The sequence below is a fragment of the Acomys minous genome, assembly GCF_964271855.1.
Source record: "Acomys minous genome assembly, chromosome: 13".
Classification (NCBI taxonomy): domain Eukaryota; kingdom Metazoa; phylum Chordata; class Mammalia; order Rodentia; family Muridae; genus Acomys; species Acomys minous.
In genome coordinates, this window is record NC_140495.1 from 22522467 (window position 1) to 22594179 (window position 71713).

Consider the following 71713-nt stretch of genomic DNA (forward strand, 5'->3'; position numbering starts at 1 on the left):
ACAAATATAAAACTATTATTCTTTATCTTTTGGCTTTTAAAATGGTATTTAAATTTGAGGCAACAGGGCTGGCATGTAGCTTAGTGGCAGAGTGCTTGCATAGCTTGCACAAAACCCTGGGTTCAACCCCCAGCACTGTAAACTACAGTAGTGATAGTAATCCTTTAACTTCTCCGCTTGCAAGTATTAGCAAACAGAGCTAATTAGCACCCAGCTTGCATGAATGGGCAGAGAGGGACTTGGCAAAGGAAGCTACTTGAGTAGGGAAAAATAATCCTGGCTGTTGATGGACTTCTGGGAACACGCAGGTGCTTCTACAACCTGGTCTGTGTGCCCAGATGTCGCCCTCAGGCGGATGTCTCAAGCTCCCCTGTTATCATTTCTCTGGAACTCTCACAGGCCACTCCCCTTGATGCAATATCTGGGTTTGGGCAAAAAGGAGGGTGCTGCAATTCCGCCCATCCTGAGCATTTGGGCCGGCTCCTCTTTCCAGAACAAGTGGAGCTTCACTGCAACTCTGATCGCAGCAGCAACATCTGCTTCCTGAAGCGAGATGGCTGGGATAGACCGAAAGCGTCTCTCCGGAAGGAAACAATGTTTCAGGGCAAACTAAGCCTGTCAGAGACCCTCAGACCTGACAGGCCAGCGCCATGGTTCTACGAGGAGTCTGGACAAGCCCTAGCATGTGGGTTTTCTACAGCCTGATCTCAAGTGTTCTCCCAGGTAAGAATGAATTTAAATACATCAGATAGTTTGGGCCTTGATTATAGGTTAAGAAGGTGACAAGTACTTTCCTGGATTTTGGATTGAATTAAAATGTCTTTTTTGTTTTGTTTTTTGTGACACTGTTTCTCTGTGTAGCCCTGGCTGTCCTGGACTCAGTTTGTAGACCAGGCTGGCTTCGAACTCACAGAGATCTGCCTGCCTCTGCCTCCCTGACTGCTGGGATTAAAGGTGTGCGCCATCATGCCTGGCTAAAATGTCTGTTTCTTAAAACCTTTTATCTCCATCTTCCACATCTCAAATGCCTGCATTGTATTTGGAAAATTTCCTCCTAATATCCACAGAACAATCTAGAAAGATGCCATTAATATAGTCTGTGGAGTTCTGTGCATTTTGCTCTTTATTCATTTTGTATTTGAAGAGTTAAAGTAGTTATTGCAGTCATTTTCCATGTGGCATTTAAAATGATTACAAATTCTGACAAACACAAAAAACATAATTTATAAGCTTTATATTGAGCGTAAGATTTATAAAAATTAGATTTTTCTCTTGGTCATTATAGAAAAAGGTACTTCATAACATTTTTTAAAAGATTTGGTTTGGAGCTGGGGAGTGTTCTGCACGCCTTTAATCCCAGCACTTGGGAGGCAGAGACAGGTGGATTCCTGTGAGTTCGAGGCCAGCCTGGTCTACAAAGCAAGTCCAGGACAGCCAAGGCTATACAGAGAAACCGTACACAGAGGAAAAAAAATTGGTTTGGGGCATTTTCTCTGCCAGTAAGATTACATAATTTTCTGTTCTACTCCTGGATCCTTCTAATTACTTTCTTTATTGTTCCCAAACTGTAGCTCCTAACATGTTAATGCTTCTTCAAGTCCAATTGCATTTAAGAGAAAGTTCTAGTTTCAATCCTCCAAGGAACTAGGTACCTTTTGGTGTCAGTGGGAGCCTTGAGTACTTAAGCAACTTAAGCAATCAGTACTAGGGCAACTTGGAAATGTTTAGCTTAAGTGGAAATGGATGGTATTCCTGCCCCCAAAATCTTCACACCTCCAAAGGCTCAGCATTCTCTCCCTCCCTCTCTCTCTCTCTCTCTCTCTCTCTCTCTCTCTCTCTCTCTCTCATTTTCTTCTCATCTGTATTTTCAGGTCTCACCCTATATTTAGTTGAGCCTATTTCTCACGACTTTTAGGAAACAACTATAGGTTGCTGTCTTCACAGTTGATACATTCTATCCTTACTTTCTAGCCTTGGCCTTGATTGTTATAAATTTCCAATAGGGGGCATTGAAATGGTTCAGTATGGAAAAGGTGGTTTGTTGCCAAGCCTGACAACTGAGTTCAATCCTCAGGGTCCATGTGGTGGAAGGAGAGAACCAGCTTCTTCAAGTTGTCCTCTGACCTCCACAAACTTGCCATGGCAATTGTGTCCTTGCCTGCCTGCTCCCTCCCACCATGTGTGAGTGTGTGTGTGTGACTTACTAGTTTAGCCACTGGTCATTTTTCAGCCGAGTGTAATGCATGCCTTTAATCCCAGCACTTAGAGAGGTGGAGTCAGGCAGATCTCTGTGACTTCGAGGCCAGCCTGGTCTATAAAGTGAGTCCAGGACAGCCAAGGCTACACAGAGAAACCCTGTTGGGGGAGGCAGGGAGAGAGGGAAGTCTTGAAGGGTTAAAACAAAATAATACAAGTATGTTTTAAAAGACTTCAACACTCACTGGGCCATGGTGGTGCACGCCTTTAATTCCAGCACTCAGGAGGCAGAGGCAGATGCAGGTGCATCTGTGAGGTCTGAGTTCAAGGCCAGCCTTATCTACAGGGTAAGTTCCAGGACAGTCAAGGCTACACAAAGAAACCTTGTCTAGAAACAAAAACAAAACCCAACCAACCAAACAACAGCAAACCTAGCAGACCTAAGCTAATTGCTTATGAGAGTCAAGATGTGTGTGGCTCACTTCCTCAGGTTTATTCACCTAGTGCTTATAAAGCTCCTTTTCTGTGGTGGGCTCTGGACTGGATGCTGGTTAGAGAACAAAACTGTCCCCTGTTTACAGCAAACATAAAGCCTGCTATAAATACACTGAAACGCTCAAAACGTGAGGATTTAACACATTTCAAGCTATCATTTGTCTGCCAGAAGTAAGCTCCAGGTCAGTGTCCCAGTCTGAAATGAACACTGGAGTCGCCTGAGGAGCTTTGACAAATAGAACTGCTAAAGTTGCACAGCCAGAGACTAAATTCATCTGGGAAGCTGCCTAGGCACTGGATTTTTGAAACTCCCTGGGTGGGGCTCTTTAGAGAAGTGGATGCTAACAGGACTGGGCAGAGAAAGTGCAAGATGAGACAGGAGCATCTTGTAGTAAGCAATGAAGTGCTTAAAATAGGATGGGGGCCTAAATGCAGCGTAGTGTATTGAGTTGGATCTTGGAATGGAAAAAATTCCTAGTGAAAGAACTGTCCAAATCAAATCTGAAATTTTGTTATGGTAATTGACCCACATTTGTCCCTTAGTTTTGATAACTATCATGTTTATATAAGATGTTAACATTAGTCAGAATTTACATTATCTTTGAAATTTGTCCATCAAAAGTTATTATTTTAAAGCCTATTGACAAGCCTGGGTGTGCTGACACATTCTTTTAATTCCAGCACTCAGAAGCAGAGGCGGGTGGATCTCTTTGATTTTTGAAGCCAGCCAAGTCGACATAATCCTGTCTTTAAAACAAAACAAAGCTGACTGACAAGCCTAGGATGGAAAAAAGGGTGGGGAGGTGGGTGACAGTGAGCCAAGTGAACACAAGAATCAACCCGAAAGAGTTTTTTCATAGGCCAAAGCTGGAACAACTGATAACAAAGTAAATAATAGTAGCATTGGATTTTCACCATAAATACCCATGAGTCTATTCGTATAAGTAAATCACCGAAAACAAAACAAGACAGTGCAGGAGGAATGGCTCTTATAAGAGAAGCCCAATTAAAAGAGAGTCAGATCATACCTGCAGTGTGCTGAAAGAACTACCTACCAACACCTGTCCAAATTAACATACGAAGGGTAGAAAAGAATTTACATACTCTCACATATCTCTCCCAGTATATTAACTCTAATAGGTAAGTAAATTGGTAGCTGTGCAAATCAAGATTAACATCTGATACTGACCCTGTGTCCTGTGCATACAAAGCAAAACGTAAGAACATTTTGCAACCAGCTGTTTGGACTTGCCCTGTTTGTGAAGCATGTAGAAAGACTACACAGGGGGCTGGAGAGATGGCTCAGTGGTTAAGAGCACTGACTGCTCTTCCAAAGGACCCGGGTTCAATTCCCAGCACCCACATGGCAGCAGCTCACAACTGTCCGTAACTCCAAGATCTGACACCCTCACACCAATGCACATAAATTAAAATTAAATAAAAAATATTAAAAAAAAAAAAAAAAGAAAGAGAGTGCACAGCATGGAAATGAATTCTTTCTGCAAGAATGCATGGTAGATCTTGCCTGGGGATTTTGACATCCCACTAGTGTGCCTCATGAAAGTGGGCCAAAGAGGAGCATACCTTTGTGTCCCCATGGGATACACAGCAAGATCCTCCCTCAGCTGAGGAAATTATTCACAGCCTTAGACCAGACTCCAGTCACCATGTTTGGACTTCATAGGGCAAAGCAGTGGTTCGAGGGCTGAGAGCTATGAATGTTACTTTCAGGTCCAAGGCCAAGAGATGTTGCAGCCCGTTTTAAATGCTGACCATAGCTGACCTGAACACCTCTCTCTGAGGGCGCAGTCACATAGTTGAGACAGGTCTCCAGCTAACGTGATGAAAGGAACAACCTAAGACTTCCCCCCAGGAAACTGGAATGGGGTCAGCTTCATCAGCCTTTGAGGGATTAGTGATGGATACTGAAGGGGCTGGGTTGGTGCGGCATCCTGTCACCCTCAGCCACGTCTCCCAAGGGCCAAGTGTGAGATGGTGCTGTAATGGCAAAGACACGCAATAAAAAAAAAAGTGTAACTTCACCAAGTCCTGTGAAAACAGACACCCAAATTGAGAACAAATCTATAAACCAGCCGACCCGATGCTCTCCAGAAATGTCAAGGTCATAAAAGACAAAGGGAGATTTAGGACAGAGCGGAGGAGACTGACTAGATATGACAGCTGGGTGGGGAGTCCTGGACTGGTTCCCGGAAGGAAGCAAATAGAGCCAGAAAGGGGGAAGCTTAGGACACTGCAGTTACTGTCTCAGTCTGTTTGTTTGTTTGTTTGTTTGTTTTGTTTGTTTGTTGTTTTGTTTTTCTGATACAGAGTTTCTCTATGTTGCCTTGGCTATCCTGAACTCACTTGTAGACCAGGCTGGCTGGAACTCACAGGAATCCTCCTGCCTCTGCTTTCGGAGCGCTGGGATTTAAGGCGTGTGCCACCACGCCCAGCTACTATCTTGGTCTTACCTTATAGTCCTGCTATGGCTGAGTGACTGGAGAGATGGATGAGGGGTACAGGAGCTCCCTCCGTATTGTGCACCCCTCTGAAGGTCTGAAGTAATCCCCCAAATATCATGTTGTTAGCACTGTGTCCCTTCTGGGGGCTGAAGGGGTCAGTTTGTTTCCTCGCCATCCTGAGGCACTAGTGGCCACCTGGGTTCCTTGTTCATGGTCCCCTTCCATTATCTGCATGTTACCCTTTGTTTACGCACTCACCTCCTGAAAGACACTTGGGCCACCTCCAGTTCAATTTCGAACATTCCTATGTGGATCTTATGTGGTGGAAGTTTCCATTTCTTTAGGATAAATGCCCAAGATATCACGACTGCTAAGTCAGATAGTAGTTGCACATTTAGTTTTAAAAGAAACTGCCAAACGATTTTTTTTTTTTTAAGAATCAATGTGCTAGTTTACAGTTCTACAAGCAGTGTATGAGGGATCCATCTTTTCTGTCTCCTTTCCAGAATTTAGAGGTTTTTTTTGTTTTGTTTTTGTTTTTGTTTTGAGACACGGTTTCTCTAGGTAACCTTAGCTGTCCTAGACTCCCTTTGTAGACCAGGCTGGCCTCGAACTCACAGCAATCCACCGGCCTCTGTAGAATTTAGTTGTACTCTGCCCACATGTGTGGCAGAAGAGGGCACCAGATCTCATTGTAGATGGTTGTGAGCCACTGTGTGGTTGCTGAGAATTGAACTCAGGACCTCTGGAAGAGCAGACAGTGCTCTTAACCTCTGAGCTACCTCTGCAGCCCAGTTTTGTAACTTTAACTACACAGCTGTTTCATCCAGATAGTTGTGTTGTATGTCTCATTGTGGTGTTAACTTGCATTTCCGCCACAGCAAATGATTTAACCATCTTTAAACAGAGTTTTACTTACACGTATGGGCGTTTTGGCTGCATGTGTTTCTAGTGCCCTCAGAGGCTGGAAGAAGGCGTCACATCCCCTGGAAGTGAGTTACAGTGGTTGTGAGCCGCCATGTGGGTGCTAGGAATTGAACCTAGGTTTTTTGGAAAAAATAGTCAGTACTCCTAAGCACTGGGCAAGCCATTGTGCCAACTCTGGTATAAATATCTTTTCATGCACTTATTTGCTATCTGTATATTTCCTTTGATGAAAGGTCTCCATGCCTTTTCTTTTTATCTTCTGGTGGTTGGATTTCTTAATATGCTTTGAGTGTTCCTTATGGATTTTATATAGCCATCCTTTGTGAGATAATGGTTAAGATCCATTTTGAGTTCATTATTTTGTAATTCGTGAGGTGTGGGTTGAGGTGTCTTTCCCCTAAACAGACCAAGCTTTCACACCACTGTTTGTTTTAAAGCCTATGCTCTCCTCTAATGATTTGCTTTGTATCTTTGTCAAATCAAACGTGAACATTTGAGTGTTTTTGAGATCTTTACTTTTGCCTTTTGATCCATGTATCTATGTCTTTGTTGATACCACACGCTGCGGTCTTAATTACTGTAAACCTTGGAATATGTGGCTTGGTTCCTCTGCTCTTTCTCTTTATTTTTCTTGTTGGGGGTGGCAGATGCCATGGTACCCACGTGGAGGTCAGGGAATAATGCTGTGGGGTTGACTTTCTCCTCTCACCTTTACATAGGCTCTGGGGATCCAGCTCAGATTAGCAGCTTGAGAAACAGGCATGTCTGAGTCTTTTGCTTTCTTTCTTTCTTTCTTTCTTTCTTTCTTTCTTTCTTTTTCTTTTTGGTTTTTTGAGACAGGGTTTCTCTGTGTAGCCTTGGCTGTCCTGGAACTCTCTTTGTAGACCAGGCTGGCCTTGAACTCACAGAAATCAGCCTGCCTCCACCTCCCAAGTGCTGGGATTAAAGGTGTGTACCACGACGCCCAGCTGTCTGAGTCATCTTTCATGGCCTGCTTTACCTCTTTCAAGCTTGTTTTAATTGGGGCTGTAGATTTTGTTCAATGATACAGTATATGTTTAACATTCACAGGGTCCTGGGTTCAAATCCCAGCTTTAACGTGTATGTACAATATATGCACAGATGCACACATAAACACACACATAGCAGACAGACATATACATAAATACACATACACACACAAATGTACATACCACATACAAATACACACAGAGACAAATAGACATACCACACAGACACAAATAGACACACCAATATACACACAGATGGACACACACAGATATACACCTACACACAAATAGACATACACCACATAGACACACAAACAGATGTATACACAAATATACACACAACACAGACAGACACACAAATATACATAGAGACATACACATATAGACACACAGAGACCGATATATATACACATACATACATAGACACACATACTACATAGAAACACATATATGGACACATACACAAACATACAGATTTTTAGTTATTCTAGTCCCATAATCTTTCTCTCTCTCTCTTTCTTTCTTTCTTTCTTTGCTTTTTCTTTCTTGTAATGAGACAAGGCCTCACTCTGTAGCAGCCTGGGACTCGCTATGTAGCCCAGGCTTATTTCCAGCTTAATCTTTCTCCGTCAGCCTCCCGACTGCTGAGATTATAGACATGAGTGACCATGCGTGACTAGTTCCATAGCTCAGGGGTGGTGAAGGGCAGCGCTGTGAGTTTGAGACCAGGCCAAGCAGCATAATGAGTTCCAGGACAGCCTTGGCTTCACAGTGAGACTCTGTCTCAAAAGAATAAAATCATGTCATTTGAAGAAAAAGAGAGGAAACTTGAAATCATTATGTTGAGTAGGATAATCGAGACTTAGACAAATGTTCTTTTCTCTCATATACAGAATCTAGGTTTGTTTATTCCTTTCACGTAGTAAGGCCTGGAGGTAGCGACGGTGGTTTTTTGTGAAGGAAGCATGAGGCACGAGAAGCAAGGAGGGAGAAAATAGTGCTGAGAGTCAGATCAAGAGCAGGAGCATGCTGTGCACATTTTAGAGCTTTGTGAAGCCTAGTAGGTTTTTTGTTTGTTTGTTTGTTTTGTTTTTTGAGACAGGGTTTCTCTGTGTAGCCTCGGCTGTCCTGGACTCACTTGGTAGACCAGGCTGGCCTTGAACTCACAGCGATCCACCTGCCTCTGCCTCCCGAGTGCTGGGATTAAAGGTGTGCGCCACCACGCCCGGCCCAGTTTTTGTGTTGTTGTTTTGTTTTGTTTTGTACAGTGCACGTAAGCTAATAAATAACAAAATTAAGAACTGAAAAAGAAAACAAAAACAAAGAAGTTAGGGCTGGAAGGCTAAGAAGCCTCGCTGTGGGTGTCCCAGGTCTTTCTTCCCAGGCCGAGTGAGTACATTAAGGATGACATGAAGGGACGTCATCAGGGTCCCATGTTAAAAAGAGAGGCGAGGCACCAGCCAGCCAGCCAGGGCATTCTCAGGAGCATCCCTTCTTCCTCGTGTTCACAGGGCTTGATGCATGATGCCAATCCAGAGGCAGAAACAAAAAAGTCCTAGTAAGCCGGGCGTGGTGGCGCACGCCTTTAATCCCAGCACTTGGGAGGCAGAGGTGGGCGGATCGCTGTGAGTTCGAGGCCTTCCTGGTCTACAAAGTGAGTCCAGGACAGCCAAGGCTACACAGAGAGACCCTGTCTCGAAAAACCAAAAAAAAAAAAAAAAAAAAAAAAAAAAAAAAGTCCTAGTAAAGGCCCAGCTGGTACTCTTGCCGGCCACGCCATTGATGCCATCACTGCAACTGTAACAGCAAAAGAGCCAGGTGCTGGGCACTGAAAGAATAAAATGTAGAAAGGGAAGGAATGGTGGCCGAGGGCCCAGCCTGTACCCAAGGGCTACATGGAAGGCTGAGCTGTGGGCTGCCTGAAGTCCCTGTGGGTGTAGGTGCAGCTTTGCTGGCCACTTTTGTTCTATGTACACTGCAGCCCCTGTGCGTATGCCCTACACACTCTGCCTTCGTCCTCGTGACTAGTGCCCTGTGCCCTGAATGGGCTGCGGGCTCCCAGGCTTTGCAGGGTAGAGCCTCTGAGCCCCTTTGGTACCATCTCTGCCAGATTAGCTCCTGAGTCAGAGCTTCCCACCTGGCTGCTGATGCCCCATTTGGCCTTAGTGGTCACGAACTAATGTGTTCCTGTACCCAAGGATGGCAGAGAGCCATGATGAAAAACTGGCAAGAGCCTGTGTGAATTTGCCATGAAGTGGGAGGCTCAGGTTGTTAAGGTTGCATAAGATGGCATAGTCCAGGGCTGAGTCAAGGCCCGAATCCAGGTCAGTCCGGCATTAAGACTACCATCTAGAGACTCTATAAAGAACTCATTAGCAAGTCAATAAATAAACTGATTGAAAATGCACAGTAAAATTAAATAGACATTTCTCAGAAGTACACAATACCAATGACTGGCCAGCAAGGATGTGAAGCAATGTTCAACATCATTAATGCCAGAGAAGCAAAATAAAACCAAAATAAGATATCACCACACTCCAGCCTGGGGATGTAGTTCGGTAGGAGGACCCTTTCCTAGGATGTGTGCCTCTGAGATTTCGTCCCCAGGACCACAAAGTGGTTCCCACTAAAAAGTTAAAAATAACGAGCCACATGCTGGTCCACTCGATTACTGAGAATGGAAGATATTATAATCCTTATAGAAAACAGTGTGGAACTTCCTCAAAATGTTCAAAGTGCTGCTGTCATATGGCTTGGCTATCCCACTGCTGTGTAGCTAGCACATCCCAAGGGAAACCAGATAAGTGTTGACACCTCTGCTGACTGTTCATGGAAGCCAGGATGTGGAATTCACCTACGTGCTCATCAGCTGATAACTAGATAGAAGCACCTACACACAGTGGAACACTGTTCAGCCATAAAAGGCTGACGTGGATGATCTGGGAGGTTGTGTGCTAAGTGACACACACAAGGCACAGAAAGACAAGCAGCACACGCTTGCATTCCTAGGTGGACTATCAAAGAGCTGACCTCATGTGCGCTGAGAATGGAGGGACAGTGGCATCTAGAGGCTGGCGACAGTTGTGGGTACAGAGAGAGGACACGGCAAAGATTGGTTAGCAGCTAGTAAGTTAAAGTCAGATGGCAGAGGTTAGTCTGGTGTCCTGTTACATAGCACATCGATTATAGAAGGGGAAATGTATTTAGCTAAAAAAAAAAAAAAGATACATGCTTGCTTTTATTTGAAGTAACACATTGCATACATGTGTTTTATTCATAGGTATAATGGGTATAATTTTTATATAGTCATTAAAATAAATAGGGCCAGTGAGATGGTTCACGGGATAAAGGTAGTTTCATGAAAACCTGATGACCCATGTCTGAACCTGACTCCCATTGGTGGAAGGAGAGAACCCTAAAGGTGTCCTCTTACATCCATGTATACACCATGGCATATGCATATCTACACATGCATATCATACATACACACCAATAATACGTTATTAAATAAAAACATATTCATGCCTGGCAGTGGTGGTGCATGCCTGTAATCCCAGCAGAGGTATGTGGATCTCTGAGATTGAGGCCAGCCTGGTCAACAGAGTGAGTTCCAGGACAACCAGGGCTACATAGAGAAATACTATCTTAAAACAACAACAACAACAAAAATATACTCTTGAACAAATAGCATGCCTCTGTTTGTATAATGGGGAAAATAATGGTTCTTGTGCTCAGTAGGATCACAAAAAGGTGGGTGTGGTTGCTCACGCCTTTATTCCCAGCACTCGGGAGGCAGAGGCAGGTGGATCTCTGTGAGTTCGAGGCCAGCCTGGTCTACAAAGTGAGTCCAGGACAGCCAAGCTACACAGAGAAACAAAACAAAAAGAATATGAGCAATGTTCACTAAAAGCTTAGCCATTCATTTTTACTACAAATATGCCGTGCTGTCACAAAGGCACGCGTGTGTGATGAAATTGCAATTGCCGTTCATGAGCCTGTGGGCTTTTATCTGAAGCTATGCTAGCTCTCACTGTCACTCAGATGTCAGCTTCTGTACTTAATTTCATCCCAGACGGAGTGGCTGTTCTGCCTGCCCCACAGAATGTTTCTGTACAGTCAACCAATATGAGGCATCTCTTGATGTGGAGCTCAGTGACCCAGCCTGGGGAGACAGTATTCTATTTTGTGGAGTACCAGGGGTAAGTTGAGTTCGCTTTTGTTTAATAATTTTTCTTCCTTACATAGCACTTCTGAGAGGGATAACCCTTCCTTATTCTTCCCTTCCCAAGGATGCTTTGGGACCTAAGAATAGATGCTCCCCGTCCCCCGTCCACCCCTTGGTATAAACGGGTATGGAAAAACCGAACACATTTGTTATGCCTGTTTTCAACAGCAAGCAAACTGTTTGGTCCTGTCTTGGAATGGATAAATCTGGAGAGCCAGACCCTTTGGGGTTTAGGAGATTATAGTTTTCTTGATTAGAAGCCCAAATAAGTCTTGACCCTAAAGTTCAGGTAGCCTGGGGGTGAACTTGGTTCTAGGTTTTTGTTTGTTTGTTTGTTTACTGTTTTTTGATTGTTTTGTATGTTTGTTTGTTTTTTGAGACAGGGTTTCTCTGTGTAGTCTTGGCTGTCCTGGACTCACGTTGTAGACCAGGCTGGCCTCGAACTCACAGCGATCCGCCTGCCTCTGCCTCCTGAGTGCTGGGATTAAAGGCGTGCGCCACCACGCCCGGCCTAGGTTCTGGGTTTGTTTTTTGTTTTGCCGCTGACCAAGCACTAGTGATTGCTGAGAAGTGACTGGCAGAGCTGATGCTCAGCATACTTCCACAGCAATTGTAAGGCCCAAGGTTGTCCTGTAAGCCCCACCTCCCAAGGACCAGGAAATGTCCTGGGATGTAGTCCTTGGAAAGTAACAAGGTCATGTAGGGAAAATACAGTGGCCATGGGGGTTTGTCCATAAAAGCCTCTGCAATGTGTATCTTGGGGCATTCCAGGGAGTGGTCCTGCCCGAAGCCGATCAGGGTCAGCATTTAACTAAAGCTCACTTCAGATATGGCTCAAAATTGTGGAACTGGTTCTTCCCTTGTGAATCTCAGGATTAACACACTAAGCACAGACAGAGCCCTACGTGTGAACACATTCTTCTAGGCTCAGAGATACAAAGATGAGCCGGGAGTGGTAGCGGGTGCCTTTAATCCCAGCACTTGGGAGGCAGAGGCAGGTGGATCACTGTGAGTTCGAGGCCAGCCTGGTCTACAAAGGAGTCCAGGACAGCCAAGGTTACAGAGAGCAACCCTGTCTCAAAAAACCAAACCAAACAAACAAAAAACAAAGACGCACATTTCTAGATCCAGAGAAACTAGCTTCTAGAAGAAGAGGTACTAAATACACTGGGTGTGCGCCCTTCAGCTTTGCAGCCACCAGCTATCTAAGTGTGAGCTAACTTGACACATGTTTCAGAGCCCCATTCTTCCTTTTTCACAGGCTCTGTAGCCACAAGGGGCCAGTGACTACTTATCCCGAACAACGCTGATTCCTATCAGCACAAAGCGTCTTATCCAGGAGCAGAGCTTAGAGCCAAATGCCGAGTTTTGAGTCCGATAGGAAGCTGTTAGGGCTGATGCAAAAGGAGCTGAGTTTGCAGCTCCTTTGTCTTGGGTGGTGGCCTCTGTAGGAGGTGATACTTATGTCCGGCCAATCAGACATCAGAAGCGGACACTTGAGACAGGGGACAGCTAGGTAGAGGCCCTAGGCAAAAAGAGATCATCCGCATTTTGAAGGAGTGAGCAACAGGTCAGTAGAGCAGGAGCAGCGTGCCTAGAGGGCAGGATGAGAGAAGGCCCGAGTCTCACAGGAAGGAAGCCATCGGGGGACGGAAACATCATCGTCTTCTCGGCCGTGGGGGTCTGTGAGAATGGGCTCTCCGCTGCAGAGCGCATGAAGTATGGGAAACCGCAGCGCAGCGAGGCACGGCGGAGGCTGACGTGAGGGTGGTGGCTGTGGACGTAGGAAGAAGACAGGGGCAGATCGGGGCTTATGCTCAGGTTCCCGAGCCGCAAAGGAGAGTGGTGCTTGGCGTTGGGAAGCAAGGGGAGGATCTGGAGATGGAGATGCTTGTTCTGCTGACCCATAGAAGGCAGTTAACAGCCATCTCTGAGTCTGCGTCAAACGCTGTGGTGTGACCCTGTGCCTTCCTCTCCTTGGCCAGGGAATATGAGAGCCTGTACATGAGCCACGTCTGGATCCCCAGCAGCCAGTGCTCACCGACCAAAGGTCTGGAGTGTGACGTCACCGATGACGTCACGGCCACAGTACCATATAACTTCAGGGTCAGGGCCATGGTGGCCTCACAGACTTCAGCCTGGAGCACCCTGGAGCACCCCTTTAATCGGAACTCAAGTAAGGCACACCCCCTCCTGCCATTTAAGGAACTACTTTCACTTAAATGTTCAGCATCAAAAGAACTCGTGACAAAATGCCCTTAAGGAACATTTAAAAAAAAAAATTGCTGGCTTTCTCATGCAATGTCTTTTCCTTGTCCCACTTTGGGAGTCAGTCCTGACTGTCCTGGCTAGGGTCCGCAGGTATTGAAGCTCTAGCTTTGGCATTAAGATTCTTAACTCCGCCCATTCCCCTCCCATCTGAGCCTAGTTGTTTACAAACATCTGCACATTTAACAGCGACTAGAAACTTCCTCTCTGCGCTTGCTGGCAAATCACTTTTCAATTACGATGATAGCTGGGCAATGATTGAAAGGGAAGCGAAGGACCCAGGTAAGTGGCCAAATATGGCCGAGAGTACACACCGCGGCTGGAGTGTGGAAGGGAGTGTGTGCTCGGGACGGGGTGAGAGCTGGATAGGCAGAGGGGAGAGATGTGGCCGGCCCTATAGCGAAGCTTCACCAAGTCAGGGGCTAGGAGTGATGGAAGAAGCCACAGTCTGAGCCATGTGTTTTTTGCAGAACAAACACTATGGCCACCGAGGGGAAGGGATCTGGAGTAGGGTGAGCCTGCAGGGCAAAAAAAAAAAAAAAAAAATAATGAGAGGGGAATAGCTACCTTCCAGCTAAGCCAAGATGGGTTCTGGTCTTTAGAGTAGCAGAGGAGATGAGGGAGCGGGGGGGGGGGGGGGGGCGGGCTGGATAAATTCAGGAGACATGGCTGCACTTAAAATGGCCAGAGCTTGGGGACCAGCTATTAGGGATCGAGAGCGAAGACGGAATCTAGTTTCACGATGTCCGAGGCCGAGAACCCGAAAGGAGTAACTGACCTTGAGAAAGAGGAGAACTCTCTGTCTATGTGGTTTGGGAGCTGAGGTTTCTGCAACACGGCGGGCTGTGGGTGTCTGACTAGCAGCTGGAAATCAGGCTCTGGGGCCTGGGGCTTCATGGGGGCGGCGAAAGCCAAACACACAACACAGTGTTACCAGCTGTAGGGCCTGGAAATAGATGTGACTGTCCAGGGACGGTGTAGGGGGGGTAGAGAGAACGCAGGATAGGGTCTCAGAAATCTCAAGGGGTTTAAAATGCAGACAGAGGAAGGATACGAGTAGGTGCCAGGGTAGGTAGAAGGACCGGAAAGCTTCTGGAGGTCTTTGGGATGGCGCCTGAGAAACTGACCATGGCTGCAACTGCTCTCACACAGAGGACTGAGTGGGCGTGGAAAGCACCCCCCCCCCACCCCGCCCTCATCTGCGGTGGGAGTGGCCAGGATGCAGGAGTTCGGGGTTGGAGAAGGGCAGGGCCTTCAGTGGCTGATTTTCTTCCTGTGATAGATCTGTTGGGAAGTGAGGGCTCAGGATCAGGAAATCCGGGTATGCAGTAATGCGACAAGTTGAGTTACTGAGGACACGGGATGTTGAGTGGAACTCCGGAGGGTTTAGATGGCGAGGCATCCCAAATTGGCCCTGAGGAGTTATGACGGTTGGTTCAAACCCGCCTTGGGATGTGGTTAGCTGTGTGCTTTCAGTATTTTGCTTCATGGGAGAGTTGAGGAGAACCGTATGAAATGTGGATGCTCACCACAGTTCAGTCTTGGCATAGCAGCCAGCTGTTGTTACTATTATCGTTGTTGTCCCAGGCATGCTGGGACTGAGAGCCGGTGAACATAGGAGTAGTGTCGGGCTGTTGGCGTGGGATGCCAGGGAGGCTTTGGTTGCAAAATGTGGACTTTTCTGCTAAGCATCTTTCTCAGGCCCTGAGAAGACTTGGCTGTAGTGGCCGGAGCCCAGTGTAGGCACCTGGAGGCTTAGGAGCACTGGGGGACACTGCCGCTCTTCCTCTGCCCACAGATTTAGGCAGCACCAAGCACCACTTCCTCTGGTACCTGGGAGACCAGGGCTCCAGCCAGGAACTCCTCTGGGGTCTGGCAACTATTGCTGGAAGGAAGGCCAGGACAGATGGAGATCAGGGAGTGCCAACAGTTACTTGGGAGGGGCTGGGCAGTAAAATGCGTGCTGAAGAGGCCAGCATAAGCAGGAAAAAGATCTTGCTGTAGGGGAGTCTGAGGGAGAGGGGTTTGCGTGTGCTGAAGAGAACAGAATCTCTCTCAAGAATCCTGTGGGTGCCAGGTGTTGTTGTTGTTGCTCGCCTTTAATCCCAGCACTCAGGGGGCAGAGGCAGGTGGATCTCTGTGAGTTCGAGGCCAGCCTGGTCTATGAAGGGAGCTCCAGGACAGCCAGGGGCTACAAACAGGAACCCTGTCTCAAAAATAAATAAAAAAAGAAAGAAAGAAAGAAAGAAAGAGAAGTCCTGAGGGCTTCCTGTGTGGTGGAGTCAGCAATCTAGCTGGGGATGGCACTGGATGGAGATCTGTATCTGTCAGTCTTAGTTTTTTCAAGACAGATTTTTCTCTGTGGAGCCTTGGCTGATCTGGAACTCTGTAGACCAGGCTGCCTTTGAACTCACAGTGATCCACCTGCCTCTGCCTCCCGGGTGCTGGGATTGCAGGAGTGCTGCATCTCTTACGGGCACTCCATCTGCCATTTCCACTTGAGAGGGTCACTCTGGTTTCTCCGACACATACTCTGGGCAAGTCCCTTAATATCTCTGTGCCACAGGAATAACATTTACCTTCTGACGTTTCTGGGTAGATCAAGTGAAAGTAAGTACACAGAGTGTAGACCAGAGGTTTCTGCTCCCAGGGCTGCCAATATGATAATAATGCTGCTGCTGCTGCTGCTAATAATAATAATAATAATAATAATAATAGTAGTAGTAGTAGTAGTAGTAGTAGTAGTAGTAGTAGTAGTAGTAATAATAAAAGTGACTAGACAGAAACTTCTGTCAAAAAAGATGGCAATTGGAGGCCCAGATTCCATTCATATGTGGAGGCCAACCGTCTCTGTTTGCAGACATTACAGAGGCAGCGGTGCCGTGTAAGGACTGTCTGCAGACATTACAGAGTCAGACAGGTGCTCAGCAAGCATTAAGGAACAGCGTCTGCTCACTAGACGAGTCAGGGTAAAGGGCAATGCAACAGGGTGGTAGAGAGAGGAGACAGGACATGTGTCTTAAAAGGGAGAGGAGCAAGAGTGTTTAGATTAGTCCCTCATCCCTTCTCTTGAGCTGTGTTTCCAGAGAAGGAACGTGACTTTGGGATTAAAAAAAAAAATTGTATTAAGTCTTTGTCATTTGTTTTCTACTTGTTCATCATGCAAAAACCATTTTATGAGGGCCACCAAGATGGCTCAGCAAGCAAAGGCAGATTCTGGCAAACGTGATAACCAGAGTTTGGTTCTTAGGACCTTCCCAGTAGAAGGAGATACTAAGCTTCATGTTTCACGTGTAAGTGCATGCACATGTGCATGCGTACGTGCACATGTGTGTACATGCCCACATACATACGCCTCAAATATATTTTTTGAAAACAAATTTTAATATAAATAAAATTTAAAAAGATTTTTATGAGCACCCATGGAGTGCAGGAGAAAACTTGTTGTGTATAGTATTCCACACACTAGGACCCCTCGGAAGACCCCCTCCCTTGCCCTTAGGGGCTGTGAGGTTTCCACTGATGACGCGGTCATTTTATCCCAAGGAAATCACTTCTCTCTGGAGCTTTGATTCCTCTCTTTCTCTTGCCAACAGCTGTCCTCACCCCACCCAGGATGGAGGTCACCGAACATGGATTGCATCTGGTTATTGAACTGGAAGACCTCGGGCCCCAGTTTGACTTCCTTGTGGTCTACTGGAGGAAGGAGCCTGGCGCCATGGTGAGGCTTCCCACTGACCTTGGCCTTTGAGTCAAGCCGTGGAGAATGAGCACAGCTTTCTCGGGGTGAGGGAGTTAAGTCTAGCTATGTTGCCGTCATGGCATACGTGGCCTGACCAGGGTGAAGTATAAGAAAGGAGAGTTGAGAGAACCAAACATCCCTCCACTCCTTCCTCAAAGATCTTCCTTTGTTCATCCTAGGCCTTGGCCAGGTATACTTTTCAGGCCAGGTCTACTTTAATTTGGGAGGCTGCTTCCGTTGCTCCGATGCTCCACTTCTCTGGACCCCTAAGACCTTTTTGATGCATTTATTTTTCTCTCTCCCTCACTAGCTAGTACCAAACACTTAGGGGCAGCAGGCCAGGATATTCCAGGTCAGGGTGTTCCGGATAATTACAAAAGCACAGAAGGTGGGCACAAGCCTCTTGAGGGTGTGTGTCTTGGCAGAGTGCAGAAGCAGGCAGCAAGCCAGGGGCTGGCTCATGCATAAGCCTATCTGTCTAATGACGATCGGGTGGGCCGTGCAGAGAGCCTGGAAGGGAGCTGCCCTTCCCCCACGGGATGTTTGCCACAGTCTGGCGTGAGTGGCAAGCTAGTCCTTGTGGAAGAGTGGTCAGACAAGCGGCAGCTCCAGCGCACCCCTGTTTAAGCTCATATAATGACAAGGCCTGGTGACCCACTGAGAAAGCTAGCTTTCTCAGAAGGATCGATATGGTCAGAGGTCTCTCATCAAACCGGGGAGCAGAACCAACACAAGACCAGGGGGAAGTACAGTCTGAACATCTCAGGGACCCTGGCCTGTGGGAGCTTTGCTGTGCTCTCCCTGAAGGTCTTTCCGTGCCCTCTCCCCTTTGCCCTCTGGTCCTATACATGCCCACGGCTGTGCCTCCATGACTCCTCAAAGCCTCTCAGACTGACCCTCCTCATCCGGTCTTCTCCCTTTGTCCTGTCCAGCTTGAGGGATTCATTTTCCTAGGACCAACCCTTGCAGGGGTGAATACCATTGCTTGTGCTCAATTTAGAAGTCTAAGCTGTGTGGATTTCAGGTAGCCGGCTGAGCTCTGTGGGTACCTTTCTCAGTCTGGGGTGTTCAGTGTCACCTAGCAATATCTGGGTGTTGTGTACCCTCAGCTGAGTGGGAGAGTGGTCCTTGGAAGATGGTGTGGGCAGGTGAGACAGGTTACTGGCCAATATTTACCCTGCTGGGTCAGGGCACGCTGGTAGAGCATTGCATTGCCAGGTAGGCAGATGGAACAAGGCGGGAGAAAGGCTGGGACGTGGCAGGAGAGAGCTTGTACCGGGCTCAGATTCTTTGGGGTGAAGCCTATTCCCCACCCTTATAACTGGGAGGAGAGAGTGTGTACCCTGAGTCATCTGGGCTGGGTCACACAAGCTTCTACAGGTTCCTTCACAGGCCCGAGGGTTCGAGTGGGAATTGAAGAGTGGACAGACAGGTGGATGGCTCGGCTCATATGCTGTCCTGTTGGAGAGGCTGTTTCTAAGTGCCTTTGAACCCTTGTGCCTCCTCGCTGCTCTCTTGGCCTTACCCTGCTTTTTCCTCACAGCCCTCATCACTACCAGAAGAAGCGTGTTTGTGTAATGTTTCTCTCCCACCTGCAAGCTCCCTGAGAGCAGGGGCTTTGTGCGTTTTGCTCGGTGCTGGGTGCCCGTGCCCACAGTACAGGCTTAATTTAGTGTAAGTGCGTGAATGAGGAAATGAAAGTCTCCATGCATGAATGAGAAGGAATGTTCTCTGTGTTCTGGGAAAGGACGGACCTGCACTGTTTCCTGCCCAGCTCTCCCCACCATATTTAGCTCTGCTGCCCTTAGGCGGTAACTGTGTTTTGATGATCTCTTTTAAAGGAACACGTTAAGGTGGTGCAGAGTGGGGCCGTTCCAGTGCATCTAGAAACCATGGAACCAGGGGCCGAGTACTGTGTGAAGGCGCAGGCACTGGTGAAAGCCATCGGGAGGCACAGTGCCTTCAGCCAGACTAAGTGTGTGGAGATGCAAGGTAAGGGTAACCTGCCTAACGCTGGGTCGCCGCCCTTGGCAGCGCTACCAGTGCATGCCTGGATGCCCACTGAGTGTCTCTGGTTCCAAGTCTTTCCTCGACTTCTAGGTTTGGTGGGTTCTGAGGTAAGCTCCACTTCCCTCAGGCGTAGGAGCCCACCCTGGGGCCTGGGCGGGATTTCTTGAGCAGTTGTCTGGAGTATTTCCCGCAAAGTCTCCTCCTCCTCCTCCTGGGGCACTTATGACAAGACTAGCTTGCCACAAGGATGCTGCCTGTGGGCAAAGATGGCTGTAAGAGAGTTAGACCTTGGAAGGAGGCACCGTACCAAAATTACAGCTTCTTTTGTCTGGGAGGGATCTTACAGTCTACAGAAGCCTCGTTTTTGACTAAATTTTTTCACTTGAGTTAAAACAATTAAAAATCTTGCGTGCGTTCTGTGTATATGTGTGTATGTGTACACACACACACACACACACACACACACACACACATATATATATATATGTTCACATACACAGATGCACATGTGAGCGTGAAGGGCAGATATTAGGCTGATATTAAGCATTTTTCTATTTTACGAGGGAGCCTCTCTCACTGATCACAGAGCTTAGGCTGTGCTGGCCAGCAAGCTCCAGCGACTTCCGAGCACTAGTGTTATAGATATCCACAGTCTCTCCTCTTTTATATGGGTCCTCATGGTTGCATGCCAGGCACTTTACTGACTGGGCCATCTCTCTCTCTCTCTGTCTCTTCTTTGTGTCTCTCTGTCTCTGTCTCTGTCTCAGTCCAAAGAAACCTACAGTAATTAAAAACTCTTTGAAAAGAAACAAAATCTTACACCCCACGAACCCATCATGTAAACACCACTGATTACATTTTTCAGAATAACATTTTTGCTTTAAAAATTATTATTTTGAATATACAGTCTATTCATATGGTCCATAACACACAATATATGAGTAAATAATCTTCCTTTGTCTCTTATACATTCATAAATTTTCTGCATCCTTTCTTTTCAGTCTGAGTGTCTTATATAGTCTTCTGGAGACTTCTGAGTCCATATACATGTAAACGAGGACATGTATATGTAAGTATGTGAATATATCATCTTTTAAGCAAAAGTGATGGCATGTGAACTGTTCTGAATCTTGCTTTTATGTATCTTGCAGACATTTATAGACCTATAACAAAGTGGGAATTAAATGCTCTCCCCTTCCTTATGCTGCTCAAGAGAGGAGCTGTTACAGTTTGGGTGCAGAGTGTCTCCCACAGGCTCATGTGTTTGAGCAGTTAGTCCCTGGCTGGTGGCACTATTTGGGAAAGTTGTAGAACCCTTGGGAGGTGGGGCCTAGCTGGAGAAAGTGGTTCTTTGGGAGGTGGACCTTGAGGTTTAAAGCTCCAATCCACTTCCTGTCCTGTTTCCTGAGCCTTGGGATTATGAACATGAGCTTCCTGTTCCTGCAGCCACCTCTGAGAACTGTTCCCGGGAGCACACCTTCCCTGCCAGGATGGATGCCCCCTCACAGCCTGAGTCAAAGTAAACACTCCCAGCCTCTGGCTGCTTCCTGTCAGGCATCTGATCACACACGAGGAAAGGCACACATGCATGTCTGCTGGCGAGCCCTGCATTGATTCTTCCACCGTTGTCTGTAGCTTTCAACCCTTCCTCAACGCCGGCACCCAAGTGTTCCCAGGCATTGTACCTGGTCAGCTACACTTTGTATCACATGTAACCTTTCTGAGTCTGTCTCTTTCTCCTCCTCCTCCTCCTTGGAAAAGGGGTCTTACTATGTAGCGTTGGCTGTCCTGAAACTCACTATGTACACCAGGCTGCCCTTGAACTCGGAGACAAACCTGTTTCTGCCTCCCAAGTGCTAGGATTAAAAGTGTGTACCACTACACGTGGCCTGCCTTACTTTTTAAAGACACACAGTAAGCCAATATATACAAGCATATCCTTGCTGATGGACATATTACGCACTGCCCAATTTTTTCCCATTATCAGTCAAAACTGTAATCTGCCTATCCTATTTCTCCTTTGAACAGCTGAACTGCTAACCTGCCATGCCACTGTTCCATAATAGCTTGCATCAGCCTGTTTTGTTTGGCCTTTAAATCACTCCCACTTGCCATCGAAGATACTATTCTTTCTTAAATAGAAGAAGTATTTGCAGAGCACTGACTCCAGGCCAAGTCCTAGCCTCTCCATTGGGGCAGAGAAGGGAGTCCCTGCCTTCCAGTTGTGGAGACAAACAGCGAGCTAACTTCATGCATGGTGTTTCCCAGTGTGTGTGTGGGGTGTGCTACGAGGAGAGTTACAGCACACAGGGACGCGTGAGTGGCAGGACACTACTGGGCAGGTGATTGGTGATAGCCTGTGGGTGGCTCTTGTCTGGACATTTCCTGTGCACTGACTGATGCACACACTCATTTCCTTCCTTGGAATGACTTTTTGGAACGGACATCACAGGAGTGGATTGGAAGGGTCTGAACACTGTACACTGCTTCATGTTGACTGCCAAAAAAAGACTTTCCAAAAGTGAAACAGTGCACATGCCTCACTCCACAGGGGCAGAGTCTCCTCTAAGATTGTGGGTGCACCGCCCAGGCAGGTGGGGATAAACAGGTTGCTTGGGGTTAGAACTGAGAGGTGGGAGACTAGCTCACCCCCTCCTCTGCATCTCCAGATGCTCAGACCTGGTGCTTTTTACTGTATTTGTTAACAAACTCATCAAGGGCGTTGGAGCTGGCCCGACCTGCGTATCCTGGGACAGGCCATTAACCCATCTTGAGAATAAATAACATCCTCTTCTATGAAAGGGGTCCTCACTGTGAGCAGCAGGGTGCTGGGAGATGGACGTAGCCCTAGTGTGTGTAACAGGAGCTTCATTTGCCAGTTATCATGTGACTGTTGGGGGACTTACTATTTGCCTCCATCATAGAAGTCAATGCCAAGAGAAAATTGTGAAACACTTTGTTTTTGGTTTCCGCCCAGCCCTGTTCTGGGCTGTTTGGCTTCAACAGCCCCCCCCCCACCCCCAATCCTGCCTGGGGCCTGGCAGCCTGCCTCCCTCTGGTAGTAGTGCCAGGTACATGCTACCATAGGCAACGCCTTACATTCCCCCCCCCACCCCCACTTCCCAAAATTGAGATGGTAGTTGTGTCTGTGGCTTTCTGAAACACCACACTTCAACTGAGACTCCAGAAGAATGGTGGTAGCTGTAGCCATTGGAGGACACAGCAACTCTCAGGGTGCTGTCACTCGCCATCTTGGAGGCTCAGGGCTGTCCGTTCCCTTTCCCTGCCGTTCCCAAGCCTTCCTTTATGCTCTGTCCACAGGAGAGACTCTCCCGCTGGCACTGGCTCTGTTTGCGTTTGTTGGCTTCGTGCTGATCCTCCTGGTTGTACTCGTCTCCACCTGGAAGATGGGCCAGCTGCTCCGGTATTCTTGCTGCCCCACCGTTGTCCTCCCGGACACCTTGGTAAGAATATTCTTATACCTTTCAGTATGATGCTGGCCAGAGGCATCATGGGCCTCAGAGGGGCATGGCCACATTTTTAATAGCTTATGAAGATATACAGAGAGCGGAGAAAGCACTAATGGGACTTCACTTGTCTCAGTCTGCGTGTGATGCTGTAACAGACTGCCGCAGACTAGGTCATTTATAGAGAAGGAAAGTAGTTCCTTGGCTCCCAGAGGCTGGGGATGGTGGTGGTGCAGTGAGGAAGCTTGAAGGCCCTCAGGGGTGAAGGTCTTCTTGCTATCACAACATGACCAAAGGTGATAGGACAAGTTCTCAGTGCTGCAGTCGTAAGTCCTTCTAGCCTGCATTCATGAAGCTGGGCCTCACAGCCTCATCGCCTCCTGCGCTTCCTCCCCTGACGCTGTTGCACTTGGGATTTGTTTCCACCATGTGGTTTTTGGGGCTATGCTCAGGTCACAGGAGCTACTGGTCAGAAGGTCCGGGTGAATCCTCCCTTCTCCAGGGCACCCTGAGGCTCTGGCAGCCCATTCCACTTCTCCCCTGGGGCCTGACATTACCAAGAGGGTGGCCGTGTTGTTCTGCCCAGGGTGCCTGGTGTTTCAGGAGTTGTGCAGTCTCGAGCTTCCAAAGTGCCTTTTGATTTACTCTCAGCTGCTGTGATTGTAACATAAGTTACACCCAGTAACGCGTTCCAGAACCAGGTCTGTCTGTAGCCAACACAGTGCTGGGGTTCCTGAACTGTTCTTATAAAAGAAAGCCTTTAACTGAGGGCTGGCTTACAATTTTAGAAGGCGAGCCCATGATCACCGTGGCGGGAAGAAGGGACACGGCACCGGAGCAGTAGCTGATCGCCCTACGGTCTGATCTGCAGGCGGACAGAGTGGGCAGAGGCAGGGAGAGACGCTGGGTCGTATGTGCGCGTTTGAGACCTCCAGACGCTCAAGCTCAGCAATAATCTTCCTCCAACAATAGCCGCGTCTCCTAATCCTTCCCAGACAGTCCATGGGAGACATGCTCATTCAAACCATGGGGATGGGAGTGGGGGGGGGGGAGGGGAAAGGAGGAAGGGAGGGAGGGTGCTGGACAGCTGTGCCACTTGGGAGTTAACTAGGGCTGAGGCGATTTGCGGATCAGAGTTTGGATCCCTAGAACAAAAATAAACGATGAGTGAGGAATCAAGGAAAACTCCCAGTGTGAAGCTAGGGCCTGCACATTCAAGCACATGCACCTGCCTACACATGTGAGCACACGCACGCACGCACGCACAAAGGAAGTTAAACAGTTGGGACTGCTATAGTATTTATTCCCTGTGGCTACCATCAATCAAGCAATGTCTAACGCACGACTTTTATGAAAACACATTTTTAGAAAATAACCGGTTCATCCCAGAAGCTAATCAGCTGCAGAATGGAAGAGGCGGACGCCTGTGCCGTGGCCGTGCTGTCCTCCGAGCACCTTCTCGGTGTCTCCATCTCACAGACTTCAGGGAGGACCTGAGGGATTAACAGCCTTGCCTGCAGGACCCAGAAGCCTGCTCGGCAAGAGAAGTAAAAAGAGCCCCCCCCACGCTGTGTGCATGCCTAGCAGCAACCATCAGAGGCAAAGCGGTGGGACTCCCAGAGTGACAGCAAGTGGTGAGAAAAAGTGATTCCCCAGACCTGCAGTTCCCAAGTGCTCACTGAATGACAGTGAGGGGCTGGTTTCATCTCTCTGCACCCCAGCTTTGCCATAGCGGGGCAGTGGGGGGAGGGGCAGAGTATACAATGTATACTAAGAATGACAACAACAACAACAGCAACAGCAACATCAACAGCAACAAGAATACACGGAACTGGGTGCATGCCTATAATCACAGCACTTGAGAGGAGGGGGAGAGAAAAGTCACAAGTTCGAGGCCGCCTGGAGTACATAGTGAGACCCGGTCTCAAATAAACAATAAACAATGAAGATGAATAGAATTCAAAACCTAACACAAACCTCTGTTGGTTTGGATCTCTCACTTCCCCAGAGGGAGCCTTGAGGAGGAAAGGAAGGAAGAATGAGCTAAATCCTGGCAGAAGGGCTAAGTCAGCAAACTCTGTTGAAGGTGCTGTGGAGGGTGACACAGCCCTGTCCACGATGGGGCATGCGTGGATGTTGCTGTGGGTTCATGAAACGCTATCAGGTCCCAGGGCCTTGTCCACAGGAAATCCCATGAGGCCTCTTCCTGAGAACAGTTCACTCAGGGGTTCTCAGCCCCCTCTCAGATGCTCATCGGGGAACCCCTGACTAGAGACCATGCTTTGCTCCCTCCAGGAGAAGAGCTTCCGGTCAGAGGAGGATGGAGGGAGGTGACCTCATCTCTCCCTGCACAGTCGGCCTCACCACCCTCCCAGCTCTGGAACCTGGAGCTGGCTTGTCTCTGCCCCAACTTCCTGGACCTCTCCAGCCAGCCAGGGGTGGAGACAGGCCAACCGTTTCAACCAGGTGCTTCCCGTGTTCAGCACAGAGGCCAACGGCCCTGTCTCCACTTTGGGGACTCCAGGAGAAAGGAGGCAGCTCGGCCGGGGTGTGGGCTGACGCTCTCTGCAGGGCTTTGTACCATTTTGTATACTTCTGCCTTGACTCTTGCCAAGCGTGTTAATTTTGTATTTCAACCGATCTGGGAACATACATGCTGTTTGCAAAATTAAAAAAAGAAAATGTGCAGACTAACGTTAGCCTTCACCTTTGCTTCCCCCGCCTCCTCTCTGCCCCTTCACCCCAGGGACCTTGTCTAAGCTAAGAATAAAGAAAGAACCTCGGGGGCTGGGGAGATGGCTCAGAGGTTAAGATCTTCTCAGAGGTCTGATCTTCCAGAGGTCCTGAGTTCAATTCCCAGGAACCACATGATGGCTTACAACCATCTAGAGTGAGATCTGGTGCCCTCTTCTGGCCTGCAGGAGAACAGGCAGGTAAAAACCCTGTATACATAATAAACAAATAAATCTTTAAAAGAAAAGAAAAGAAAGAAAGAACCTCAGTCTTCTTCCATTACAGTTTCTCATGGGATTCTGCCTGCTTTTGCTGGCCTCTTTAGCTACATAGAGACGCCTCTCAATTCTTCTGTTGTCATGTCCCCAACATGTGTTCATTGGACCGCAACTGAGCATCAGAAATAGAGCTTGCTCCTGATTGGGGGCGGGGGGTGGCCTTCCTCCTCAAAGCTGATGTACTCTCTCCTGGAGCCTCCTCTCGCCCCTTTACCTGTGTGCCAGTTTTAACTGTCGACATGGCATTATCTAGAATCACATAAGAATCTCAGTGAGAGCCTGTCTGGATCAGCCTGGCCTGTGGTTCTGTCTTGATTGTGTTCACTGACGAGGCTCTTGCTGGTTTAGAAGCTTTCCGGAGACCCAGGTTTCCTTCTTGTGCCTTCATAGAACACATACCACCATCCAAAACCAAAATCCTGCCCCACTGACCTTGGATTTCAATGAGCAACAGGAAAAGGATGAAACAATGATAAAGTATTATTACTAAGTGAATTATTAGTACACAGAGAGTTTAAGCCTTATTTAAAAAAGAAAGAAAGAAAGAAAGAAAGAAAGAAAGAAAGAAAGGTAGCATATAAAATAGGCCTAGTGCAGGCTGCAAGCATCTCAAGATGAAAATGAGTGCAAACGCCCAAACCCACACTTCTGTCAGATGTGTCCTGTGTAGCTGCTTGGTGTGAGAGATGACGTGTGACTTGAGGATGCAGTAACTTGGCAACAAATCCTTAGGGGCGTGCTGTCTCAAACAGCATTTATTCAGTGTCTGTACTGTTTCTATTGATAGTTGCTCAAAAAGTTATTTTCCTAAACTTATCAGGTTTAGAGCAAACGAACATTGTTTATTCTGATAGGAAGCTGGCTTTTGGCATCAGTGACCTCAACATTTGCATACAGCAGTGTGTCGTTATAACCAAATTTTTGATGGCCAGTGTATGTCAACTTAACATAAGCTAGAGTCACGTGAGGAGGGAGCTCGGTCGAGAAAATGCCTCCAGAGGACTGGGCTGTAGGCAGGCCTGCGGGACAGTTCATTAATTAGTGATTGGTGTGGGAGGGCCCAGGGCACTGTGGACAATGCCGTCCCTGGGCTGGTCATCCTGGCTTCTATGATACATGCAGGCGGAGCAAGCACCATGGCCTCTGTGTCAGCAACTGTCTCTGGGCTCCTGCTCTGCTTCAGTTGCTGCCCCCCCCCCCCCCTTCTGTGGTGGACTGGAAGTGTAAGCAAAAGAAGTGTAGGCAAAATAAACCCTTTCCTTGCCAAGTTACTTTTGGTCACGGTGTTTTGTAACAGTAGTAGAAATCCTAACTAAGACAAATTCAGACCAGGTAATGTGAAAACATGCCTGTATAAAATGCGCAAGTATTTTGTGCCATCCTACATTGAAAGTCACACCATTTGAAACTCACAGGCAGATAGATCATTTGGAGTTTTTTGTTTTTTGTTTTTTTTTAAAGTTGGTTTGTTCTTTCCTGCTTGACTGGCAGGGGAGAATTGTCACCTTTCACAATGCACACTGATGGCTACATTTTGGTTCCCAATGTTCACCTTTAAGCAGTCAAGGTTTCTTAGAGCAATGGCTTATCCCGTGTCTGTCCTGGGACTGAAAGGCACGCACGGGGATTCGAGAACACTTATGCCTTGTTTCATTAGATAACAAAGTATACACAACCAGTCTAAAAAGGGCCCCCCTCCCCCGGCCATAGTTGGGACAGTGTTGAACCTCCAACGGAGAAAAGGCCAGTATTCGCGGATACAGTCTAAGAAGAAGCTAGGACAGACTGATCCTCAAGATGGGTGGAATCTCGTGGAATGGCTCAGCTGGTAAAGACGAGAGGGCCAGAGACCCAGCCTCCACCCTCCCCTGGAAACCGCAGAAAGGTGCGAGGAGAGAGGAGATACAACAAAGTTGTTCCTTGGCACCCGCACAGTGGCATACGTACCCGCAACACATTCAACAAGTAAGACTTGGAAAAAGAGCAACGGTGTGTCTCTACTCCAGAAATGACAGTCTTGCCTCAGCTCAAGGAGGGCTCTAGGAAGACTATTGGTGGTTAGCTAAAAGCCCGCATTCCTCAGGAACTTGTGAGACGCTCCCCTCTGCCCAAAGGAGTCCAGTCCCTTGCCTCTCTGGCAGAGGGGATGGGTATGTGGCTCTCCATGGATACACTACCTTTGCTTGCACACCCAAGCCCCTGCTGGCCTCCAGGCTCCCTCAGTCCCTACTTACACCTCAAAGCCCAGCCTAGCACCCTGGCTTTTGCCACACCTCTTCCACTGTGCTAACTCCCACACGCGGCTGCAGTTTGCAGGTTTCCCTCCTCCCAGATACCCATTAGCTCGCTCTGTAATAGCCAAGATTCCCCCCGCCCCTTGGCTCAAACCTCCCCCCTCCCCTTCTCTGCTGCCAAGAGATAGCCCTGACCATGCCCAGTCTACTACTTTGCCGCTCTGCTCTGGACTCTTCTAGGTGCCTCTGGATGTTCTCTCTCTGTTATTCATAATAAAAATCGTATCCCAAGTTGGGCGGTGGTAGCACACACCTTTAATTCCAGCACTTGGGAGGCAGAGGCAGGCAGATCGCTGGGAGTTCGAGGCCAGCCTGGTCTACAAAGTGAGTCCAGGACAGTCAAGGCTACACAGAGAAGCCATGTCTCGAAGAAACAAGCAAACAAACATCTTATCCCAACCACGGATCAGCTACCCCAGTGTCTTTTTTTTTTCTTTTCTTTGTGGCAGGGTTTCTCTGTGTATCCTTGGCTGGCCCGTACTCACAGCGATCTCCCTGCCTCTGCCTCCCCAATTGCTAGGGTTAAAGGCTTCCAGCGGCCTTGTGTCGGGCTTATTGGCTCATTCATCTTATCAGTGAAAATGCCACCAAATGTAAAGAGGTCAGTCACAAGGCCTATTTCCCCGCCACCAGTCCCTGACTCGGGACACCACCTGCGCCCACCTTCAGGCCCAGAACAGCTTCTCTGCACCCTTGTTCCCCACACTTTCCTGTCTTGTCACGGTTCCCTGGGAACCGTCCGGTTTACAGAGGAGTTGCAGACGGCATCTGGCCTCTGTGCTACTCCTCCCTAGCTCTTTAAAGATAGGCGTCTTTCTTGTTTGCCGCGGGCCGATTTTCTTCTTTTGCCAGCGTGGCTTTTCTGAAGCTGCTGATCTGTTTCCTTTGAATCTGGCCTGACCTGATCCGGCAGCCCAAGTCCACCGCCCACCAGGAGGGAAGCGACTTCATTTTATGTCCATAGGTGTCTGGTGCCACCTTGTGGTGAATTCCGGAGAAAAACCCTCTGTCCCACCAGCGACAAAGCTCCCATTAGAGGGAGGGAAACGCTCTGGCTAGTTTTCCTGTAACTAGGACTCAGCTGGAGAAAGTCCCCAGGCCTAGACGGGAGCACAGAGTTTCCATCGTCACTTGCAGAGTTTAGTGGCCACCGTGTCCTCCCTCTACTTCCGTGGCACCAGAGCGTGTGGCCTGCTGTTCTCTCTCTCTTTGCTCTCTTTGCCTCTGCCTCACTCTGCAAGGAACCCGCGGGGATCGCAGCCCTAGAAGGATTCGAATTCGAGGTCAGTCTGGGCTACTTAGAAAAAACCAAAACCAACCAAGCAACCAAACACACACAAAAAACCCTTTGTCTGGAAGGACAGAAGGAAGGAAGGAAGGAAGGAAGGAAGGAAGGAAGGAAGGAAGGAAGGAAGGAAGGAAATTACCACAACTGGGGGGCTGCAGCAACAAAACCTAACCCAAACCAAGTTATCCCTCTTCCTCTTTTTTTTTTTTTTTTTGGTACACCCTGTTTCTAGCTCGTCTCTGGACCAGACTTTCTTTCTTTTAATTTTAATTAATTAATTAATTATACATCCTAGTCTTAACCACCTCTCTCTTCTCCTCCCAATCCCACCCTCCCTTCCTCGTATCCCCTCTCCCCTACCCCTCAGAAAAGGGGAGCGCCTTCCCCACCCACCTGTCCTAGCACATCACACTAAGTGAGCAGGAGCCCTGACCTGAAAGAGGACAAGTTAGCTCCTACCTTTGCTTTCTTCCTTGACCTTCTCACCTACCTACATACCACGCACTGCAGGCTTCCAGAGCGCCTAGGGGCGGCAGGCAAGTTTCGCAGGCTGAGCCTGCAAAGCCAGGTGAAGCCACTTGGTTCATGGAACTCCGCTGTCTCAGCTGTTGGGTCTTTGGAACCAGAGCAACGCTAACCGGTTGAAGCCTAGATCGCGGGAGAAGCTGCGTCTTCGCTCGAAGAGTTTTTACCTCGTGGAGGATAGCAGGAAGATGCTGAAATTTCCAAGGTTCTTCCGATAAACGGGTTTTCCCCCTTTCTTTTTTTTTTTTTTTTTTACGGTTCTGAACATTTGCAACATACCCAATTTTAGGTAATATTCAGAGACATCGGGGTGCCACCTTCTGGCAGGGGCTGTAAAAGGTGGGAAGTCAGAGATGCACTGTATTTGCCTTGCATGGCTTTTATTGGATCTGCTTTGTTGATTTTTACACGTACAGATCCGAGTGTGTGTTCCTGTGGGATTAATGGTTTGTCATTTGCACCCTTTCCAGCCACTTCTCTGCTCCCCCCCAATTCCCTCCCCACCAGCTTCCCCCCTTCCCATCTTTCTTCCTTCTACTCCTTTCTTCCCCTGGCTCCCTTTCTTTCCTGCCCTCTGCTGCCGTTTCCTCTCCCATTCCCTTCCTTCATTTTTCCTCCTCCTCTTCCTCTTCCTCCTCTTCCTCTTCCTCCTTCTCTTCTTCTTTCTCTTCCTCTTCCTCCTCCTCTTCAAGACAGGGTTTCTCTGTGTAGCCTTGGCTGTCCTGGAGACTCATTTTATAGACCAAGCTGGCTTTGAACTCACAGAGATCCACCTGCCTCTGCCTCCTGAGTGCTGGGATTACAAGGGTGTGCCACTGTGCCCCACTCATTTTCTATTCTTCTAAGGTTTAAACTCCGAAGGTAAAAGAAAGAAAGAAAGAAAGAAAGAAAGAAGGAAAGAAAGAAAAAGAAAGAAAGAAAGAAAGAAAGCCTCCAACTGAAGTGCTAATCAAAGCTCAGGCTTGAGGTGTGACTCTAAGCCATGTTGTTGAAAAGCTTGTTTGGTCAGAACTGGAGAAAGTGGAGCCTTTGTCTGACACCTCATTTTACACCTAAAATATTTATTCTTAAGTTGGGATCAATGAATTAAATGCCATTTAAAATGTTTGAGAGAGCATTAGAGTTCCATAACTAAAACCAAATGATGCATCAATGTGTTCAAAGTCCGAAGATAATTTTAAGTTTCCTCTGAAGTCATAGATTAAGCTCTGAGGCCGCTGAGTCGGGGCTTTGGGGCTTTTCATAGTTGATTTCAGGGGAGAATTTGGGGTTCTCTAGGGACATCACACAGCCAGAGCCTCCATCTGATGCCACTGTGACCAGAAACACTGCCATGTCTCACAGGAACCCACACGACCAGAAACTTTAGGGTTCTGTGAAGAAGTTTCTACTTTTAAAAGGCAAATCTCTAAGTTCAAGACCAGCTTGGTCTACAGAGCAAGTTCTAGGACAACCAGGGCTACACAGACAAACCCTGTCTTGAAAAAAAAAAACCAAAAACCAAAAACCAAAAACCAACCCCCAGACAATGTTTTTTATTACTTCTTTGAGAATATCATACAATATGCTTTGGTCATATTTACCCTTTCTCCCTCTATAACCGCCCTATCTATCCTCACTTCCTTACACACCCACTTTGGAAGCCCCTCCCTAGCTGAATCCAGCTTGTACTGCCCACCTACTCTTGGGATTGGAGTCTGCTTTGGAGTATGGTCGACTCACCAGGGCTTACATTTTAAAAGGAAACTGACCCTCCCTCTCCCAGAAGCTTTCAAATATCAGTGGCTTTTCCGCAAGGGGTGGCAGTTTATGCCCGCCTTCCCCCCGTGCTGGGATTTTGTCTGGCTTGAGCTTACACAGGTTGGTGCATGCTGTCACAATGCTTCTGTGTTTCTATGTTTTAATGCCTTAATGTTTATATGTGCAGCTGCCCTGCCGCGTGTAGGAAACAGTTTCCTTGAAATCATCTACTCTCTCTGGCTCTTACTCCTTCCTCTTCCTCACAGATCCCTGAGCCCCGGGAGAAGGAGTGTGACACCTATACTACATTTAGGGCTGAGTACTCGCCAGTTTCTTAGTTTCTGCATAGAGAGCAGTTGTGATTTCTGTTAATTTCCATCTACGGCAGGAGGAAGGTTATCTGAAGAGGAAAGAGAGATGGGCTGATCTACGAGTGTAACAATAAGTCACCAGGAGTCACTTTAAGACATTTAGCAGAGTAATAGAATCAGGCTCTCGCCTAGGGCCTAGGGCCTATAATCTGTAGGCTCTTGGCCCTGTTAGCATGTATGGGTTCCATGTCATGGGGCAAGTGTTAGAGCCAATCAGAAAGTGGTTGGTCACCCCCAGACTATTCACGCCACTATCACACCAGTGGGCACATCTTGTCACACCAGTCATTATTGTAGGCCACAGGATTCATAGTTGGGTGAGGGTGCCGATTACCTTTCTCCTCTGGTAGCATGCACAACACTGTCCAGCATTACGAGAGCCAGTCAGAAGGTATGAATGAAGCTTCCAGGTCGGTGCCAGCTTGATTTGTCACGTTCTATGGGTACGTGGTGTCTTCAGCAATAGGGTCTTACTGCGAAGTTCTGGAAGGTGACCAGGGGCAAATGGCAATAGTCTGTAATGTTTGGGACTCCATTGATCAACAACTTAGGAAGAGATATTCATTCCCATTCTGGGGTTTTTAATTAGCTCGCATGTAATGTCTAGTCACTGCCCCATCCCAGGGTAAGTTTTGATCACTGTGCTGGTGAAGGATTCTCCACTATCCTACAGAGGGAAAGTGCTCTCTCTTCCCTAGTGACTGACACCCTTCTCCGTGTGTGTGTGTGTGTGTGTGTGTGTGTGCACGTGCACATGAAGGTACACTTGTGGCAGAACTTCGACTTTCCAAGACCTTTGCTTGGCCAGCTGTTCTGATACCAGGGCCCTCACACTGAAAATAAGTAAAATAGATGAGGCAACTTGAGCCAGCTTTCCATACTGGGTGGATTCATGGGGCCAGGGAATGATGACTAGGTGACTCTGCAGCAGGGACACTGGCCCAGATCCATAGTAGAATGTGGCCTAACAACAAGAGCGATGACAACAGTATTAGGAAGACTGAGCTTTTCTCGGTAACTGGATGGTTTGTTAGACAAGGCTTCAGCTTTCCTTTGGCATGACCTCCCCTCCAGATGGTGACGTAGGGAACTATGCTTACTTGTTAGGAATCTAGCTTAGTTGTTGTAAGAGAAAAGGAGCTCCAATTGGAGAATCAAGAATTTGAGTAGGGACGCAAATTGCTAGAACTGGAAATATCAATACAAACTCACACTTTTAAGAGACCAAAACAGTAGGTTCAAAAATGCATACTTTCTGTGGGTGTGGTGGCTTGTACCTATAACCACAGGATCTGGGAGTCAGAGTAGTCGGGTCAGGAGACCAAAGCCATCCTTGCTTACATAGCCAGTTTGAAGCCAGCCTGAGCTACAATGAGACCCTGTCTCAAAAACTCCAATCCCCAAACCAACCAACCAGGGCCCACCAAGCAAATATCTCCCACCCTACAACTAAACATCAGACATAATTTTTATCTCTGTGTCTACTGAAATGACCATTGGCCCTGTTGCCCCTCAACACACTGGGACTCCTGCTTTTTGGTATCTTATATTCGTTCCAACTTGCGAGAACAACCATGACACACACACACACACACACACACACACACACACACACACACACACACACGATAAAAGCCCCCCTCCCAAACCCACGGGTCCCACCCTGAGCTAAAAGCTCAAAGGAAATGTGTGCACACTGAACAAAAATGGGGGGAAGCCATGGAGGCTCACACAAAGTAGTGCAACCCAAAGGGATCAGGCGTCAACGTAAAGCGGGGCCAGCCAGCCGCTGTTGAGATGATGTGTCAATCATGAGTCTAAGAAGGTACATAAATAGGCACGGTCTGGGCCATGCTGCTAAAGAGAAGGAGGAAAAGAGCTCCACATCATGTTGGTGTCACACTGCTATCACCCTCCTGCTATGGACAAAACAGAGGAGGAAGCAAGGTCAGGCAGAGGAAGCTTTGTCACTCAGGGAGCACACAAGTAGACCGACTTTGTAAGTTGTGACTTCGCAACAAAAATACGTGGCTGGGGTGCAGTTCCATGGCGTGTGTGGGTGGATGTGGCTTGATCCTTGGTGCACCGAGGTATCTTTGATCAGGGCCATAAAACTGCTGCGTGGGGCCTGAGCTTGATGAGCCCTGGCTTCTGGCTCATGGCCAGGCTTTTTTACTTTGTTCTCCATGCAGCTCTTAAGTTCATAGAAAAGGCGCAGTTGAAAAATAAAACTGTTTGGAATCTACACCACATTGACTTAAAGGAGGTTACTTCCTGAGAAACAGCGCAAATCTTAGTAAACCCCAAAGGTGACAGTGAGTGCCAAGAATCAATTCCATGAATATTTAAATGTTCGGCTTTAGTAATGATGCACACACATACACAGACACACAAACACACAGACACACACATACACACAGAGACACACACAGACATACAGATACACACAGAGACACAGACACACACACACAGACACAGAGACACACAAAGACACAGAGACACAGAGACACACAAAGACACACACACACACACACACACACACACACACACACACACACACACTGCGAAGTTGTCTGAAAACTTGCAAACTTGTTTTTTCCTCTAAACTTAGCTGGGGAGATGGCTCAGTGGGTAAGCGGTTGCTACACAAGTGTGTGGACTGGAGTTCAGCTCTCCAGAGCTCCTGTAAATGCAGAATGGGTGTGGTTGCCTGTTTGCAATTTCATTTCTCAGAAGGCAGAGACCGAGGTTAATGCTAGCTGGCTAGTTAGACTAGCTGCTTAGGTGAGTTTTGGGTTCAACTAAGAGACTCTGCTTAGATAAATAAAGTGGGGGAATGATCAAGGAGGACTCCTTTTTCTTTTTCAAAGATTTATTTACTTACTGTTTACTCAGGTAATTAATTTTATTCCTTCTCAAGTCTCTGATGGGGTTGAAGACCAGATGTTTAGTGTTACAGTTAAGCTTAGTTGTTTTGGGGTTGAGATGTTTTTAGGTCTAGATAGATGTTTTAAGTTGATAGAGATGAGATACGATAGATATTGATTTACATTCAGAATTTTAGACTCACCAACATAGGAAAGACGTTTTCTTCAAGGCTGCCAAATAAAAATAGCCAAAACATTATGAATGTAACATTAATATAATTGCCAATTGTTTCATGGTTCTTCTTGCTATATAGTTTATTTCATATATGTGTAATAGTATAAATGTATATGTTAAAAAAAACAACAAAAAAAGATTTATTGTATATACAATGTTCTGCCTGCATGTGTGCCTGCACACCAGAAGAGGGCACCAAATTTCATTATAGATGGTTGTGAGCCACCATGTGGTTGCTGGGAATTGAACTCAGGACCTTTGGAAGAGTAGTTAGTGCTCTTCACCTCTCTAGCCCCTTAAGGAAGACTCTTAACATCACCCTTGTACCTCTACAGGTATGTACACACACACACACACACACATACACACGTACACACACACCCCTGAATGTGCACACAACCTACCCACATGTGCACATGCACACAGCTGTTGAGCACACACACAGTCATCTGCATATGCACACAACACCCACACATTACTAAACAAATAAACAAACAAACAAATAAATAAGAGGTTTTTAGAAATGCAACAACAATCCTAACTGTAAACATGACATTGGTAACAACTTATGAAAATGGTAACAACTTTTCTGAACTATCAGTAAGGCGAGTGTTGACTTCTTCTAGAAGAGCACTAATTGCCTTTCTGTGACCTCTTACAGTAACAGCTGCAAAGTCAGCACAAGAAGTGACTAAACAGCACAAAGGATGGTTGGACCACAGAACTGTTAGACTATTGACACACACAGCTTGCCAAGCAGCACATACCATGATGATTTACTTTCTGTTTTCAAACTAAATACTTGTCATTGGTTCTGATTTTGTAGTCAGGATTTGGATTTTTTTTTTTTCCTAAGCCAGTGCCCATTTGCTTAAGCCTCCGGTCTGAGCAGGCCCTGGGTGGCTTTGCTGGGCCACCTTTGTCTTCAGTAGCTAGCACAGCACTGTTCCTGTCTCTGTGTGGCCTCTGATTGCCTTGGCCACCCCATCTTCTCCCTGAGGAGGTTGGTTATCTCTTCTTCTCCGTAGCTCCTGAGGCCCTCACTGACCCTAATCCATCCCAGACCCTGAACTTCGTAGCCACTTTAACTCCAGGAACCAGCATCTGGGCCCCCTGATTTAGATCCTGTCAAAAGAGAATCAGCACTCGACTTGGGTGCCCATCTTGAGTTAGGCAAGTTGGCTCAGAGGACAAGAGTCCAGCGCTGCAGTCAATGCAATGGGATGAGGTCCACGTGTGTGTGTGTGTGTGTGTGTGTGTGTGTGTGTGTGTGTGTGTGTGTGTAATCGCCAAGCTGACCCCTCTTGGGCCCACGGAGACCCTTTGGGTCCAGGTAAAGTCTGTTTGAAGGGGAATGTTCTGCATTCACCTCACGGCAAGCCCTGAGGGATGGTGCTGTTCTCTCGTGGCTCCCCCGAGCCAGGCAGGAGGCTAAACAGAAGCCTGAGGATGACCAGGTCTCAGTGACCAGGTCAGGTAAAGCCACAGTTCACAACGGCAGGGCTTTCCCAGAATGCAGCTGGCAACAGAACCATAGAGTGGAGGTGTGGCCTGAGGGAGTGAGGGAATCCTGATGGCTTCCACCATGGAAGCCAGGCAGTACGTAGGAAGAGTGGGTAGACCTGGGTCAGGAACCACTTCCAAGGCTTTTGGCCAGTGCGGCTGACTGAGTTCAGAGGGCTCTCCTCCTAACTGTGGCTTGATGCTCTGTGGTGACTGTTCTTTACACATGACAGAAGGAGAGAACCAACTCCCACAGCTTGTCATCTGACTTCTACAAGTGTACTGTAGAGCGTGCGGAGCGCACACACGTACGTACACACACACACACACACACACACACACATATAATTTTGGTGATTTTGCATACCAATGTTTTAATATTTGCCATTAAACGTGACATTGTGCTGGGCGTGGTGGCGCACACCTTTAATCCCAGCACCCGGGAGGCAGAGGTAGGCGGATCCCTGTGAGTTCGAGGCCAGCCTGGTCTACAAAGCGAGTCCAGGATAGCCTACACTACACAGAGAGAACCTGTATAGAAAAAAAAAAAACCAAAACTGACATTGCACAATATAATGGCTAACAGAAAATTTGTACTGATAATTTTGATTGTTCCCCTACCCTGCCTTTGGAATATCATTAATTTAAAGGTGAGAAGCCCAGGAAGAGGCCACAGAAATGAAAGAGCTTTTTTGTGTGCCTGCAGTGACTTTTTTTTTTTTAAACTCTATGTTCAGAAGGTTCCACATATTGTGTGAAGTATCAGTTAATGAAGGAGATGGGGTCTGGGGCCATGATGACAAGGATGATGAGCTCGTTTGGGCATGTGCTGGTTTTGAGGTGCTGGGCTGACAGAGTAGTAGGCGTGAAGGTCCTGGGGGCAGAGATGATTGCTGGGGCCACGACAGTGGTGGCTGCAGGATGTCTCGCTGCCCAGGGCTTGGAAAGGCTGGCGTGGAGATGAGTGGGGAGCAGAGGCGTGCTCCTCTCAAGATGGGCACAGGAAGAAAAAAGCAGAGCAAGGAAGCTAAGGATGGAATAGACAGAGTCACCTGGGGAAGTGCCAAACTGGACAGTCTCCAGCCTCACACGGACCACTTGAAAATGGTGAGTGGGGTAACCTACTGTAAATCTTAGAAAGGAAGGAAGGAAGGAAAGAAGGAAGGAAGGAAGGAAGGAAGGAAGGAAGACAGGCATCAAAGACAAAGAAAAGAATTAGGCAGAACAAAGCCCTAGGCTCTGCAGAGTGGAGGCTGTTCCTGATTGAGACAGATGTTGAGTTCCTTGCTTTATGACTGTGACACATACTCTGATCCCTTTCTCATACTCAGCTCCTGCCTTAGAGGACAAAAGAGACAAGTTACCCTGAAGGGTCCTCCTGCTCTGACTCTGCAGATGGGGATCTCCTTTTCCTCCCATGCCGCAGGCAGGCCCTGCTCCACCCTCTACTGTCCCAGGCTCATCCTGTCTTGTGGAGAACAGTGTGAGCTTCACCCTGGAGAGCCATAGCCCCAGAGGCAGTGGAGCAGAGGCTGCGAGAGTGTCCAATGTGGGCTTAGTCTCCCCGAGTCTTGAGTTCTGGTTGAGCTATTTGAAGGTTTTGTGGCCTTGGGAAAGTCACTTAACGCCCCTGACTTCAATCGTTCATCTGAAAAATGGAAGTAACAGTATCTCCCACATCAGAATGGCAGAGGTAAGTAAGCTAATGTGTGCAGGGGCTGGAGGGCAGCCACAGCTCAATGATGCCAGCTGGTTGAAGCTTTTGCAGATGGGGCCAGCTGTACTGATTTCAGTCAGGGTGACGTGTGGGTCCCCTGTCAACTAATGAAATTCCCGAGGTAGTGCCCAGGCCACCCTCTTGCTCTCTTCCTTTTTAGTTTTATTTTATTTTACATGCATGGGTGTTTTGCGTACATCCATCCATCTATCTATCTATCTATCTATCTATCTATCTATCTATCTATCTCTGCGTAGCACATGGTGCCTGAGGAGGCCAGAAGAGAGCATCAGATTCCCTGCAACTGTAGTTACAGATGGTTGGGAGTCACCATGTGATGGATGCTACAGATGTTTGTGAGTCACAGGACCCAGGTTCACCATGAATTAAACATGAGTCCTGGGGAAGATCAACCAGTGTCTTATCTATTGGGCCATCTTTGCAGCCCCACTCCTTTCACATAGGCACTCTGGGCTTCCGGCTTGGTCAGCAAAGCAGGCTGGACTGGCGGTCCACTCACAGGCGAGAACGAGAGCATGCAAGCTGCACCCTTGGTGCAGGAGCTTCTGAGCCTGTTGGAGGAGACTGGCTAGTGTGACTTCAGTACTTGGACCTGAGGTTTTTAATCTAGTCACTCAAGTATTTTATTATAGGAGGGAACGGCGAGACCCAACACACTGAGGGTTTTCCGGCTGTTGAACCGATTCGCTCTGATTCAAGTGCCGCGGAAAGAGGCTAGCCAGGACAGGAAGGAATAGACTTCTGCGGAAGTCACACAGACACAAAGTGCTCCCATCACCCAGAGAAAGCCATGCCATTCTGAAAACGGGCCTTGCCTGCTCTGTTGGAAGCCTGTGACAGCTGGGATCTGGCCCTCACACCTCACTTGTCTAGCTCAGTGGTGTCTGAGAAACGGCCGCTGTCCCCCGGTTAAGACCAAGATGTGAGCACACACCGAATCCTCTCTGCAGCAACCTCCAAACTCACAGGACTGCAGTCTTGTTCCGTCTCCTCTTGTCCTTCTCCCTCTCCTCCCCATTGCTGCCCACCTCTTGCAGACAGTCACATTCTTTGTACTAAGAGTGAAGAATAAAAAGCTGGGGAAACTGCTCGCAGCGAGCATGAGGACCAGAGTTTGATCCCCGTGTTAGATATCAACAACAAAAGGCTGGTATGATGGCCTGGAGAGATGGCTCAGAGGTTAAGAGCACTGACTGCTCTTCCAGAGGTCCTGAGTTCAATTCCCAGCAACCACATGGTGGCTCACAACCATCTACAATGAGATCTGGTGCCCTCTTCTGGCCTGCAGATGTACATGTAGGCAGAGCACATTATACATAATAATAATAATAATAGATAAATATTAAATATGATGTTGCACACTTGTAATCCCAGTGTTGGGGGGGTGGGGGTGGAGATCCCAGGGAGGGCCCGCAGACCAGCCAGCCTAGTCGACTTGGCGAATTTCATCCTAGCAATGGACTGTGTCTCAATGAAAGGCAGATAGTTCCTGAGGAAGGACACAAATATGCATACTTAAGCATGTATGTGCGTGCACACACACACACACACACACACACACACACACACACACACACACACACCAATGAAAAACAAAACCCATCAGGTAATCTGCTGAAGAGCTGAGTCATGAAATAACAAAAGCTTCATTATTCCTACCTGAGTCTTTTTTGTTTGTTTTGTGTTTTGTGTTTTCTGTTTTTTGAGACAGGGTTTCTCTGTGTAGTCTTGGCTGTCCTGGACTCACTTTCTAGACCAGGCTGGTCTCAAACTCACAGACATCCTCCTGCCTCTGCCTCCCGAGTGCTGGGATTAAAGGCGTGCACCACCACGCCCGGCTTGTACCTGAGTCTTATTGCTTGGAATGTGTGTGTCCCTGTCTTAGGTGCACCCTTATCTATACAGCGTGCCAGGGTTTGCTATCCCAGATACTGCTGCAATGACATTCTCCATCTTTCTCTCCTCTTTTCTTCCCTTCTCCCTGCCCCTTCTTCCTTCTTCTCCTTCTCCATCTTTCTTTGTTTCTTTCTCTTTCTTTCCTCTTCTTCTGTTACCTAGGCTGACGGCTACCTTGATTTCTCCAAGTGCTGGGGTTTCAGGTGTGTACCACCATGTCTGGCCTGCACTGACTATCTTTATTTTTTTTCTCTTTGAGATGAAGGTCTTTCTTTGTAGCTCAGGCCTGCCTGGTGCTCACGGAAGTTCTCCCTCCTCAGCCTTCAAGTGCTGGGATTACAGATGTGTGTTTTTATGCTTGACTTGCAAAGACACTACACACTCATGTATATAGGTGGGAGCATGTGCATCATAAAATTGGGTCTCATTTGCCTTTGAATTCCCTTCCTCTATTTCCTCTGTTTTGTGACCTAGCTTTGTCCTGAGAGGGATGGTTAGGACTTCAATTCTCTTTGGATTTCTCTTTCCCTTTGTCAAGTTAAAATATTTAACCACGATGTCCTGGTTCGTAGATCCACCAAAATCTAATGAAAACAAAAATTTATTCTTCTCTCTGTGTCCTCTTTTTGGAGATTTGTAGGTTACCTGGATTACCAATATTTGGCCTTTTCCAAAGTGGCTTTGGAGGATGCGCAAGAGTCGGCTGTCATTCCAGAAGCCGCCACTAGGTGTCAATAGATGTCTTGGTTGTTGTCTGTTCAGGGCCTTGGTTGGTTTGGTTGGGTCTCTGTGGATCTTCGGTACTTAGGCGTCCTCTCCAGTAAAATAACAAATGTCCGTGGTACAGCGCACTTTCTTTAGGAAGTACTCCAGGGAACCCGGGAGTTTGCATACGAAGCCTAGGAGCCCGAGGCCCCTGCTAATGATATTCAGTGCCGACCGCAGTCGCTCCTAGGCAGGACCAGGCTCTCCCAGCTTTGATGTATGATATTATTATGAAGGAGTAATGCAGTCAAGTGATGCTCTCTCGGAAGGCTAAGGACGCGAGTGCTGCGTGGGCTGCAGAGATATCGCTGCAGAACGTGGACTCGGTGGGGGAACCAAGTATACAGCTTGGATCCCGGCCAGACGGAAGGGTGGACACTCTCAATGGGTGCTCAGCGCCACTGTCCCCGATGCCAGACCTGGTAAACAAGGCTGCGCCCTCCAGGGGTTGCAGAGAGGTTGTCACCGGAGCACACACGCACAGATGTCAGGTTTCTTTTATCTCCTTTAAAAAGTTCTGCCCAAATTCCTCCACGCTTCACTCTGTTTGGGCCGCAATGCTTTAAAAAAATTCCTCTTGTGTTAGGACGGCACAGACAGTTTAGGTCTGTTAATAGCTGTTCCTTCCTAATTAAAACATTCCCTCCTGGAGTGAGGAAGGAGACTCAAAAGACCCAGGAAGCTGGCAAAAAATTTTAAGAGTCAGGAAGTTCAGAAAATAAGACCCACAAGGTCCCAGCTCAATAAACAGTTGCCAGGAGAGAGAAGTGGAAAGCGGGCTTCCGTGAGGCCACCGGCAAGCTGTGCAAAGAGCTCTGCCCATGCTGTGGTGGGCTTACCCACAAGGCAGCTGCCCGGGAGTTCTCCCTGCCCCTCTGAGTAACTCTTCACCTATATTCCTGTAAGGAATCACAAGAAACTCACTGGTCCACCAAGTTGGACTTTAGAAGAATAATTAATTTGGTCTGCTGTCTGTTTCCTGTCTGCGGTGAATAGACATTTGTGTTATGTTTCCTCACACAACACTGCGTGTGTGTGTGTGTGTGTGCGCGCGCGCGCGCGCGAGCGAGCGAGCGAGCACTGGGGAGGGGTTAGATGCTCATCCAGTCTATTCCTGGGGTCTTGATGTTGGATTCCTTGCCTTGTCTGTTTAGCGTTCATTGCTGCACTCTACCCCAGGAAGGGATTAAAAATCCTGAGGTAACAGCTGGGCGTGGTGGTACACACTTTTAATCCCAGCTCTTGGGAGGCAGAGGCAGGTGGGTCGCTGTGAGTTTGAGGCCAGCCTGGTCTACAAAGGGAGTCCAGGACAGGAGGGCTACACAGAGAGACCCTGTCTCAAAAAAAAAATCCCGGGGTACAAGAGCCTCTTAGATCTGTAGTAAACACAGGCCCCACGACACTGTGTGGCATCCCTTTATGTGCTCCCAAGCTCTAGCTGAGGACACGTCAGAGTGCTTTGGACCAGGCACAGAGTGGGATGTGGGTATATCTGATAAACTATGTTATAGCTTCCTGTTGAGTAGAAGGCGCCATGAGCACGGTAGGAGATGGGAGCAATCTAGGTGAAGGGTTTAGGGAGCGGAATCCGGGCCTGACTGGAGCTTTGGAAAGTGAGCAAGATTATTCAGGTCTTCGGTCCTGTCCAAGACTGGTGACATGGCCTCTCCTTAATGCTTGTAGGGCTTCAGGTACAGGAGTGGAGCACATAGGTGCTGGCCACCAGGGCCAAAGCCTGATGACATGGATGGGAGAAGACCCAAGGGGATGTGGGCCAGGGCCGTAGTGTCTCCACTGTGGACCCCTAGCCTTTTCACTTGTTTGAAAATCAACTCTGAGGCAGATGAGGAGCTAAAATGTGCCATCCCTGATTGAGGCTTCAGGTAGGCTCACACGTGCACTCTCCAATGTCATCCAGTGACTCAGACTAGCATCTCCGATGTCCTTGACTCGGCTCTTTCCACGTATCACACCTCCCCTGCTCAGGATGGAGGCTAGTCAGGCCTCTCATCAGGTATCACATTCAGTCAGAGCTGAATGTGGTCCCTAGGCAGTGCTTTGGCTGCCCCCTGAGAGGGGAACTCTGATGTGTGTTGGGGGAAAGGTTGGAGGGCCTTTGATACCCTTCTGTGGGGACTGTACACAAGCGATCAGAGAGAGCACGCGAGAGATCACTGATGAGTGAGTGGTCTACACCAGACTTCTCCCAGGCACGGATACTGAGGCCCAGAGAGCGAAGCTTGGCACTTCCTCCAGCATCTTCAGCCTAGACTGTCTGGGCCTGACCTGGTTGCCCTGGATGAGTTCAACCCTGTGTGTTATCTTGATTTAAACCTTGCTGTTCCTGGGTCCATCGTAATGGGGGGGGGCGGGCTGCACACCTCCAAAACAATTTCCTGTCACTCTGAGCTTCCCAGAGAGGTGGAAATGCTCAGACAAGGGACAATTGCTCCCCCAGGGTGCTTTGGGCCTTCCTTTGCTGCAAGGAAGAAGCCAACTGGAGCAAATACTAGGCTGGACTGCCTCAGTTTCCCAACATGCATGGGTACTAAAGAAAATATGGCCCAGAGGAGATAGGAGCATCCGCTTCACTTTTCTATTCCCTCAGCTGAAAGCGCTCACAACCAAATTCCCCCCCATCCCCCATCTCCCCTGCTTCTCCACCTCCTCTTCCCTCCTCCTCCTTTTTTTTGGGGGGGGGGACACCTTCACACATTTTAAACAGCAATGACAGACAGACTCATAACCCATATACTTAGCTAGTTCATTCACCTCAGGCATAGCACCCTAGCGGTACTACTGAGTCACTGTAAGCCATGGAAAGCCCCATCCTAAAACCCCCACACATTTGAGCAAAGTGGTTTGGATATTTTAGTTTTTAAACATTAGGAAAAATACATGGTATAGGTTGAAACTGCAGCAAGCTTCCTCTTGTTTGCCTCCCAATAAGCAGCAAGCAACATCCTGTGGTCTCTTTTTCTTTTTCTTTTACTTTTTTTTTTTTTTTTTTTTTTTGCCACAAGTACAACACACACCGATTTAAAAAAAAAAAAAGGAAAGAAAAGATGTACATCTTGTGTAGCCGTGATAATAGCCGTGGCAAGGGCAGGCTGAAGTGCATTAACAACAGACTTATCTGCAGAGCCGTGCCTTATGTAAGATGCATTTTCCTCTAGAGCCAAGTAGCAAAGAATTCACCTACACAAGTAGATAAGTGGCCCCTGGGCTTGCGAGAGGTCCAGCGCCATCCCCGTGGCAGGGAACTTCTCCCCTACATAATTGACACAACAAAGGGGATGCTTTGCATTTAGCACAACAGAACCCAACATGTAAATCGGCACCTGACACTCTGTAGTCTGGCTGTATTAATGTCACCTATGGGACCCAAGATAATTTCAGTGACATCTTGGTTTTCTCTAAGTGGAGAAGAGTGTTTTGTGCTGGCGTCCATTGACAAGCCTGGATAGATAGATGCATTGTAAGCAGGGATTCGTGCTTAGGGATACCCAGTCAAAAATATCTTTTTTTTTTTTTTTAATTTTTGAGACAGGGTTTCTCTGTGTAGCCTTGGCTGTCCTAGACTCGCTTTGTAGACCAGGCTGGCCTTGAACTCACAGGGATTCACCTGCCTCTCCCTCCCAAGTGCTGGGATTACAGGTGTGCCCCACCACACCCGGCATGGCCCTCTAGTCTTTACCAGCTGAGCCATCTCATGAGATTCCGCCCATCTTGAGGATTAGTCTGTCCTAGCTTCTTCTTGGGTCTCGTATGGACTGATGACTTCAAGTAGACTGTATCCGTGAATGCTGGCCTTTTCTCCTTTGGAGGCTCAACACTGTCCCACCTATGGCCAGGGGGCACCCTTTTCAGACTGGTTGTGTATATATACTTTGTTATCTAATGAAACAAGGCATAAGTGTCCCAGGACAGACACGGGATAAGCCATTGCTCTAAGAAACCTTGACCGCTTAAAGGTAAACATTGGGAACCAAAATGTAGCCATCAGTGTGCATTGTGAAAGGTGACAATTCTCCCCTGCCAGCCAGCCTCCTTCCTGAGTGCTGGGATTAAAGGCGTGAGCCACCACGCCCGGCCAAAATATCTTTTATTAAACTACACTTCTCTCTCTTCCCCACAGCTACCCTCTAAGGCCTTATAGGGCTAAACAATGATGGGAAACTAGTGTGAAGCTGATGGCATGGTACGTAGTCTGTTTCTTAATGGTGGTCAGAGGTTCACAAGGCCACATAAGCCAACAGAACATTCAGGGCAGCCTGGGCGTCCCATCTGTGCAGCTACGTGGCAGTAAGGGATGTGACGGTGATGTGACCTTGTTATGTCTGGCCTCTCCACTTGATCGTGACTTCCTCCTCCTCATTCCCACACCTGTTGGGCCAGCGGTGGCCTGGCAGCTCTCTCACCATATATGTAATCGTTCAGTGATGTTGATGGAGCCTCTTCCTTAGCTCAGTTCTGGGCGATTGTCTGTCGTCCCCATCTGAGTCTCAGCTCCAGCTTTCCCCCGGCATCCGTGGCGGCTCAGCCTCTCTCCCAGGCTCTCCTAGGAGCCAATCATGCTCAGTCTAGGAGGCATCCTGCTAGAAGGGAGGGGAGTCAGGCATTTGAGTCAACACCTAACCTCAGCCAGATACCTAAGAATTTGAGAAGTCTGGGGCTTTTTTTTCTTTTCAAACCTCTGGTTTCACACTTCATATACTGCCATTCTTTCCTTTCCTCCAGCCTGACGACCCCTGAGTTTATAGAACTTTTCTCATCTACCATAGCTGACCTGTCCAAAATGTGGTCAGCATTTCTGCCTTAAATTAAGACATTATACTATTTATTACTTTGTGTACATGTATGTGTGTATGTACAAATGTGTGAGTGTCCACGCTACAGCACAAGTGTGGAACTCAGAGGACAACTTATGGGAATTGGCTCTCTCCCTCCAGTTTGTGGGCCCCATGGATGAAACTTGGGTCATCGAGTTCAGTGGCAGGGGCCATTACCTGGTAAGCCGTCTCTCTGGCCTTGCCCAAAAACAAAAACAAAAAACACACCCCCCCCCTTGCCAAATGTGGAAAGTGAGGAAGAAACCTGTATAACACCTTCTTCAAAATAAGAATGACAAGAAATGATGACAAAGCTGGGTCTGGTGGCATACACCTTTAATCTTGGCACCCAGGAGGCAGAGGCTGGCAGATCTTCTCGAGTTCAGAGCCAGCCTGTCCTACAGAGTGAGTCTGAGGCCAGATAGAGATGCATAGTGGGACCTAGTCTCAAAGGAGAAGAGAAAGGGGAAGAAATGATGGTGGGAAATGTCAGCTGGACCTGGTCCTCACATATTTCTCAAGGCGGAGACCTGAGTCTTGTTCATAAACCCACTCAAAAGCAGTGGCGCCTGTTCATCACATTCATTAGTCTAGTGTCTAGCTTTGCTGTGCCAATCTTGGTAGCAGCACTCACTGTAGATGCTGCATGGATGAGGCTGTTCATACACCACATTCTGGACGCTGGGCATCTAAAGATGTCCAGGTTTGCTAGTCTGATAAAGTTGGCACTCAGACTACAGGAGAAGAAGAGAAGCTTGCTTTTTCTTTCTTTCTTTCTTTCTTTCTTTCTTTCTTTCTTTCTTTCTTTCTTTCTCTCTCTCTCTCTCTCTCTCTCTCTTTCTTTCTTCCTTTCTTTCTAGACTGCTTTTTACTTACTAATGAAGGAAGACAGATTTGGAGCAAGTCTTGAAGTATGTCATAATGAAAATATGCAACTGTAAGCAGTTAGAAAATTGTTCCTGGTTCATTTTCCTTTGTTTTGGTGCCGGAGGTTGAACTCAGGGCCTCCCACATGCTGTGCAAGTAAGTGCTCTACCACTGAGTCACGTCACCAAGCCTCCTCACTAAAAATATTTTCTAAAGAACGAGGACTATTCTGTCAGAGGTCAGAGGTCTCCAAACGGAGGCCCCACCTGGAATCTTCCAGGTGATCAATGCGGATTCCTTTGTCCTACAGAGAGACTCAACAGGGGCTCATGTCTTTGATGGTGGAAAATAAACCCTGTCCTTCTGTGACTCATTTTAGCAAGAAGAGAAGAGGAACAGTGCTTCAGAGCTCCTGCGAGCAGCAGGGCGAGAGATCTTGCAGGCAGCACGCTTGCTGTGTTCCCTGTGTGCTGGAGGTCCTCCAGCTTGGCCGAAGCCTGGCTTTTTGAGAGGCAATTAGGATGCGCAGCCCCGAGATGCAGGCTCGCCTCACCTCTGTCCCTTCAACTCTGCCTCGGCCCATTCTCGAGTGTGGAAGTCCTGATTGTTATCTCCGTTAGAGAATCTCATTCCTTGTCTGTTTTCTTCTGCCCCTCGTCCTCACAGTTTCTTTGAATGTCCTTTCATGGGACGCCTTGATCTGCTCCCACAGAAATGCAATTATCAGAAATCAACCTCTCTCACCCATTTCTGCCCTAAGCAGCTTTTGCCCACTGGTGAAATTTCACATTGTACTGAGAGAGTCAGCAACTAATACTAATAACAATAAAAAATGTTTGTATTTTTAGATGACTTTTTCCACCGGGGACTCCCTGGTGCGAGCCCGGCGCTGGGCAGAATGAGGGCGTGTGTGTGCTGGAAATAGAGAGCAAGAAGAAACCTGGCCGGCTGAAGGCTTTTCTTGACAGCTAATTTCCATTTTTTGGTATCAAGGGGTCTGTGCCAGTAATTGGCATGCAGATTGTGTCTGATGGGCCTGTTATACAGAATAAAAGGATCTGCTAGTTAGAATAAGCCAACCGCAGGCTGATGGATGGGGCATAAGGAGGTCATTGCAAAAGAGAAATTGTGTGTGTGTGTGTGTGTGTGTGTGTGTGTGTGTGTGTGTGTGTGTGTCCCTGTGCGTGCACGCGTGTGTTTCACCAGAATTCATGCCCCTCCTCCCTGCTCTTTATCCAGCAAACTCTAATCTTTCATATTGCATGGAGACAAATGTCACTCCATTTCTTCCCCTCTCTCTGTTTTTTCCTTGAAGGGATATTTGATGGAACTTACTGTAGGTTTTAATAAAGTACGGGGGCAGAGGAGAAATTAAAGCAGTGTCATGGTTTGTTAACAGCCCAGGACCGTCCAGGATGGGCCCAGGCTACAAATTATACTCTGGAGTTAATTGGGAAAAGGTAGTCCCCCTGTCCATCAGGCAGGGACATTGACAGGGAAACGTGCATCGGTGTCTGTGTCCTCTTTGCTTTATGTAAGTCGGTGCTCCGATCGGTTGGTTCTTTCCTCCATCGCTACGCTGTGCATCCACTCTGTAGGCGTGTGCTGTTGGCCACTGCATCTTAGGTGAACTAACCAGGGCCGGGGCTCCTTCTGCGGAGGATGCTCCCCACTCAGGTGTCTGCTGTGGGTCACAGGAGTTAGCAGCTAAACTTGCTGGGGCATAGGAAGCTGAAAGAGAGGTTAGCTTGCTCTTTCATAGCTCTGGAAATCCAAATCAACTCTGTTGATCCAATATCTGTGTTTTGGGTAGAATACCATGTCTGGGTTAAATTTCCAAGAATCTCTTTGTCTCTCTGTCTCTGTCTCTGTCTCTGTCTCTCTCTGTCTCTGTCTGTCTGTCTGTCTGTCTGTCTGTCTCTCTCTCTCTCACCTATCTATCTATCTATCTCTTTATCCCTCTATCTATCATCTATCTGAGACAGGGTTTCTCTGTGTACCCCCGGCTGTCCTGGAACTTTCTCTGTAGACATAGAAATGTTTACAGGTTGTGTGCTTCTTAGAAAGACTTTTCAGAATAGCATAATAGTTTTGAAGTTTATTTTAATTGACCCATAAAAATGTAAAAACTTGTGCATAGTAATTGGGCACCACGGGGCATTCTGTTACACAAAATCATTATCTCAAGAAGGAACACCAGTCTCTCATTGAAAGCTTTCTGCCTTATTTTCTCTTAAATAAATTCATCTTTGTCATTGAGGACCCTAAACCCTCCCTTCACGTTTTGAACTGATCTAAAAGGGTCCCACAGGATCAAGTTTTCAGTTTGTCTGCCCTGAGGATGCCGCGATAGGTGGATGCAAGCTGGCTGTGCTGGTCATCTCAGCCCTTGGAAGGCAGAAGCAGGAGGATTCCCCACAGTCTGAGGACAGCCACATCTACAGAACAAGACTCTGCTGCAAAAAACTATGCAGAAGCAGCATTTGAGGGGGTCAGACCCTCGGCTTGGCCTGCCCTTCACCCGGATCAGCCATCACGTTTTACCATCCTAACTCTCAAAGAGTTTGCGTCTTCTGTTGTCAGAGAGCCTGTGGCACGAATAGAAACATTCTTTTGATGGGTTGGTAGTGATGAGGCACCTCCAGGTGGCTTTGTGGATAACACACATGAACAAATGAGATAGGGGCTAGAGCGGAAGTGAGGGCTGACCTTTGGTGGCAACTGCACAATGTAGCCTATTACTGTACAGCAAGCTCCCTTTTGAGGACTTTTTGATAGAAGTGAGTTCACTTAATGTCTAAGGGGTTTGGAGTCCCTTTCTATGTAAGAGGAGACATCATTTGAACCCATCAGAAGTCAAATTTGGCCTTTAATGTATTTATTTTCATATTTTATTGCATTATATATATGTACACACACATATATATGTTGGGGGCATACATGCGCCATGTTGCAATGTCAGGGGACAACTTGTGAAAGTTGGCTTGATCTCACCTTGTGGGTTCTCGTGGTGGAACTCGGGTCACTGTGCTTGACCTTTACCCTTTACCCTCTGAGCAATCTCACAGACCCCAAAATAGAGGTTTCAGATCTCTAGGTCACCTTCTCAAATTTCAGAGAAAGAAAGAGATTGCTGTGCCTTTTTTTTTTTTTTTTTTTTTTAGACAGGGTTTCTCTGTGTAGTCCTGGCTGTCCTGGACTCTAGTTGTAGACCAGGCTGGCCTCAAACTCACAGAAATCTGCCTCCAGAGTGCTGGGACTACAGATGTGTGCCACCACGCCTGGCTTGCTATGTCATCTTAATTCATTTGGGTAGATATAGCGAGCACTCAGGTGACTTATAAAAACAAAACAAAACAAAACAAAAAACAGAATGTATTTTTCACAGTTCCTAAGGGCAGGGGGACCCAAGCTCAGAGCACAGAAATTGTTGGTATAGAACGAGGGCAAGTTCTTGGCCAGAGAGGATGTTTCATCACTGCGTCTCCACATGGCTGAAGAGGTGAAGGAACACTCTTGGGCCTCCATTATAAGGGTACCAATCCTACTCAGGGGGTCTTTCTCATGGCCTGCTCACCTCCCTAAGAGCCCCAGCTCCTTATACCATCTCCTTGGGAGTCAGCATTTCAACCTCTAAATTTCTGGGGGGAGGGGAAACATAAGTGCCCAGATCATAGTTTATGAGAAACAGGCTACTTATAAAAAAGCGTGACTCTCTTCGGACACTTATTCCAGCAAGACTGCTGAAAGTGATAGCCTTGTCCTGCTTCTGCAGAGGGTGGGCTATCCACAGCCCAGCTTAGATGTCCAGACTTGCCTCTGGGCAGGAAGCCTCACTAAAAGTCCTTATCTACTGTGTTCTTGGGGTATTAAAAGCAGTGGGCACAGATTTTCAGGGTTTTCATGCTGGCCTTCCTCTAGGTTGTTGTTATTTTTTTACATCCCTCTTGTCAACTTTTTGGCAACCCTAGAAAGAGACAGGCTAGCCTACAAGAATTAGAGAGAACTTGGGATGCCCTTTGTGTAAGTAAGGCCAGCTTGGAAACCCTGAAAATCTGTGCTGTAACCACAGAAGAGAGAGAAATTACACACACACACACACACACACACACACACACACACACACAGAGAGAGAGAGAGAGAGAGAGAGAGAGAGAGATTGTAAAAGATCTGGTTAGTCAGGAACAAGTTCCCGGAACTGCTGCTCGCAGGCAGCTGGCCTTTAATCTGACTTTACCAGTAGTCTTACTAGAAAAGCTAGTTTATAGCCAGAAAGGAGTAGCTCTTACTATGAGCTCGGGGGTCTTAGAATGACAGTCCCCCACCACCAACCACAACAGGGTGGCTCCATCTTAATCTTATCTTTAGTCTAACTGCCGATCCAAGACAGGGTCAGCTGGTTTCTGGTAAATGACAGACTGCTGGAGAAATAGAGGCCTAAAGGTGCAGGCTCTGACAAGATGGCTAAACACTGGCCATATGGCCTACTGTCCCCAACACTGTCTTAGGGTTGATGTTGCTGTGATGAGACACCGTGACCAAAGCAACCCGGGAAGGAAAGGGTTTATTTGGCTTACACTTCCACAGCACTGTCCATCATTGAAGGAAGTCAGGACAGAAACTCAAGCAGGGCAGGATCCCGGAGGCAGGAGCTGATGCAGAGGCCATGGAGGGGTGCTTCCTGGTTTGCTCCTCATGGCTTGCTCAGCCTGCTTTCTTATAGAACCCAGGACCACCAGCCCAGGGATGCCCCCACCCACAATGGGCTGGGCCCTCTCCATCAATCACTAAATAAGACTTTACTGGCTTGCCTACTGCCGGATCTGATGGAGGCCTTTTCTCAAATCAAGGTTTCCTCCTCTTTGGTAACTCCAGTTTGTGTGTCCAGTGCAAGGGGCCAAGGTCAGGATCAGAGCATGCAAATACAGAAAAGCCCTTGCTCACCAGCAGAGAGTCTGAAACATCTGGGGCTTTGAAAACATTGGCAAGCATCAAAGATTTCCAAATGTGTAAAGATCAAATATTAATATAAAAAATTTAAAGTAATTAACAGTGACTCCAAGGTGTTTCTGTGCCTGGGTCTCTGCTGGGTGCCAGGACTAGAAGGGTCATTCTTCACACTTAGCCTCAGCATTTGGAACAAGGCTCCTTGGGGGGTGGGGGGTGGGAGGTAGGGTGGGGGGTGGGGGGTGGGGGTAGGGGAGGGGGATGGGGGTGGGGAGACATCATTTCCATTTCCTTCTGGCCAGCCGGGCTAGGCCACAAAGCTTTCTGATGGGCCCCTGGGAAATGAACATAAGGTCATGGGGTTTGTCCTGGGAACTCCCTTGAGCCTTAGATTCCAGTGTAGTCAAAGACCTCCTCGCCTTCCTCCTGAGCCCCATGATCTGAGAGCAAGGATGTAAAGAAAAAGGAGATTCCTCAAGGCAAGAAGACCCATCCTCCCTATTCCTGGGGATTTTCCTGTTGGGGTTGGTTTTGTTTTTGTTGTGGCACTCCAGTGAGGTAACCATGGGAAGGGTCGCTTGCATATGAGATGGGACCAACACTTGTTACAAAGCTGTTTAAAAGTCAGGTCATTCCCAGAGGTGACAAGAGCTCCACAAGACCAACAGAGCCAACTAACCAGGCTCCCGAGGGGCCCGTGGAGTCTGAAGCACCAACCAAGGACGTGCGTGGACTTGACCTAGGCCCTCTACACAGATGTAGCTGATGGGCAGTTCAGGCTTCATGTGGGTCCTCTAGTAAGGGGAGGCGGGGCTGTCCCTGACGTGGACTCTGTTGCCTGCTTTTTGATCACTTCCCCCTGGTGGGGCTGCCTTGCCAGGCCACAGGGGAAGAGGATGAACTCCATTTTGATGCAAATTGATGATCTGGGGGCAGTAGGGGATCTCTCCTTTCCCTAGGAATATAAGAGGGGAGATGGGGAGGGAGGGGGGACCAGGAGAGAGAATGGGACTGCCAGGAGAGGAGGGAGGGGGCTACGAATGGGATATAAGGTGAATAAATAAATAAATTAATAAAAAACAATCATACAACAAACCAAAAACAAAAATGTCAGGTCATTTTGTGTTACAGCCCATTTCTGCTTTGTACAAAGTAGGCTCACCTGAACCGGCAAGTGAACACTTTTGGCTGAATTTTATCTTTTCTTGCACCTTTTGTGTGTTATAAAGCTTCTTATAGTTTGTTTCATAACCGTTTCCTATGTTCCATATCATTAGCACAGGGCACAAATGTTACTGAGTTTATGTAATTAATTGTCACCATTATCATCATGGGAGAGTGTGCAATGCAAGCCAGGCACTGAACTAAGCACTTTGCAGAAGCGAATTTATTTGAATCCACAGATAAGTGTGGGAGAAGAATCCACAGAGAAGTGTGGGGAGCAGAATCCACAGAGGAGTGTGGGGAGCCGAACTGTATCCAGCCCCTCGGCCCTCAGAATGTGGTCTTGTTTGGGAGTAGGGTCTTTAGAGAGGCGTCAAGTTAGAGTGAGGTCACTAGGATGTGGTTGTTACTCCAGTGTGAATGGACGTGCTTATGAAAGGGAAATTATGAACACCCAGGCAGGCATACGGGGGTGGGGGTGGGGCAGAGAGGCTGGGGCACAGGAGAAGGGAGCCGCCACACTGAGGAGGAATGGAGCATATCCTTTCCTCACAGTCCCCAGGGGTATCCAGCCCTGCCAACACCTTGACTTGGACTTAGGGCCCCTTCTACTGTGCGACAATAAATTTCAGTCGTTTAATCTACTCGGTTGATGGTATTTGTTGTGGCAGCCATAGCAAACCAATATAGTACATATATTGTGTATTATCTTTATTGAGTAATATTGCTGTTATCCTCATTTTCAGAGGAGGATACTGAGGCACAGAGACAAGTGACTTGCCAAAGTTTACAAAGCTAAGTAGGATTCTGTTTCCCCAGCCCTCTGTGGAGAACGTTTGTGGTTCTTGCTTCCTGATACCTGAAGCTTTTGGAGAAGTCACACATAGCAGGCTTCCACTGTCCTGTTCCTCCCCATAAGAGGAACTGAAGACCAGCACCTGAACCTGCTGAAAGAGATCTGGGTGAGGCACAGTATGCATGTGTGCACGTGCTCACATACATACTGCATGTGTGTGTGTGTGTGTGTGTGTGTGTGTGCATTTGCTCAACATAGATACTGCATGTGTGTGCACATGCATGAGTTCACATACATTCTGCATGCATGTGTGCATGTGCTTGCACACATACTGCATGTGTATGTGTGCATGTGCTCACACACATACTGTAAGTGTGTGGAGCAGAGTGATGGGGTGTATACATGTGGAGGAGGACAGAATGCTTGGATGTTGCTCCTGGCCCCTGAGGCTGATTAAGCAGGACATGGACAGGCAGTTCAGCAATGGTACCCTGACAAACAGAGACTATGGGCATGCAGGGGTCTTTTTGCTTCTTTGACCAGGGTATGACATCAGTGATAACAACATGTGTGTATGTGTGTGTTGGGTGAGGACAACCAACAGGAAGTACTGCCTATAATCTGGAAGAGGCAGACAGGTTGAGGTTCTGGGCATGTACCCACTCTTACCCGCCCCCCCCTCCCCCAACCCTTTACTCTTATACCCAGACTGGAGCGCCAGCCATCAGTACACTTGTCGGCTTCTAATTGGCGGCTGCAGAGACTGGCTGCACTGGTGATGATGGATCTGTGTGCAGGAAGAGGGTGTGTCAAGAGAGCACAGAGGCACTGGACAGGGGATGCTCTGTTTTTGTTTTTGTTTTTGTTTTTTTTTTTATCAGCCTTCAGCAGATTGGGAGCCAATTGGTTATATGCAGGACAGCAAAGTCCTCCAACCCAAGGGAGGACACAGGAAGAAACTCTGTATTTTCTCAGCAGTCCTCAGGTAGGCGTTACCTCACCCATTGTGCTGACCAGGAAACTGACACATGGTGAGTTGCTGTAAGTTTCAAGAGGGCAGTGATAGCGCAGGAGTTCTGGCTCCTAATGGCCAGCTGCTTAGTTTTCCTCAACTTGTTACTAGCTAGAATTACCTGGGAAGACGGAGCCTCAAATGGGGAGAGCTGCCTCCACGTGGTTCTTGATTAATGACTCATGTGGGAGGGCCCAGATCACTGTGGGCAGTGTTACCCCTGGCCAGGTGGTCCTGGGTTGCGTAAGAAAGCAAACTGAGCAAGCATGGGGAGTGAGCCAGTAAACTGCGCTCCTCCATAGTCTCTGCTTGGGTTGGTTCCTGTCCTGACTTCTTCTCTCTGATCCACTGTGACCTGGGAAATGGTAAGTTGAAACGAACCTTTTCTTCCCTAAGTTGGTTTCTGTCAGTGTTGCACTACAGTAACAGAGAAGCAGACCAGGGAAGCTGGATTGTGCCAGGGTTCTGAGGCTTCTGAGATGGAGCACTGATATCAATGGGGGCAGAGTTTCAAGTGCAGGGTCCCAGATGGCCAGGCCAGGGAGCGTCTGCTGAGCCTCGCTGGTTTCCACAGAAGCAGTAGGCAGCCAGGCCTTGTGTCTCACTGGCCTAGGCTAGTCTTAGCAACTAACTGGGAAAAACAGTGGGGGGGATTTAAACAAAGAAACAAACAAACAGAAACAATGTATTTCTCAGGAACCAGCAATACTTTTCAGGGACAGAACACTTAAAAGTTAATTTATACACCACCACATAGTTCTGCTGAAATAGAAACCAGGTTTTCATTAGTGAACAGGCACATTCAACAGGCCACGGAAGCACTCCCTGGCTCTGCGATGTTCCTAGACAAAAAGGAGGAACACCTTTATCTCTGAATGGTTAAAAAGGTCACCAGGAAGGGCCCTTGTGGGCATAAAAGGAAGCCCATCCCAAGGACAAACTGCAGCTTGCACTCCCCAGCTTCAATAGGTAAACCTGGCTTGTAGCAACAGGAAGGAGCCCTTAGCTCAGATGCACAGCTTTTCTCTGCCGGAAGTTGTTTACTTAACAGCTGGTGCCACTTTCCTGCTGGATGGCTCTGGGTCCTTAATGAATTATTTGTTAATTTGTTTACAAAGTAGCACTTCTAAAGCAGCCTTGGGCCTTCCCAGTGCAGCCAGAAAACAAGGAGAAGCTGAGGTTAAGGACTTCACCGCCTGGGGACCCTTGACCAGATTAGTCCGGGTGGTTGGGTAGCTAATGATAATTCTAGCTGTGCCCCAAGCTTCTAGGCTTTTGTTAGAAGTTCAGGATGTGAACTTTGAGGTTGGCTGGTTGTTGTCAGGAGTTAACTTGTCTTGTTGTCAAAGAAATTTAGGATTGTGAGAACAACTTTAAATGCCATATTCTGTGTGTCTCTGAGGCTTTCGAAGACCTTATTCAACTATTTTACCTCATATATCGATATAGTCATATCTATCGGTTAGACTTAGGATATATATTCTTGTGTTAAAATCTGCCAGTTATTTGACATGCCCATGTTTTGTATCAATATATTGAATTCTATAGCAAGGACTTAGACGTACCCTTCATTATAAGTAGCAATTAAGGCCTTGAGTTAAGGAGAAGGTTCACTCATCTAGCTTTTGTTCTATCCTCCCTCTATGTTCCTAAATCTCCCTTCCTTTCTTTTCAGCTCCCATCTCCTTGCCTACGTATGCAAGATAAAGGTAAAGAGAGACATTCCTGTGTTTCCCCTAAGTTTTTCTCTGTATAAGACCAATATTGACTTATGACCACCTCCCGATGAGAATAAGCATTTGTAGATCAGGCAAACATACAGCAACCTATACAACCGCGCCCCCCCCCCCCCTTTGAGGGAATGGGGCATCGTTCTCTTAAGGTTTCTTCAGGTTCAATTGGGGCACATAATACTTTGTAGTGGGCCCCCCAAAATTGGAGAGAATGGTTAAGCCATCTAGTGATTGCATTTGTGGTTCAGTTTTTAAATGTTGAGAGATTCCAGGCTTAGTAGGAGATTGCAATGGTGGTCCTAATTGTATCAGAAGTTTTCTACAATGTTGTTCAGGAAGCTGTCCAACTCTGATGAGTAAAAGGAACAGAATCATCCAGGGCTGGATCTAGGAGGACACAGGATATCAGTGTCCATCGTGCTGGGGGGATTGATTCCTGTCAGGTCTGATCCAGCTGGCTATTTTGTTCTGAAAACACAATTTCTCACAAGTATTATGCAGTTCTAACACTATAATTGTATGAGGTGTGTGGGATGCCCAGAACAATTAAAGCTAGTTTGTTCTGGTCATTGTATGGGTCGACGTAAAGCATTTACAGATCTTCCTTCTTTCCTTACTAGTAATGGCCTGTAATAGTAATTCGCAGAGATTCTGTGGTTCACATGAGGCCTCTCTGTGGCTATACATTTATACCTCTGCCAGTCTCAGAACTATTCCCCTGTAGTGGGATTAGGAATATAAATTACCTGCTTGTTCTGTAGTTTGAGTTCTTTACATCTCAATTGTGGACCCCTCTCTCTTCCCCTCCTGATCCCACCCCCTCCCTCTTCTACCCCCGATCCCATCCCCTCTCTCAACCCTTTTCCCTCCCTCCCCTAGTCCTTAGATAGGGGAGCTCTCCTCCCCTACCCTCTGATCTTAGTTTATCTAATATCCCCTGTACTATTATGACCTCTTCCTGTGTGGCCTGACTGGGCCACTCTACACACTCGAGACTCTGTCCAGTGTCCAGCTTTAAGTCTCTGTAAATGTCCCTATGTCCTGCTGGGTGGAGTCTCTCCTAGGATGTCTGTGTTGGTTTAAAATCCACATATGAGTGAGTATATGCCATGCATGTCTTTTTGGGTCTGGGTTATCTCGCTTAGGATGATCATTTCTAATTCCATCCATTTGCCAGCAAAACTCAAGATTTCCTTGTTCTTAATAGCTGAATAGTATTCCATTGTGTAGATGTACCACAGTTTTTTATTTTTTTATTTTTTTTTATTTTATTTTTTTATCTATTCTTCAATTGAGGGACATCTTGGTTGCTTCCAGATCCTGGCTATTACGAATAAGGCTGCTATGACCATAGTTGCACAAATGTCTTTGTTGCATGGTGGGGTATCTTTTGGGTATATGCCCAGGAGTAGTATAGCTGGGTCTTGGGGTAGAGCTATTCTCAGCTTTCTGAGAAAGTGCCATATTCCTTTCCAGAGTGGTTGAACAAGTTTGCACTCCCACTAACAGTGGAGAAGTGTTCCCCTTTCACCACATCCTCTCCAGCAGGTGCTGTCATTCCAGTTATTGATCTTTGCTAATCGGATAGGTGTAAGATGGAATCTCAAGGTCGTTTTAATTTGCATTTCCCTGATGAGTAGGAATGTTGAGCATTTCTTTAAGTGTTTCTCAGCCATTCAATATTCCTCTTTTGAGAATTCTCTGTTCAGTTCTGAACCCCATTTTTTCATTGGGTTGTTTGGTTTGGTAGTGTTTAATTTCTTGAGTTCTTTATATACTTTAGATATCAGCCCTTTGTCAGATGTAGGGTTGGTAAAAAATTTTTCCCAATCTGTGGGCTGTTGCTTTGTTCTGCTGACAGTGTCTTCTGCCTTGCAGAAGCTTCTCAGCCTCATAAGGTCCCATTTATTAATTGTTGATCTTTAGAGCCTGAGCTGTTGGTGTTCTGTTCAGGAATTTGTCTCCTGTGCCAATGAGTTCTAGGGTCTTACCCACTTTTTTCTTCTAACAGATTTAGTGTGTCTGGTTTTATGTTGAGGTCTTTCATCCACTTGGACTTTAGTTTCATACAGGGTGATAAATATGGATCTATTTGCATTTTTTTACATGTAGACATCCAGTTGGACCAGCACCATTTGTTGAAAATGCTTTCTTTTTTCCATTGTATCGTTTTGGCTTCTTTGTCAAAAATCAAATGGCCATATGTGTGTGGATGTATATCTGGATCCTCAGTTCGATTCCATTGGTCAACTGGCCTGTTTCTATACCAGTACCATGCTGTTTTTATTACTGTTGCTCTATAGTACAGCTTGAGATCAGGGATGGAGATTCCTCTAGTAGATCTTTTATTGTATAGAATTGATTTAGCTATCCTGGGTTTTTTTGTTTTTCCATATGAAGTTGAGGATTGATCTTTCTAGTTCTGTAAAATATTGTATTGGTATTTTGATAGGGATTGCATTAAATCTGTAGATTGCTTTTGGTAGGATGGCCATTTTTACTATGTTGATTCTCCCAATCCATGAGCATGGGAGATCTTTCCATTTTCTGATATCCTCTTCAATTTCTTTCTGTAGAGACTTGAGGTTTTTTCATATAGGTCTTTCACTTGCTTGGTTAGATTTACTAGCAGATATTTTATGTTGTTTGAGGCTATTGTGAATGGAGTGGTTTCTCTAATTTCTTTTTCTGCCTTTTTGTCCTCTGGATACAGGAGGGCTACTGACCTTTTCATGTTAATTTTGTATCCTGCCACTCTGTTGAAGCTGTTTATCAGCTGTAGGAGTTCTTTGGTTGACTTTTGGGGATTGCTGATATATATTATCATATCATCTGCAAAAAGGGAAACTTTAACTTCTTCCTTTCCTACATGTATCCCCTTGATTTCCTTTAGCTGTCTTATTGCTCTAGCTAGGACTTCGAGTACTATATTAACGAACAATGGAGAGAGTGGGCAGCCTTGTCGTGTCCCTGAATTCAGTGGGATTGACTTCAGTTTCTCACTATTTAGCTTTATGTTGGCAATAGGTTTTCTGTATATAGCCTTTACTATGTTTGGGTATGTGCCTTGTAACCCTGATTTCTCTAAGACTTTTAGCATGAGAGGGTGTTGGATTGTGTCGAATGCTTTTTCTGCATCTAAAGAGACGATCATGTGATTCTTTTCCTTCAATTTGTTTATATGATTAATTACATTGATGGATTTCCTTATATTGAACCACCCCTGCATGCCTGGTATGAAACCTACTTGGTCCTAATGGATGAGATTTTTAATGTGATCTTATATTCGGTTTGCAGGTATTTTTGTGTCTATGTTCATAAGGGAGATTGGTCTAAAATTCTCTTTCTTTGTTGGGTCTTTGTGTGGTTTAGGTATTAAGGTGATTGTAGTTTCATAGAATGAGTTTGGAAGAGTTCCTTCTGTTTCTATTTTTTGGAATAGTTTGAGGAGTATTGGAATTAGTTCTTCTTTGAAGGTTTGGTAGAATTCTGCGCTGAATCCATATGGCCCAGGGCTCTTTTTGGTTGGGAGAATTTTGATGACTGCTTCTATTTCCTTAGGGGATATAGGACTGTTTAATTTGTTTGCCTGATCTTTATTCAACTTTGGAAAGGGGAATTTATCGAGGAAATTGTCCATATCCTTTAGATTTTCATATTTTGTGGCATATAGACTTTTGAAGTAAAATCTAATGATTCTTTGGATTTCCTTGGTATCTGTTGTTATTTCTCCCTTCTCATTTCTAATTTTGTTATTTTGTGTACTCTCCCTTTGCCTTTTAGTGAGTTTGGCTAAGGGTTTGTCTATTTTGTTGATTTTCTCAAAGAACCAGCTCTTGGTTTCGTTGATTCTTTGAATTGTTTTCTTCATTTCTAACTTATTGATTTCAGCCATGAGTTTGATTATTTCCATCCGTCTACTCCTCTTGGGTGTTTCTGCTTCTTTTTTTCTAGAGTTTTCAGGTGTTCCATTAAGTTGCTTATATGCGATGTCTCCAGTTTCTTTGTGAAGGCACCTAGTGCTATGAATTTTCCTCTTAGCACTGCTTTCATTGTGTCCCAAAGGTTTGGATATGTTGTGCTTTCATTTTCATTAAACTCTAGGAAGTCTTTGATTTCTATCTTTATTTCATCCTTAAACCCAGTTGTCATTGAGTAGAAGATTGTTCAGTTTCCATGTGTTTGTAAGCTTTTTGTTATTTCTAATGTTGTTGATGCTCAGCTTTAGGGCATGGTGGTCTGATAGGATGCAAGGGATTATTTTAATTTTTTTTGTATCTATTGAGGTTTGTTTTGTGACCAATTATATGGTCTAATTTGGAAAAGGTTCCATGTGGTGCAGAGAAGAAAGTATATTCTTTTCTATTTGGGTAGAAAGCTCTGTGAATGTCAGTTAGGTCCATTTGATTCATGACCTCTGTTAGCATGATTATTTCTCTGTTTAATTTATTCCTTGAGGATCTGTCCATTGGTGAAAGTGGCGTGTTGAGGTCTCCCACTATTATTGTGTTGGCATCAATGAGTGATTTAAACTTTAAAAGTATTTCTTTTACAAATGCAGGTGCCCTAATATTTGGGGCATAGATACTTAGGATGGTGATGTCCTCTTGGTGGATTTTTCCTTAGGACAAAGTGTCCTTCTCAATCTTTCTTGATCAATTTTAATTGAAAGTCTTTTTTGTCAGATATTAAAATGGCTACTCCTGCTTGCTTCCTGAGACCATTTGCTTGAAAATTTTTTTCCAGCCCTTTATTATCAGGTAATGTCTATCTTTGTTGATGAGATGTGTTTCTTGACTGCAACATATTGAAGGATCTTGTTTTTGCATCCATTTTGTTAGCCTGTGCCTTTTTACTGGGAAGTTGAGACCATTGATATTGACAGATATTATTGACCAATAGTTATTGGATTCTTTTATTGTGGAGTTAGTGGTGATTGTGTGTGCCATGTCTGTTTTGGTTTTGCTGGTGTGTGCTTATCAGTATGCTGCATTTTCTTGGGTGTGGCTGCTCTCGTTGTGATGATGTTTTCCTTCTACTATTTTCTGTAGAGCAGGGTTGGTGTTTAGATACTGTTTAAATTTGGTTTTGTCATGGAATATCTTGACTTCTCCATCTATGTTGATTGAACATTTTGCTGGATATAGTAGCCTAGGTTTGCATCTGTGGTCTCTTAGAGTCTGCATAATCTCAGACCAGGCTCTTCTGGCTTTCATAGTCTCTGTTGAAAAGTTAGGTGTAATTCTAATGGGTCTACTATTATATGTTATTTTGCCTTTCTCTCTTGCAGCCTTTAGTATCTTTTCTTTATTCTGCAGGTTTAGTGTTTTGATTATTATGTGCCAGGATGAATTTCTTTTCTGGTCTAGTGTATTTGGTGTTCTGTAGGCCTCTTGTATGTTCAAGGGTATCTCTTTCTGTAGAATGGAGAAGTTTTCATGTAAATTTTTCTTAAAAACATTCCCTGGACCTTGGGACTTTGCATTTTCCTTTTCATCAACTTCTATAATTCTGAGGTTACGCCTTCTTATGGTGTCTTTGATATCTTGGATGCTTTGTGTCACTAATTTTTCTGCTTTAAGGTTTTCTTTGAGAGATGTATCAATTACTTCTGTTGTATCTTCAGCACCTGGGAGTTTCTCTTCCATGTGTTGGATTCTGTTAGTTATACTTGTCTCTTAGATTCCTGCTTCCTTTTTTAATTGTTCCAATTCACTTTTTTTCTCGATTTGTGATTTTTTAATATTGTCTAATTCTGTTTTCATGAGTTGAATTGTATTATTTAAATCCTTCACCTGGGTTAACTCACTCATTATGATCATTTCTAGCTCAATCCATTTGTCCACAAATTTAGGGAATTCCTTGTTTTTAATAGCTGAGTAGTATTCCATAGTGTATATGTACCACAGTTTCTTTATCTATTCTTCTACTGAAGGACACTTAGGCTGTTTACAGGTTCTGGCTATTATGAATAAGGCTGCTATGAACATGGCTGAGCAAAGCAACAGCAATTAAAACAGCATGGTACTGGCACAGCAATAGGCTAGTTGATCAGTGGAATTGAATCAAAGACCCAGATATGAATCTACACTTGATTTTTGACAAAGAAGCCAAATCTATTCAATGGAAATAGTGTCCCTCAGTAGAAGAATGGATAAAGAAATTTTGGTACATTTACACTATGGAATACTATTCAGCTATTAAAAACAAGGAATTCCCAAAATTTGTGGACAAATGGATTGAACTAGAAATGATCATACTGAGTGAGGTAACCCAGAAGCAGAAAGACTCAAATGGTATATACTCACTTATTTCTGCATACTAGCCCAAGGGGCATGTCCCATAAAATCCTTCACTTACCAGGAAACTGGGACAGAGGGGAGGACATCCTATTGGGACTCTAGATGAGAGAAGCATGGGAGAATAGCAAAGTAGAAGGATCCAGAGGGTCCTAGAAACTTACAAGTAGAACATTATGATAGGCAGATTTGGGCCCAGGGGTCCCGCTCAAACTAAGGCACCAGTCAAGGACAATACAGGCGGTAAACTTTAAACCCCTACCCAGATCTAGCCAATGGACAGAACATTTTCCACAGTTGAATGGAGAGTGGGGTGTGACTTTCACACGAACTCTGGTGCCTCATATTTGACCATGTCCTCTGGAGGGGGAGACCTGGTGGCACTCAGAGGAAGGATAGCAGGTTACCAAGAAGAGACTTGATACCCTATGAGCATATACAGGGGGAGGAAATCCCCCTCAGGAACAGTCATAGGGGAGGAGAATAAGGGAAAATGGGAGAGAGGGAAGAATGAGAGGATACAAGGGATGGGATAACCATTGAGATGTAACAAGAATAAATTAATAAAAAATTAAAAAAAATAAATCCTTCACCTGTATGCTTGCGGTTTCTTGTTTCTCCTGGATGGCTTCTATTCGTTTGTTTGTGTTATCCTGGAATTCCTGGAAGGATCTATTCATTTCCTCTTTATAGTTCTCAAATAGCTGTATAAGCATGGTTTTGAGGTCATCTTCCTGTGACTCTGCCATAGTAGGATATCTGTTGGTTTCTGGGCTTTCTGAAGGAGCCATATTGTCTTGATTTTTGTTATTAGACCTCTTATTCTTTCCTTTAGGCATCTGCTTAGGAGGCTTGGGCTTTCCAAGCTGGTGGTATTTGATAGGGAGCTGTTTTCTATACTGGGTTCTCAGACTCTGCCTTCCTGTGTCTTTATTTGTTTGAGCTCTACCACCTAGATTCCGTGGTTTTATAGGGCTCCTCCGGCTGCTTGTCTCCTCTAAGGGATTCACCACACAATGAATCCGTGATTTGGATGTCAGATGCTGTGTGACTTTTGTTTTGTTAATCTTTTGCTCTGTAAACAGGCTACTCTGCTTTGGTGCACTGATCCGTTCAGCAGTCTGACTTCCCCTTTCTCCCTGCTGGTTGCCCGCTCTCCACTGAAACAAGGCACTGGTCCACTCTCTGTCACCCACGGTCACTGCACACAGTCCCTTGCAGCCCCTGTTGCTTGCCACTTCCTGCTGCTGAGTTCACCAATTCCCGCCCCACCAATCACCACTGCGAGTTTTTTTGTCCTCCCAGGCCTACCGCTATCGCTGTCGCTGTGCTTTAGCTCTTGTTGCCACTGCGGATGGTCTGCTCCTCAGGGCGTCCGTGCTTTTTCCCGTGTTTGGGGTTGCACAGGTTATCCCTAGTTTGTTCCTGGCGCGCTATGGTTTCTCCCCCTGTAGTGGGGTGGGGAGCTTGGTGTTCCTGCTTATGAACTAAGTCCAATTTTCTGCCTCGGTTTCTCTGTTGTCTAAGCAAGGTGCACGCTGCTCGCCGCCATCTTGGAACCCCTGTCATGCACTTTTAAAGCGGCTTTCTCATTTGAATTTTTAATTTTGAGATCATTATAGTTTCACACATTGGTAAGTACCCTCCCCCTCTGCACGTTCCCCCCTCCTCAGATGAGTATGGAAAGCTCTGGGTCCAGTCTTTCTAGTTACTGACTTTTCAGCTCTTCTGCACCAATTTGTCCCAACCGTACAAATAGACACTCTCATTTTCCATTAACGTTACAAAGGCAGAAGCTGACCACATATTGTAGAAGTCCAGGCACTAAGGAAATTGACCTAACAAGTGACAGTAAGGCAAACTATTAAGAAATAAAAAGGGATAAAACAGGGCTGGAGAGATAGCTCAGTGGTTAAGAGCACTGGCTGCTCTTCCAGAGAACCAGGGTTTGGACCCAGCACCCATGTGGCAGCCCACAACACAGTGGGAGCTCATTCACCAGGCATAATGTGGTACACAAACACACACACAGACAAAACACCCGTGTACATACATAAATAATAAATAAATCATAAAATATAAAAAGGGTACAAGAGCATATTTACATCTGTCTATGAAGATCATAAACACATTAATATTTATGTGATATTTAAAGTAAGAGATGATATCATCAGAAATGATATGAATTAAATCAGTCAAAAGGATTGTGATTTTGGCAAGTAAAAAACAATTGAGGTAAAAAATTAGAAAAATATTTCAAGTATTGTAAGTAAGGCTTACAGCCCCATGTTGGTAAAGAATTATTCGGTTTTCATTTGAATTTAATTTGACAACTCATGAAGGCTATGAAGATACAGTTCAAACATAAAGAAGCATCTTTTATTCATAGCATCTTTTATTTATACATTTTATAAGTTACAACTTACAGTGCCCATGTTGCCATATCAGCATAGCGGATAGAGTTACTCTGTGGAAATCTGTTTTTTTTTTTTTTTGCTTTACTGTTTTAAAACGGTAAACTAGAGACTGGCAAGATGGCTCAGTCTGTAAAATCTGTGATTCCTAGGACCTGATCAAAGCTGAGTGTGGCAGGTACCTGCAATTCCAATGCTAGGATGGGGAGATGAGGGGACTCTGGGGTTTGCTGGCTAGCTTCCATGATTCCCCATGTCTCAAAAATCAAGGTGGAAGGGCAGGGCAGGTGGTTCAGTGGTTAGCGCACTGGCTGCTCTCCCAGATGACCTGAGTTCAGGTTCTAGCATGCATGTTAGTGGCTTAAACCTGACCTATACCTCTACCTTCATGGGACTGATGTCCTCTGGCCCCTTGAGCACCTCACTCACACATGGCATACATATATGTGCATGTGTGCATGCACACACACACACACACACACACATTTTAAAAAGAAACATGTTAGTTTTATGTGTATGAGTGTTTTGCCTGAACATATGTGTGTGTACCACAAGCATGCTTGGTGCCCATGGAGGCCAGAAGACGATGTTGCTACCATTTGAATTCTGGGAACTGAACCTGGGTCCTCTAGAAGAGCAGCAAATACTCTTAACTGCTGAGCCATTTCTCCTAAACCAGGGGTGGTGGTGTGAGCCTTTAATCTCAGCACACAGGAGGCAGAGATAGAGGCAGGTGGAGTGCTGTGAGTTCTAGACTAGTCTGGTCCTACATAGTGAGTTCTAGGTCAGCTAGAGCTACATAGTGAGACCCGTCCAAGAAAACAAGGTGGAACATAATTAAGGAAGACACTAAGCATTGACTTCTGGTCTCCCACATGCATGCACATACATGTGCAGTCTCCCCACACGTGTGCACACACATGGAAACATATACACAATGAACTGATCTAAAAAAGTGTTCCTTCTGAATAAGATGAAAGAAATAGAAATTTGAACAGCTATGGAGTATCAACATTATATTAGCCAAAATAAATAAGATATATGAACACCTTGGTTCTGCAGAGAGAAGCCGCATGACACGCTATAATTGTCCTTTTCCTCGAAGTACAAGCCAGAGATTTGTAATGAGGACCGAGCATCCCTTCATACCCTCCGGCTTGGCAGCCCTCCTTTTGGGATTCTATCCTAAGGTAATAATCCAGTGATAAAATAAAGCCACGTGTACAGGATAGATATGGAGCACGTCCATAACAGGGGAAGATGAAAAATGTCCAAATATTTAGCAGCTGAAATGGCTCAGCGGACCTCGATGCATCAGAATTTTCTGTGGTCACTAAGGCTGGAAGGTGTGTGAGCAACTCTGTTCACACATGTGGAAATGTGCCCACGCCACAGTGCTTAGTGCACACATGGCACAATGCAGAGTCGAGCAGCCGGTCTGGTCTCACAGCTTCACAGAGATGAGGTCTGTGCTTTGATGAGTCTGAAAAAAAAAAAATACAGATAGCTGGGACTTTTATGTTCATAGGATCCTTCTGTATAAATTTATTTAAACATACATGGAACACATATTTGGTCAAGTTGAAATGCTGGTTAAAGCCTACTTCCTGTGGGAACTGTGCAGTATAAAAATCTACTCCTTGTGGAAACCGTGCAGTGATTTAATAATCTTTTCTGGCACACTGGGCATGCTATCTTTCTTTAGACAGCTGACCTCACTGATTCTAAGCTGAGCATCATGGGTGGTACAGCCCATTGCCTGCCTAAGGAGCCATTTTAAGGATGCTGCTACAACTTGGGGCTACCCTTTCTTCATCTATTGTTTCCCCCCCCCTCACTTTTCCTTCAAGTGACTGCATTACTGAACCCAGAGGTTGTTAAAGTAATATAGAACGAGCGCAGGGTTGGTCCAGTCCGCTTAGGATCTGACCCTGGACATTTCGCCTAGCAATCTTCACGTCTTACAATGTATCATGTAGGGCGTTACTCTTAGTTGACTTTTTTTCCCCCTAGATTGGGGCTCTCTATGTAGACCAGGCTGACCTCAAACTCTGCCTTAGCTTCTCCAGTTCTGGGGTTACATTGTACCCAACATACTCAGAGGTAACTTTTAACACTGAGTTTCCCAAAACTTAGCTTCAGCTGATTACAGAAGAAAATGAAACGGCAAGAAATGAAAGGAAACAAGGTAAAGCATTATCAGAACCTAAGTGAGATGTTTTAACAAGCAGCCCAAGGGCACGGGCGGATCCTGGCGGGTTAACGCTGGGGTTCTATGTCCATCTAGTTTTTCATTCCGCCAGTCTCAGAGGGACAACTCTGTCCTTTGGTAGTTATGACTGTGGCTGCAGGATGGTTGCTGGGATTCCAGCCCACAAACATGATACATCCGACCAGAACTGTATTTTTCTCTTTCCCTCTAAAAAATCTCAGATTCCCTCCCACTGCCCCCCAAAATTTCTGTCTTCTCTTGCTGCCACAGTACCTCGTTTCTCATTGAGCAGAATAGTAGCCCATGTTCACGTTTAAACCAATCACTGTCAAGAGCCCGAGATGATGACCTCTTAGACTTATCAGGACTCACCCCTGGTAGCAGGGGTGGGTGGCATGAGGGGGTGCGTGAGGGGTGGATGGAGTGGTGGGGGAGCAGCATTCCTTGCTTCCCAAGGGCCCCCATTTCTCTCCTTTGGCTAGAAAGCTCTATCCCACCTCCAGGGACTGTGTCTATACCTAGAAGTACAAGGCAAGTCCGCTCCACCTCCAGAGACTGTGTCTGTATCCAACATGGCTGCACTGAAGGATATGTCAGTTTCACAGAGAGACCAGTGCTCACCTTGGAGGTGCGGCATGCAGAGGGAGGCCATGCCTGTAAGCCCATGGCCTCTCAGTGACACTTGGTGTCATCGTCTAGATGTGGCCAAAGAAAGGTTTTATTACAGCGCAAACTACGTTCCTCTAAAAAGATGTAGTGAAATCTCAGTCTCCACGCCTCACTTTATTTGGAGGTAGGGATTTTTTAAAAGAATTACATCTCATTTCTTTATTTGGTGTGCGCATGTGTCACAGAGCACACTTGAAGGGCAGAACATAGCTTGTGGTGTCATCTGTCTTCCCCCATATGGGTAACGGGGTAAAGCTCTGGTCACCAGGCTTGGCAGCAAGCACACTTACAACTGAGCTGTCTCTCTGTCATGGAAACAGTTTTTTGTCTTTGTTGTTGTTGAAGCAAAGGCATTCATGTGGCCCCTAATCTGACATAACTGGTGTCCTTACAGAAGAAAGAGGTTAGGAGAGAGATGACTTGAAGGATGAAGACAAGATGAGGAGATGGTGACACGAGGAGAATGCCCACGTGAGGATGGAGGATGAGGTTGGCGATATGGTCTGTAAACCACAGACCCCCCAGCCAAGCACCAGAGACCAGGACTGAGCCAGAAAGAGCTTCCCCACAGCGTCAGAAGGCGCCCTTTGCTGGCGCTGTGCCTTTGGATGCCAGTTGCTCCAACTGTGAGGGAATATGTTTACCCAGGTGCACCCCCCCCAAAGGTGTAACCCAGGATGCCGTTTAGACCATTTATCTCTTCCCTGCCTGATGGTCTTTCATTTGCAACCACATTACAACCTGGCAAGTCCTCAGACCCAGGCTCTCTGCTGGGCAGTATTCTAATAGGCACAGACTTACAGAAACATTCACTTTTGCTTTGCTCGAACAATAGTACTTTTAATAAACATTATGGAGGTCTTGGTATCACTTGATAGGGATGGCCTAGACTGGCTATCAAAGTCGTTGAAACCTGTCCTGGAAATCTCATCCTCTGCTGCTTAGCAGCTCATTTTTTTCTAGAAGGAAGGGATTGATCCCGGAAGCTGCAGAGCCAGTCGGAGGTCTGTACAATGAGACAGCTGGTTATGTGGGCCTCAAGTTAGAGCTGCCCTGTGGCAAGAGGGAAGTCTCTGGTCTCAGAGCTTTGCATTTGTCCTTCTGGAGAGGACATGAGGGTCTTTGTCTCCTTGTTGGGGCCTGTTCACGTCATCTCTCTCTAAAGTGGGTGAACTGGGAGCTGAGGGAGAGAGAGTCCTGTTGATGAAGTTCGTGAACTGCAAGCACACAGGCTTGCGTTCCATTTCTAGAATCTGTTAAAAAAAAAACAGAACAAATCAAGAGTGATGTGCTGGCAGGCGCGTGTAACCCCAGCAACAGGGACTGGGGAGGGAAGTGGGGACAGAGGGATCCCTGAGTCTTGCTGGGCAGTCAGCTTAGCCTACTTGTTAGGTGTCAGGTCACTGAGACCTTGTCAAGAACAAATTATGGATAGCAAGTTGGGAATGACATCTGAGGTAGTCCTCTGATCTCTACAAACGTGCAGACACATGCACCTTCACACACACACATACACATACAGGCACACACGTGCACACACATATGCACGTGTGCACATAGGCTCTCTCTCTCTCTCAAACACGCACGCACGCACGCACGCACGCACGCACGCACGCTGAGATGAACATATACTTTCTGAGTAAACTGTGGTGTTTAGCAGCTATAGCAGAGTGACCGTGGGCTCATGCTGACATGGGAAAAATCATTAGGGTTGAAATATTTATCCTAAATGGTGATGTTTTGGGTCGCCTGAGAACTCGGGGTATGATTGACAAAGGCATAGAATCAACCCACAGGGGCCAGAGTGAGATGTGTGTGTGTGTGTGTGTGCGCGCGCGCGCGCGCGTATGTATGTGTGTTTGCACTGTGTTTGGATGGCTTCATCAGCTTGAAGGACACAGTGGGTTACACACTGCCCCCGGCCTAAGAGTGTCTGCTTCCTGCATTGTTTCTGTAGCCTTCACTCTCACGGTGACATTAGCTTTGGAAGGGGTAGGCAAGGGCTTTGGGTTATTAACCAGAAGGCATCCTTACTATGTGCTCAGCCCACAGACTTTGTAGATAGAGCCTCTCTTAATCAGTAAAACTTTCTGAAGAAAGGTGTGGTGGTGTGAACCTTTGATCTTACCACTTGGGAGGCAGCGGCAGGTGGATCTCTGAATTTGAATCCAGCTTGGTCTATGCACATAATTCCAGACCAGCTTGTACTACAGAGTGAGACCCTGCCACAAATAAACAAGAAAATCAAAATAAAGAAATAATACGGGTTTATATAAACCAGTGGCTGACTTTTCATAGTACAACAGCCTATAAGACTCAGATGACAAGAAATGAGACAAAATGTGATGTGATTTGTATATTAATTAGCCCAGTGCAATTATTCCACAACATACGTGCATTTCAAAATTTCATGTTGCACATTGCACATATGTCTATAGGGTGTATAGCGGACTAAATAAAGAGGCAAAAAAGAAAAAAGGGACAAGGCTATGCAAATCCAGATTGATTAGTTATATAGAATGAAAAAAAAAGCCAAAACTTTTTTTTCAGAACAGGAAGAGGAAAACAAGGTCAGTTTTCCACGTTGGTCTGGCTCAGCAGCTAGGCACTTCTCTGGCACCAGCTCTGCCCGTCTGCTCCGGGTATCAACCATTTTCCTGCCTCAGTCCTGTTTATCTTCTCTAGTTGTCCTCAGTTTCTGTCATGCATCCTGGCGGCTCACTGGCTAGCCAGCTCAGTCTAGTTGGTGACCTCCAGGTAAGAAAACTAGGAAAAGTAGGCGGGTGGTCCCTGGGGAACAACACAAGTATGACCTCTGGCCTCCACACATGTGCACACTCACACACACATGTGCACCCAGAAACACACATGGCACATACAAAATACACAGTAAAACAATTCTTTGAAGATCTTTGTGTTTGTGTGCACATGTGCAGGCATACACATGTGAGCACACATGTATGTGATGGCCACAAGTTTATGTTGAATGCCTTTCTTAATTAGTTTCTACTTTTTTTTGGAGACAGGGTCTCTCACTGAACTGAGAGCTCACTAACTTGACTATACTGGGTAGCCAGCAAACGCCAAGGATCCTCCTGACTCTGCCTCCACAGTGCTGGGACCAGGCCCAGTCTTTCCGTGACTGCTCAGGGTTGACTCAGCCCTCACGCCTACATGGCAAACATTTCACACTTGAGCCATCTCTCCAGCCTGACTTTTTAAATTTTATTTCTTTTAGGCAAGGCTTGCCAACATAGTCCAGGCTAGCCTGAGCTCACTGTGCAGTTGAACTCTCAGCAACCCTCCTGCTTTAGTCTCCTGAGTGCTGAGACGTCAGGCTCACCTCTTCCTTGGCATTCCTGCTTGCTCTCTGGATCTCCGTCTCTATCCCTTGACTCCCAACCTCTCCTCTTGTTTCCTTGATTGGTTTAGTTCCCTAGGGAAGGTTGGTAGGAGTTGGTGCAGGACTAGGGTTAGGGCAGGCAGGGTAATGTATTGTACAGTGTTGGTTCAACAGGTTGGATGGTGCCTTGTGGCCCTGGGACGCTCTGGGCTGTCCAGGGCAATCATGCTTACACAGCAGGGTGCAGCCTCTTAGGCTGACTGGGAGTGGGAAGACACCTTACCTGAGCTGGAGAGTCAATTTTCCTCTCCATGGATTTGGAATTTAGCTGGGGGCAGGCTGGTTACTCAATTTTCCCTTGTGTAGCTGCGGGGCGATGCCTTGCACGCT

At 46.6% G+C, this 71713-nt stretch overlaps 1 protein-coding gene across 1 annotated transcript; it reads left to right on the forward strand.

Moving 5' to 3' along the window:
* Positions 1 to 439: 439 nt before the first annotated feature.
* IL20RB (interleukin 20 receptor subunit beta) lies at positions 440 to 25508 on the forward strand. Its single transcript, XM_084753546.1, has 7 exons — positions 440 to 723; positions 11163 to 11289; positions 13301 to 13491; positions 17180 to 17304; positions 19167 to 19317; positions 22657 to 22799; positions 24171 to 25508. Exons 1-7 carry the CDS (start codon positions 651 to 653, stop codon positions 24297 to 24299), a joined length of 939 nt encoding a protein of 312 aa, XP_084609672.1. The 5' UTR covers positions 440 to 650; the 3' UTR covers positions 24300 to 25508.
* Positions 25509 to 71713: the final 46205 nt, after the last annotated feature.

What these genes read in the sequence shown, in the direction of transcription:
- IL20RB (XM_084753546.1), top strand. Translation starts at nt 651, where the DNA reads ATGGTTCTACGAGGAGTCTGGACAAGCCCTAGCATGTGGGTTTTCTAC. An exon ending in GATCTCAAGTGTTCTCCCAG is followed by an intron (nt 724 to 11,162) that starts GTAAGAATGAAT and finishes ATTTCATCCCAG; the next exon opens with ACGGAGTGGCTGTTCTGCCT. An exon ending in GGAAGGAGCCTGGCGCCATG is followed by an intron (nt 17,305 to 19,166) that starts GTGAGGCTTCCC and finishes TCTCTTTTAAAG; the next exon opens with GAACACGTTAAGGTGGTGCA.